Below are 71,208 nucleotides of genomic sequence, written 5' to 3'. Positions count from 1 at the left end.
TAAACATAAACCCTTAACCATGTCCATATGAAATGAATCATTAGCACCGTCTCGTGGGAAGGGATTTACACTTCCCATGCTCTCAGTCCATCCTGCCATGTTGTCCACCCAAGGATTTATCAGATAATAGTCTGTTCCACATACCCGAGCAACATAATCCTTACATGTTTCTCCTACCTCAGGGGGAGGCATTTTTGTCTTATTCTGACCCATTTTTGAAGATATCCTCCCTTTATGAGGGACCGACCAAGACAGAGAACACAGTTATTGTGTGCTGTTAGTGTTCACTTTATCTATCGGTTCTAGTAACCGATAGCTTATGTGTCTTAGGAGTAGCCTCAATTATTCAAAGTTTCAGGCTCATTCCTGTAGTCCTGGACTCATAGTGTTGTTAAATAGGATAAAACACTAGGGGTGTCTCTAACTACCCCAGGCTCATAACCTGTTCTGGGTTTATAATATTACCTAGTTAGGATGAGAAAAGATCTTAGAATAGTATGTACTCTGTCTCGGCAGGTCACAGCAAGGAGGAACCCTAAAATTTTCAAACAGTGGAATAACCTTCCCGATGGCTTGCCCAACAACTCCTGAATCAAGTCCAACTACATACAAATTTAGTTTATAGAGCTTTTGTGGTTTAGTATACCTACGGGGACTCTCCCTAGTGGCAGACCATAAGTGTAAGTTATAACCTGATTGCACTATAGCTCTAATAATATCCGTTCCCATATCCCCCTCCCTCCTTTCTAATAATAATCCTACACAACAATTAACACGTAACATGCTACACAACAATTAGCATGTAATATGACATAGGCACCCAACTCGGTGTCACCGTGCTTTCACCTGTCTCGTGTCAACGATCAATAAGACCTAGCCGAGGAGGTGGTGTGTCTTACACCTTGTTGACAAAACCTTCAATGACCCTGGTCCGTACACTTACCACCCGGACACTTGTGTCATACAAACAATATATCTTATACTTGTACACAATAAAGGAGAGAAAGCAAAGAAGAAAAACGAGACCATGTGACTTAAACAACAGCTGCTATATTCACAAAGACTGAGGCAGACAACAGCAAAAGTGAATCTGATCATAAGAGAAACGGATGTGTTTAACGTCACAATTCAAAAATGTGCTATAATGATTCTTCCCTAAAGAATTCAAAATGCACTATACTGACTCTTCCTTAAAGAATCCCTAGTAGACGTGAATACAGGTCTACATGTGAGGACTTATACAATTAGTCCTATAACGATGCCTATCTTTCCTAAAGATAGTTAATCTAACCTTTCATGTCTTTATCTCCCCTTATGGATTCAAGATAGAAGCAACAGAAATTATTCGGAAAGAAGCGAGAAAGTTCCCAACCCGATAGGGAGGAATTCCCGTACTTACCGAACTCTGTGTGCTCTATCCAGGACAACGAGCCCCCAGCTGAAAGGTTCTTGGCTCTATTCCTCTCTCATCTCAATCCATCCCAGTGTCTCTCATTGTATCAGAACAGGCGCGCCCGGGAAGACTACTCAATGACGCATACACTCATATGGTATCAAGCAACCTTCAACTTTATTGTAACAAACATCTAGTTTATATATCATAACAAAAATATCACAGAATACTAGTATACTTGTTCTAAAACAAAACTGCCTAGCTACATATTTCAGACACATACAAGACACACTGTTATTCATTAATTGTCAACATTATCTGAGGTTAGCTGATGTTAGCAAGGACTCTTATTTGGCAGCTAGCAAGGACACTTATTTGGCAGCAAACAAGGAATACGTCTATCTCTTATAACTAAAAACTAGAATGAGAAACAAATGAGTGTCTCAGGCCCTTTCACCTGTAAACACCACTTCTGTACTATCTTACTTTGCAGTATGCTGCATTAAGGAAAACGCAGCATGAACATTTTTTTGATATTGCCCAGCAAATTCAAATGTATTGTGTGTCACTACATACAGCAGTGAGAATGTACTCTTATCTTATATAATGAGATAAGATATTTATGACTGAAAAGAAAGAAGGAAAACTGCAGAAATCAGTACCAGTAAAAGGAATGATGATTGAAAGAATACTTAAGGTGCGTACACACTTCCAATTTTTATCGTTCCAATCGAACGACGAACGATCGATTGGGCAAAAAATCGTTCGTAAAAAAGTAACCAACGACGCCGACGAACGAGGAAAGTCGCTGGAAACGAACGACCGGACCGACGGATCGGATTGGACGACGATCGTTGAACATCGTTCGTGTGTACGGTCGTTCGTTGATCGTCCATGTTCAGAGCATGCGTGATGAACGAACGTCCATTCACTTTCCTGTCGTGCACATAGTTCCTCTATCGCTCAAACGATCGTATCTATTGTGTGTACAATATCTACGAACGATCGTGTCGTTAACTCTATGTGCAGGATCGGTGCTATACGATCGTTCGTATATATCGTGCAGGAACGTTCGTCGTTCGTTTTCCAACGATAATAATTGGAAGTGTGTACGTAGCTTTAGAGTTCCTGGTCTTGCTTGATGTGTCTTATCTGAGATTACAGTTCAATTTCAGGGTCACTGACCATCCCACACAATGACCTGGCAGCACTTTCTAATGACCCTATATTTCATTTGGAGTGAGATACATGAGCTGCACATTGTTACACAGTGTCCTGTTAATAAATGATGAACATATTGATAGTAAACTTTGTAGGTGTATCAGGTAATTTCCATCCATGAGAGGTCATGTATGTTTTTGAAATGAAATAAACACGTTAACCAGATTACAAATAACTTCTTTGTAAAAACGTGTTCATCACCAAAAGAGTTATGAAATATCTAAAAAGAAAATGTGTACTGAAACACCTGGCTCAAAGTATCATCTGCTTGGGCTAACAGGTGCAAATAAATAGGCAGGGCCAGTTTACAGAATGCGATGCCATACTTTTTGTATTACACCAGGAGGTAATCCCTTTCCTAATAATCTCAGAGTGCATTATTTATTAAAACTCTGTTAGACTAGACTTTCCGTCTGCAAGAGTAAATGAGATATCAGTCAATTACTTCTGATCAAATAGAAGATGACTGACTTGAGCCTAATGTTGGTATATCCTTGATATGAAATGTGGCTGCATTGTTCCAGTCAGAGCTTACGTAGGGTTGTTATCACCTTTTCTGTCATAAGACCAAGTTTAAACTTGGCAAGTAGTTGCTTAGGTCCAAACTTTGCATGTTGATTGCAAGTACCGGGTGTCATGTGGCAGCTTAGGAAAGTGAATATAAGTAACTGTGTCATTTATGGGCAATGTGAGAGAATCTCTTTAACAGTTTTTTTTTTTTGCAAGCTGAAATAAGATCTGTTTAAACCACCTTCTGTCATTTTTACATTTCTTAAGGAGGAAGCTCATTTAATGAAGCCTTGAGAAACAAGAATAAAATATGGGAACATCTGTTTCACAAATGATATTTGTTTTCCAGACGAGAGACATTTAGTCACTTAACATCATGGTTAGAAGATGCGCGGCAACACTCTAGTAGCAATATGGTAATCATTTTAATTGGGAACAAAAGGTGAGATTTCTGTTGCTAAATTCCTTCTCTTCTATTGCAGGAATATATACATGCTCATTTTCTTACTAACAACCTCTGATTTAAAAAAGGCCAATTTTTGAATATAAACTACTGCCATGAATCAGGTTAATATTTAAGGGTTAGTGAACCCCAAGCTTACAGTTCTGCTTGCTAAGTGCTAAAAAGTTTAGTCTTCTGCTGTCCCCTCCAGTGGAGGGATCTCTACTTTTTAGGAAGAATCTGCCACATATGAGCCTTAGAGTATAAATCTGGCTCTCCGCTCTTTGATGAATTTGATTTATTCTTGTGTAGCATTTCTTCTTCGGGATTGCTATTTTTTCTTTTCTTTCCTAAAATTTAAGAGCACAGGTTATAGGCTGTAGGGCCATCTTACCCTCATGTACTACCTTATTAACATTTATTGATAGACTAACCCTCTTCAAGCAGTGTGCACAAAATCAGTCTACATGCAGGGACCTAACAGTCTGACACAGTGTTTATATGTCTTCACACACACCAATCTGAGGTAGGGATGCATTGTTACATAACTGAAGAGTGTAGTCCTTCCCTGTCCCATAATATAAAATCCAGAGGGTTGATGCAATATCTGCTAAACCTTCATTGCACTTGCATAGCCAGTCTTTTTTCTTCATTGACCCTCTAGTAATAAGAACTAGATGGACAGTTGTAGCCAAGTTAGTAAATTTGATGAAACCTTTATGCCAAATGCACTTGACATGCTAAAATCTTTACAGTGTGTTCCATATATGAACATTTTTTCCCACTTCCTTAGTGATCTGGAGGGCCGTAGAGATGTCTCCAGGGAGGAAGGAGAAGCGTTTGCAAGAGAGCATGGCCTGATATTTATGGAAACGTCTGCCAAAACTGCAGCAAATGTGGAGGAGGTGAGATTGTGACATGGATGTCAATCATGAACATTTTACAAACGCAAGTTGGTTTTAGGCATACAATTCTTCTTTTGTTTCTAAGGCCTTTATTGGTACTGCCAAAGAAATTTACAAGAAAATTCAGCAGGGGCTCTTCGATGTAAACAATGAGGTATGGATCTAAAGTAAGCCATATTTTGGATGGCATTGTGTTGATCATGATACTAATATAATGGTATCCTTTATTTTTGTCTTTTCTCCAAAGGCTAATGGTATTAAGGTCGGACCACAGCAGACACTATTGGAGCCTCTTGGGGGAGCAAGACAAAGCCAGGCAGAAGGACGAGGGTCTTCTGGATGCTGTTAAGAAACACTATATTAGGTTATCTTTGAGGATAATGGGGTTCAGCCTTTGGCTCACTATATCCTTGCATCTCTTCCCTATTTTGATCCATTGTATTTCTCTTCAAATTTTAAGATTTGGCCCCTTAGGCTATTTTAATGCACATGAGGGAATAATGTTTTTTTCAAACATTAATTTTCTTGCTAAGTGTAGCAAGTATGGTAGTCTGCGTGATTGATAAATGCTACATTATAAACCGGTTGAAGAAGGAGAAAATTATGTTTACATTCCAGGGTGTTTCCATTTGATGTGTAACATTTTAAAGCTAATTTATCACCATGATTATTAAGTGCCATTATTATGTTTGATAGGAATGACTAGTTTCCTTATGTCCAGTTAACTAAACTACAGGCCATTGCATGGTGATAATTTTTCTGTAAAATGCATATAACTTACTGGAAACACAGCATGAGAATTCAAATTGCCTATAGCTAGTTGTCTTATTGTCGTTGTACTTGAATAGACACTAATTTTCAATTTTTGTTCTTTTCTGGATTTTTTTATTCTTCAAACTTCAAAATTGTTTTGTTTTTTATGCATTTTTAATGTAAATTTTGCATTGTATTTTAGCACTTTATTGCCTGTAGTTAGGTACCAGAGAATGCCATTATTTATTATTAATATTATTATTACTATTATCAACTTTTGGTGCCATTCATTGTGTTATAATAAATATTTTGTTTGCCATTAAATACTTACTTTTTTCAGCCTATTGCATTGTGCTGTCTCTCTGGCTTTTGTAAAAAGTAAAAACTGAGCTTTTTTGAAGTTGCATTATACTAATAGGTATGCATGTCAAAGCAACAGGTTCACTGTAGTTTACATTTTACTCCTCTTCCATTACAATAAGACCCTGGTATGAAAGCGAGTAAGCATTGTGTAAGTCTGGACCTGAATTGCTGAATTTTTACTGCAAACACAAAACACATAGGAATGCATATATATGTAAATATACTTACAACAGGGAAGGGTGTTACTTTTTTTTACATCTGTGATCAGGCAATGGACCACTCTAGAAATGACTTCATTCTTACCTGTTTGCTGGCAGTCATCCTATAACGTTTATCCTGCTGACAATTTTTACATGATGGGAAATCCTACATTTTACTGTTACCAGAACACGTGGAAAGGGAAAATCTTCAAATTGAGTCAACTAAGAGAGACAACTAAGAGGGACGTTACTTTCCCTTTATAGTAAAGATTTCCTCTAACTTTCACTGATCATGTTTTAGTTAACAGGAAACCACAAGAACCATACTTTGTCATATCAAAAGAAATGTAACAAAGTGCATTGCGGTAAGCTGTTTCATCCTGTAATTTTTTTATTTATTTTTTGCACTGAAAACCTTTTTTTGCTATAGAATTTTTTGTTATAAAATTTGACCTCAGAGATTTAAAGTCTATGATCATCTATACCTAGCAAGGACCGTAAAATAAGTGCTACTATTTAGGCTGTGATTGGCTAAATTACCACAAAAAAACAATCCTACATAATGGTTTTCTTTCGGGTTGCTACAATGGGAGTCACTGAATTCAATATAAAAATGTATCTTTATCTCTTATCTATATAGAGAAGATTGAATACATATACACTGAAGCTAGATTGGAAAATATTAGCTGCTTTGCTGTCTTACTAAAAAGTGATTACTGCCTGGGTCTCAGACTAACCTTCGTGCTACAACACTTTAAAGATAAATTATAAACCCCATTAAGCAAAATGTACTATCTCATAGCATGTATAAACCACTGAACACCTTCATAAGTCTGTTCAGCCTGTGCTGTTTTTGGAATGTGAAACTTTTCGGTTTCATTTGCAAAGCACGATGTTTGCTTTTCTTCTGTTCTTTCCACTGTGCGAGGTTCAGGACACTGAAATAAAAAACAAAAGTCAGAACACTTGCTAGTTGTAAAGTGGGTTCTGTTATGGTCATATCTAGAAGTATTACCTATAGTAGAACTGTGACCTCTCACTAAAAAAACTGTTTTGCAGGACTTAAGTGCATTGACTTACAATTCTTTTCTTATCCCTCCTGCAATATCCCACAATTTCCTGTTCATCCTGCCACTTAATACAGTTTCCTGAGGTGGTGTAGAACAATGCTTCTGAATTCAGAGCAGAGTTGTCCCTTTCATCCTCTTGTTCTAAACTTCATGCTTGTTCTAAACTGGGGTGATAAATATGTGTCTGACCGTCGGCTTTGTCATTGCTGATTCACAAGCCTGTGTCAGCCCTCACCTAGTATTCACCACTGCTTTGTAGATGGATAGCACTGCCTCTGTCACTGAAATCTTCTCACAATGGGGATTTAGCTCAGCCTGGGAAAGTAAAGGACGTTATGTCTTAACTAGATGGGGCTTTTGCATTAAATCATAACTGGATTTGGTACTATAGACGATCATGCAGAAACCTTTAGTAGTACAGGTAAAAATTACAAGCGTGGCAAACCCTGGATAAAATCACTGACAGAGCACTGGAAATGTTGCCTGAAACACTGGACATCATGGGAAATCACCACTGGAAAATATATCCTCTAATTATGTTTCCAACTACTATAAAAGTTTGGATACAGGATAAATAGGGTCCCATCATGGACTTTTACAGTAATAAAAAAATTTTGACAGACGTTCTAACTAAATATTAAAAAAATGCTTTACCCTAATGAATACAGTGCTCAACACAGACATTTTTTGGAGCCGGGTGGGAATAAATTGTAGGCGGGTGGCAGACCCTGTATTGTGACCCAACTCATCAGTAACCATCCAAAAACAGCCAGGTGTTAAATGTAAAGTGCAGGATGGTGTGCCAGGCTAAAAGGGGCTGGGGAGAACACTGAAATATTAATCTGGTTTTCATGAGCACTGACAGCTGTATCTGGATGAAGAAGATGGAAACCATAGCATGTATGTGACCATAGAAATGTGCACAATAATGGTGCAATAGTGACAATAAGGCCTTACACTAAGTAGGCTTGGCTGTAAAAGTGACCACTGAGCCCTGCAGATTCCAATAGAAGGTCAGTTCTCCTTTGTGTAATCTTCTGTGCATGGCTGTCAGATTGACCACCAGTGGAAAATACAGCACTGTGGGAACTGTAAGCACTGATATCAATACGGGGAAACAAAGGAAAGGACATTGAGCCAAAAGATGTGACAAGAGACAGGTAAGAGGGGCTAGAAAGTATCCAACCCCAAGTTGTTTGGTTGCACGGCAGATCTAATACCCCCACAAGATTCTAAAGCTGCACACAGATGCCATATTTTTGACACTGGAAGTGACCTTTTGTGATTGTGTTGACAGCACTGTTTAGTTTTATGGAGAGGGGAGGACAAACAGGAGGCACTCCAACCATAGCAGATGACATCAGTCCTTGGTTGGTAGTTTAGTGATCTGCCATGGCGGATCTAAACAATATCAGTGGACCACTGAACAGCATTGCGATTGTGTATTTGGCAAGGGGTAACAGAGTGGTTAACCTTGCGCTGTGACGGCCCTTCTCAGCCTGCAGGTGCGTGGACTGTTGCTGAACATACTGGAAATGCGCAGGGGTGCAGGCTGAGAGAGGGCATTCGTCATACTGGTTGCAGCGGTGGGATCCCAGTGTGTGCACTGCTTATAGGTGTTGTCCTGTGCCTAGATTGAGGTATTTTGGGTACCTGTGATATTTATCAGTGTGCTGGTAAATTTCTGAGGACGCACGATAGTTGGAGATAGCCTTGCGCATCCACCGACTTCTCTCGTCATTGTACCCATAATCACCCAGCCTGGCACATCACATCTCTAGCAGTTTGCTGAGACCCCTGTGCTGAGAGAGGGTGTTCGTCACAAGCATATATAAACAGGCAAAACCATAATATTTCTATTCAAAAAGTACCTACAAAAAAGGTGATTTGCCTAAACAAGTGACACATAAAAGTAGGCTGTGACACATAGGCTGTGTCTAATATCACTTTAACTAGTCACCGCATGGGAAGGACACAAAGGTTTAGAATTACTGCCAAAATTAATCTGCTGGGAAGCCAAACATCTGACCTGCAAAATTATTTCATTTGTTTTATTGAAAAAGCAATATAAAAGGGAAAGTAAAAAAAAACACTTGTCTTATTCTTATTAATTTTTATGGAGGCTAGGCAGAAGGCAGAAGAAAACATGTTTCCTTCCTTTGTTTGCAAAAGATGGGAAATATGGGATCGTTTTTTTTAGTATTTCAAAAGACAGGGAAATTCAGTATGTATGGTTTCCTAGGAGTTAGAAAGTTACTCTTTATATTAAAATACTGGTCTGTATGTGGCCCTCCAGGGCAGGAGGCAGTGCAGTGTTTTTTAACCGGGGTTCCCCCAGAGGTTGCTGAAGGTTCTGTGAGCAATGAGCAAGTTGTGCCTCTCAGGTCAAGTTAACAGATATGAGTGATCTTTTTGGCTATCTGTAATGGTGACATTCTTCTCACTGACCACAATGCTAATATACTGTGAGCTGTGAATATAATAATTGTATAAGGGTTCCCTGAAGACCTGAAAGTTATTTTAGGGCTTCCCCTAAGTTGAAAAGGTTGAGAGGCTGCATTGGACAGTCCTTCCTTAGACCAAGCTGTCTGGGTGTCACTTCTTCTTCGGTGTAATAGGTTGTTATCCCCAGAGGATAAATAGGCAATTTGTACAGGCTGGAATAATTAAAGAACTTTGTTCTGGGAAACCAGGGTTTAACACACGGAGATGTCCACTCCAGCAAACCTGCTACAGCCAGCAGGGGGAATCCAAAGGATAAGTAAAAGACAAAGAAAACACTATTCAATTCACAAATTTTTGGAGCTAGGTAAAAAAAAAAAAATCTCACCAATTTTTTTATCAAGTTACAGGTCGTTACAACTTTAAGACTGTCAATAAGTCCAGTTCCTACATGGCAGTAGTATTCTGTCAGAAAGAACAGCCACAAAAGATTTATATTTTAATTTCTAGCTGGAGAAATAATGAAAACACGTCACTCAAGAAAATTTTGCCAGGAAGTGAACACCAAAATATGAAAGCTAATGTTTATAAAATCCTGGCAGTTCTAACCCTTCCCCGCTTTTTACAAGGAAATAACATTTTTGGTTGGATTTTGGCTTTAAATATTTTTTGGGCAAATATTAGAAAGTAAATTGTGATATAAATGCTATATTTTGTAATACCGGTAGTTCGGCTGTTGCTTCCCATTAATATGTTAAAGGAAAGAATTTGTAAAACATATAACATTTATTTATTATATTTTATATATATAATAAAATTGTGGTTTATTATTATTATTAATAATAATAATATAATAATGGTAATAATATAATAATGTTATTATAGTAATAATAATAATGATAATAATAAATTAATAATAATATAATAATAATAATAATAACAACACATCTCATCTACTAATAATACCAACAATAAAAACTGCTAATCAGAGGTTCCCTCAATGAATGCCTGTTTTTTTAACCACGAGTTGATTTCCAATCAGGCATTTCCAGGACAGCCCCGAAAAAAGGGGCCATCTGCCCTCTCTTCCGTGGGTACTTCCTGAAGCGCGCAATCTAGCTTAGTACGCTTGACGTTCCACATTCAATGTGATTGATGTGCCAATTGACCAATAGAATTTAAAACAAGGCGGGACTTGACGCCTAACATGTTCAACCATTGAGCGAGGTTTGAATGACGTAATGCGTAGTGGTGTGAGGCTGAGCTGCACCGCGCTGCACGTCCATGCTCGGCATAGCCGGGACCAGCTCATAAAGGGTCAACAGCGGCCGAGACCCGGACAGCGTGACGTCACAGGTGAGACGGGGGCGTTGACGTCACAGAGTGGGGTCACAGGTGAGACGTGGGGGAGGGGGTATGACCCAAACATAAATCACTTACATGTACATACCCACCTACAGGTCCGTGTCGTTAGGCTGCGGGGAGATTAGATTGGCACGGATAGGCAAATGTATCGAGCACAGAATGGGAACATAGCGGAGCGCTTACACATCATCCCCCGTCCTCTGTGATGGCAGAATCGGGGAATAGTGATCGGGCTGCACACATGTGTTGTATGGACCCTCATGTGATATGATCACTGCCTTGTATTCCATGCTAAATATTACTATAAACAGATCACCTGCACAGAGAACAGGCGCTATACTTAATATGTCCTGACATTTATACACTCACCCCAATGCTGAAATGAAAACATTTCCTCCCATACATTCTAACAATGAAATAGTTCCCATGTAATAGTTGCTGTGGCTGGGAAGTGGAGTTGTAGGTCAGGCCGCCAGTACAGGGCCCCTTGTTGTGTAATGACCGGGTCACCTTACAGTGGAACTAAAGATTGAAAATAGAATGCACTCAGGTTGGGCCCCCATTGGACACACAATAAAATAACTTTCCCTGCCTGAGCACAGTCGTGTTCGCTCTCTCCTGGGCAGCGCCATCTTCACCCGCTACTCTGGGCGTCAGAATTCCAGTCGTCTGTATTGTCCAGAGAAAGTCCCATGTATGTGAGCAGGAGATCATTCTGCCCGGGGGTGCTGGGATACCCAGAATGTTCCCACACCCTACAATACATACCGTGTGTCCTATCATGATGTACAGACCGGTACAGAATGTTTTATTACAGAAGGGGCAATAAAAATCCGGCCTGCTCACAGGTACCATTAGCAGAATTATAGTTCTGCTTCAAAGAGATTCCAATACTTTGTCCACTAAATGACAAGTTCTCGTGACTGGCTATTTCCTTGCTGTTCCATTCATTTGTAGGAGTGCCTAGAAATTCCTGACCGGTCTAGTTATGTGGAATTATGTGAGCTGCTTCTCTGTTCATGATACAGTGCCCATCACAAGCTCCTGACACTCTGTCCTGAATAAACATAAGCAGTAAACATTTCCCTTTTTTGCTTTGTTTTATTCTAAGCAGAAGTTCCACCCGTTGAGAACCTGTTTATGGCACTTGTTACCCTATATAAATACTGGGATTTATTTCATTAATTGCTTCAATTTAAAGCGGAATTCTGGCCTAGTGTAAAGTGGTAAATGTGCCCCTCACCCCACTATATGTGGAATTTAAAGCTCACCATGTTAATGGGAGAATTAAGTGGGAGAATGGCTTCATTTACCACCCTTCAGTCCTCCTCCCCACCAAGTCAAGTTGTGATGACCAACTTCCCATACCATAAAGTCTTTCTTCTTGCCGGTCACGGACCCTTCTAGTAGCACAGTGTGTGAAGTAATACAGCCTGTAATAAACGGAGCCTCTGAACAGTGTTTGTAAACCTTATTCAGAAGGGTGGTGAGAATAGTCTTTACCAGCGATGGGCATTTAGCCAGTCATTTGGTGGCCTAAACCACTATACATGTAGTCCCCGAGTTAAGGACATCAGACATACGGGCATACAAACAGGCCTTCCCCGCTCCCTTGTGTGCAGGACGGAGGCTTGATTGGGGGAGGGGTGGTTTGCATGACTTGCAGAAGGAGTTCTTTAATGACAAAGGCAAACTCTGCAGTTGTTTCTTTTTTTGCATATCAAAGCACAGCTTGCTTTAGAAGTTACTGAATGTCTAGGCTCCATAAAGTTTTTGTTTGTGATTAACTCACAGTGAGGATTTTATACAGCAACTGATACCACGCTGCCTAATAATATGTTGAGACATACATCTGTCCTAATTGCATTGATTAAAATAATGTACCTGTTCCGGCTTGCATACAAATTCAACTTAAGAACAAATCCACAGTCTATCTTGTATGTAAACCGGGGACTAGCTGTGCATTTGAATGTTACCCAATACCACCCCCATTCATTCTCTGTGGACTACAGTTTTTCTGGGGAAGGGCTTATTGTACCACAAGCTTACCATTTGTATGAATTCACCCTTCTTCAGAAATACAACACAACATTATCATTACTTTGTATTAACTCCTTCATTCATATACCAATCAAAGTGGGGACCTTTGACCCTTATGATGTCAGTTAAAAAAAATTGTTATTTTATAGTTTTATATTTTATCTTTATATTTAATCTTTGCAATCCTTAAATAGAAATGGTACAAATTATAAAATTAAATGAATCTGCAGCAGCAGTATTTGGTTTAACTTTAATTATTTTTTTTTTGCATTCTAAATTGTACATAGATCGCACAGAAAATAATATTTTGTATCATTATAGTATTGAACACCGAATGCGAGGTTAAAATCTGTTTTCTAGTTTTGGATGGAGTGGGGAAGGATGAGATTTTTTGGCTTTCTTGGGACAGACCAGACAGATAATGGCTTATGCAGCAACACAAGGAAAATTCAAATGTTTTTATTTGGCAGAGCCCTGAGAAGATTTAAACCTTACCCATTCTGTCCAATATTAAAAAAAACAAAACATTTTTTCTATATGTAAAATATGGGCAGATGAGAAATCTCATCATGTTTTTATTGCTTGATTTCCATCATTATCTCCAAGGATGGAGTAGATACTTTCATCGGTGAAGCTGGGTGATCCAGCAAACCTGGAATGTATTTCTTCAAAGTCATTTGCTAGCAAATGTTTTAAATCCTGGACCAGATCCATTCCATGTTTGCTGGATCACCCAGCTTCACTGATGAAAGCGTATCCTCTCCAGCCTTGGAGAGCTTTAATAAATCAGGGCCTTTGTATCGGCAATGTGTGGCCTGTAATATTCCAGGTACATGCTGCTCCTACTTATGTGCTGTGATCACCAGCCGTCCGATCACATAACATAGGCAGCTTCCTAACCTGGAAATTGTATAACCCGCTCCAAATGCAGCGCTATAGTGACACAAATCTCATCACCTGCATTTTATTTTGTGTTCCTTGGCCAGGATAGGCAATCAAATCTCTGAAATGGGAAATCCTAATAGGAGTGGACAAAATTCACTTAACAGAAGTTCCCTTCCCTATGTTATCTAAGACCAACCCAATGCCATAAATGTAAAGATAGATTCTGGGTGACAACAATTGGGGAACCCAAGCATGCAGCATTCAGGAAGTGATAAATGCCAGGACTTTTGTTGTCACCAGGTCAGATATTATTATTCCAGAGGTGTTACCCTTCCCTCTCTATAAGGAATGTGTTGTCGGGGTCTTCCCTCGCCCCGTGCCGGTTGCTGTGTGTGCGGTGTTATCTGGCTGTGTATTGAGGGGTGCGGGGGCTCGGTTAACCCCCATGTAATGAGCACCGAGCTCCGTGTGCCCCGCTCTTTGCTTTTCCAGTCACCCGCAAAATGTACAGCGGCAGTCAGGAGCCCTTCGCTTGTGTTTTTTTCCCACCCATCCCTAGTTTTTGTCCGGCTTTCATTCATTCAGCGGCGCCGGGGTTTGTTAAATCGAGGCCGGATTGGCCCTTGCCTTGGAAACGGCTAGGCCTCATTGTGATGGGTGGGGCGAAGCTCTCAACCTAGCACTGGGCTTAGCTTTTCTACGTGATTGACTATTCATGGAGCCAGTGAGGCGTGGAAGCGGCGGCACGAGTAGGAGGGGCGGAGCCTGGCCTGGGTTAGGTTGTGCAGCGTGTATCTGTATGGGGAGGAGAGAGCTCAGTGTTCAGCAGCATGTGTGTAACCGGGGGACTTCATGTGTTCACTTGTGTACTTTGTAAACATTCAACGTGGGGAGCAAGTAAGTGCACGAGGTGCCGATTATTCCTATTTCTCTGCGATGTACAGGGGCACTCCTGGGAATATATATATATAATATACATATATACTGATCCTAGGTACACAGAATGGCAGGGAAAGGGCACACATGTCCTGCTGTATATAACATGATCTGTGTATAGATCAGCAGGACATGTGCTGTCATGTGTTCTCATCAGGGTCACCTGGATCACATAAAGTGTAAATATCATTATCCCCCCTCATGGTTTGTTTTAATGACTTGTGTTTGCTTGTTTTTATAATTCTCCAGAAGGATGACATTCCTTGTGCAGCTTTCTGATCTTCTGCCATTCAACCTTTTTTTAGGGAAATGACAAATTTCAGGATAGAACGGGGGAAGGGCTAGAACTCCTTTCAGGTTTTTATACCCGCAAAACTAAAATGTAGATCAGGGGATCACAGGCAGAGGTAAGATATTTTTTTGTTTTTTGGAATGCTGGGCCAGTGCCGGATATATTTATTTATTATGTCCAGGTAAAATAAATGTACCTGTGTGTGTTAGGATAAAGTTAGTATTGTACCTACCTTACCCCTATTATCCTCATCTCTGTGTGTGACATCACCGCCAGTCCTGGTTTAGTTTTGTGGAGGGAAAAGAAAGCAAAATATTGTGTGAGCGTCTTCTTGTATCTCCTCCGTGTTCCATATGACTCTACCCAGACGGGTGAGGACTTCCTTGCCTTGGTACCACAGGTGGAAGACGGGTAAAGGAAATGTAATTCTGATTTCCAGGGACTTTCTTTACAGCTTCATATAAAAAGTGAATTGCATCCCTATATGGAAAGTTCTGTGTTAGAGTTCTAATTTATGTAGGATAGGGTTAGGTTCTCTGTTGTAGGTTATCCCTCACTTCCTGTCTGGTAAAACATTGTCCTCAGATCAGCAAGCGAGGGAAGATTTCCCTTTACTTCCTTTCTGGAGAGAATGTGATGGGAAGTATCTCCAGTGGGGTTACAGAATGTAACAATATATTTTCCAGTAAGGTATGAAAGGGGTATAAAGGTTTCTTCCTTTCTCATTGACCTCCACTACCTGACTTCCTGTCCAGCTGTTAGAGAAATAAAGTGCTAACACATCCCCAATGTGTTTATGAGCAGCAATGAAAACACTTCTACTAAGCCTCCCTATGACTACCTATAAAATACTAAAAAATGTCTTAAGTTATGACTTTTCTGAAGTCTGTATCTTGTCGGTCAGCACCTGACCACACAGAGTCTTGCCCAATGCCTTCTGGATTGACAGCACTGCCACTCTTGCTAAAGCCCTCCCATCAAGAACTGCAGTGTCTGGAAGTAGAGCGTGAGAGACAAAGGCTTGTGTTTTGTTTCCATTTTTTAGTCTTTGCACATCAAACAGTAACTGGATTCGGTACTTATTTACATCGTCATACAGAAGCCTTTGGTTGTACTTTTGGACTTCTTTGGAGCTGTGTTCGGAGACTACAGAGTAGCTCCACAGAAATCTTTGAGGCTGTAAAATTAGTTATACATGTACATCATACATCCATTACATTTTTATCAGATTTAATTCCAAGTGTCACTTTCAATCAATATATCTCTGGAATATTGATCAAGTATGCCTTTTCTTCAGTCAGTCATAGCCTGCAGGTTCTTAGTAATTGGTGATCTGTAGAGGGGAAGGTGGAATAGTCAGGGTAAGGGAAGAGAAAGTGAGGTCTGATAGCAAAGTTTTTTTTTTTTTTTCAATTGCTTTGAGTCACTTTAAAGTAGATCTGTAACTGTGGTATGGACAATGTATTATTTACACATTGTTAAAGAGACTCGCGTTGCCCTTGCAGGTGTCTGAAAAGGTCTCTTCCAACCCCTTTATACTAACCATACTAAGGATCCCTTTTTGTTTCTTCTACCTATTCAGCCATCACAATACCAGGCACTTGTGGTTATGGAGGTGCATGTGTTTTCCTCCTGTGACACTGCTTGGGTTAAGCACACACTTTCTAGGTTTTAGCACTGTCACATGACCTGGGGATTAGTGCCACTGCTCCCCCAAGGTCACCAACACCACTCATTGAAAGACAGGCTGCATAGAGGGATTGCTGGTAAGGTGAGTATATGATAATGTCAGATTAAACCTAAACTAGAATTTACCAATGTAGCTGCAGCCACTGTGGAGTTGTAAATTCTCAAATTTTGCAGCCGCATTTCAGGTTTACTTTCACTTCCTTTAAGTTGTTAAACCTTCCCTTGCCAGCAGAGAGTTTACTTGCTGTTTTGTCAGTCCCAAACTCTTTTGAAGATCAGTATTATCTAAAGGATTGAAAAAATGCCAGGGGTCAGTAGATGGTTTTTAAATGCTGGAAGGTCAGCTGGGTTCAAATAATCTTTTATGTTCTATGTAGAGCTTCACACCAATTCCTAGCAATTAATAGGTGGATAGTGGTGAAAGACCATGTTACACAGGCTGGGATGGTCAGTCAACAGTGAGAACTACTTTGAGTTGTGTCTGTATGGTGTTTGTTGTTCCTGGCCTTGTTTACAAGCATTTTTTGTGTGTTGGACCCTCCACTTTGCTCCTGCCTTGTAATATATACATGAGTTTACTTCCTGTACTAGTGGACTACACCCATACTGATAAAAGTAGCGATTCAGAGCCCAGACTGCAACTCAGCTGTACTGTGCATGGGCATGAGGATGTAAACTTGGAAACTAAACTACAGGGATTAGTTTAGAGGAAGTACATTTTAGTTACCAACACTTTCTTTGGACTGTTGGAAACGTCCATTGCAGATCATTTATAAATAACTTTCTCCATCTGTACTTTCCACTTAAAAATACTTTTACAATAACATAAAAACACAACAAAAAGTACTGCACAGAAAAGACAAGAAAGTATGAAAGATGTGATAAAATTAGGAAAGGTAAATTGTTGGGTTTATTTTTAAGTAAGTACCTAGGCAGGTAAACCCTTATGCAGGTATTGGACCTATTGGTGCTTAGTAAATACCACAAGGCCGCTGGCCAATTTTTTTATTGTCCTCATGTCACATGGCCCGGAAGAAAGGGGAAATCAATATAAAACATTTTCAATGTAGATAAGTTTGTCTTGGCCATCTTTATTGGCCGGGACGACGTTACTCCCAAGTACATTCATTACTAGCAGTGCGGGAAAATAACTCCCGGCAGTAAAGTAATATTTTAGTTACTGACACTTTTTGGGGTCTTTAATCTCTTGTAATTCTTCCAGTATTTTTTATTGGATTTTAATGATGTACTTTTAGGATGCATTGTTTGTGTTAATATTGCTATAGTTTTTTTGTAGAAAATTATGCAAAACAAGTTTGATACGTGAAGTAACTTTGTCAGAGGTGTTACTATTATACTTACATTACCTATCTTTCTTTTGTTTTTGTAGACTGCCATCCTGGCTTTTTCATTGTTTCATCGTCCCGTGACAGTGAGTGACTAAAGTCCATTTCTATTTGTCCCAGGGGAAGGCTATTGGCCTTCCCCGCTTGTCTTTATCAAAGAGACCAAATATGGCGGACCCAATAATGGACCTGTTTGATGACCCAAATCTGTTTGGATTGGATTCTCTAACTAGTGACTCATTTACAAGAGATGGACCAGATACTATGGATGAAGCTCTTGGCTTAGGAAATGTTTTGGAGCCTCTGGAACAGCTTACAACAGATAGAGGACCTGAACAAGCTATTCCAGATATACAGCAAATACAGCCTCAGGTGCTGCAAGAAAATCCTATTCCAATACTTCAGCCAGAACCGGTGCTTCCTTCCCAACCATCTGTCAGTCAGGAACCTCTGAACCAAGGAAACCCTTTCATGGGTACCCCTTTAACTGTAACAACAGCGGCAACTACAACAGCAGCGCCTGCAGCACCTAAAATTATGATACTAAAAGCACCGCCAGGGATGACTGTGAGTGGTGTCCCTGTGACACAAATTCAGACTCTGACTCCCGGACAGACGGCTAATGGAGGCAAAGTGACCATAGCTAAGGTGCTTACAGGAACCCAGCTGAGACCTGGGGTCTCCATTGTATCTGGAAATACAGTGCTGGCTAAAGTCCCAAGTCCAGCAGGACAACCTGGTGGGGTCAGACCTGTTCGACAATTATTGCTACAACCGATGCGCGCATCAACAACCTCGGCCAGTACCGATGCCAATACAGGCGTCAAACCGGCAGTCACTTTGACGTCCACTCCTCAACAGGTATGTTGTATATCCCTACTGCATACACTTCCCGTGTGTTTCCTATTGTAGATCTTGTGTGTTTCTTCTGGTGGCCTTGGTTATGTAGGTGGATGTAGGAAGCAGTAACTCAACAACAAAAATATATAATGTATAGTCCTCAGTGCATGTGACGGCTGCATTAGTTTTTATTTTTCAGGCTGAGATTGTTTATTTTTAAATACAGAAAATACCTATTGAACTGGAAATGCAGAGTCTCTGAGCTAAAATAAACAAATCAAGGAATTCTGTTTTTTTTTTCCTTGTAAATTAAATAAATAAAACTGTAAATAAATTATCCCCATGAGAAATAGACATGAACATGTGTGTATATCTTATAGGCATACGAGGTGGAAATAAAGCACATTTTAGGTTAAAAACATTTTTAACAAGTAGAAACATAAGCTGTTGATCTTTTGTTAACTTAAAAGAAAGCACAAAAATCTTCAAAAGAAAATGTAAAAACCACAGCAATAAACTTTTAAAATGAATAACGAAGAAACTTCTATGAAAGAATGCACAAGTGACACTAGCCAAGTAGGCAAGTCCTCCATGTAGTGTTCTCCCTAGCCCCTTTTAGCTGGGCACACCATCCGGCACCTTTCAGTAACAACCAGGCTGTTTCTGGGTGTTTACTGATAATTTTTGATACAATGCAGGGGCTGCCACCCACCTAAAATTTCTCCCCACCCTGCCTAAAATAGTTTCTGGGTTGAACACTGTACATGGACATGAATGGATGAAGACACTAGCTGGGAAATGTAAACGGAGGTCCAAGAGCGAGGTTTAGGTAAGTATAGCAGTCAGTGGGGGTAAAAGATGAAGTGGGGGAGGTAAAGGTGGCACTTTAAGGACAGGGCAATTCTCAATGCCCCAGCTATGATGAACCTGCATTTTAAGCTTTTAAAAATCAAAGTAGTTCTAATGAGTAGTTGCATTGAGGGAATAATAAGAATTTCTATAAAGACAACTTTTTGTCTGTTCATCTCCATGAAATCATAAAGATAGATCTCTATCTTCTTTATGATTACATGTTATATAATTGGGGTGGCAAAAACCATTACATATCAGGAAGGGTTGCTTCTTTTACCCCTATATCATTCATCATCTCCATACGATAAGTGAGCAGTGACCACTGAAGTGTGAGAACGTTGTAATAAAACACACATTTGCATTTGGAGCTATGAAGTGGGAATGGTTAAGTTCTCTGTCGGCCTATCGCTATATCTGATGTATCTTTTTGGATTTACTTTACATGTTGTTCCAATGACAGTGATCAAAAGTATGATTGGGGGAAAATCTTCCCAACAAGGGATTTATAACCACAATAATAGGAAATACAGAGGTTCCAATACTTCACTACTCTGACCAAATCTGTTTTGGCTGTTCTGGTTTATTAAAAAAAAAATGTATATTTTGTTAAAATGTGTAACTGCAGCTACTTTGTTTCCTATGCATGTGATTATATTTAAATCTGTTGTACATTTTCTTTAGGGGGATTCAAAACGCATCACACTTGTGCTTCAACAGCCTACCCAGGCAGCCACGACAGGAGCCCCACAAGGCCAGCGCCATGTGGTACTGGGTGGTTTGCCAGGGAAGATTGTTCTTCAGGGGAACCAACTAGCTGCTTTGACTCAGGCCAAGACTCAACAAGGACAACCTGCCAAGGTGGTGACTATACAGCTGCAGGTACAGCAGCAGCCGGGGGCAACGGCACAAACCCCACAGAAGTTTCAGATTGTACAGCAGGGACCAGGCGGGCTGACACTGGCACCTAGCACACAACAAACACATGTAATCGGTCAGCAAGGAACTCAGAGGCTTTCTGTACCTTTGAAAGTGGTCCTACAGCCACAGGTGAGTTCAGAAACAAGAAGAGGTGTAAATAAAAGCATTTGATATGTTTTATAGGGAATCTGCTTGCCCGCTATTGATTTGCTAATTCGCTCTGACATATTTCACATTGTTTGGAAATGGACAAAGATGAGAGTGTTTCTCTATCAAAAGACAAGCAGTTCTAAGGGCTCTTTTTATAAATGATCTCCTCTTAAGTTCCTTCATAAAATTCATTTCTTTCCTATTCGTTTCCTATTGTGACAGCTGTGCACTTTTGACTATTGGCCACTAGGTGGCAGAACGAGTCATTGTGTTTATAGGAGACCTGTAGAAATGTATGACCATGGAATTCACCACCAGGGAATTTCAAAGAATTCAGCTGGGGAATAAGTTTATAAATAGAACCCTAAAACTTTATAGTATCAAGAAAACTATTTTTTATCAATTGTGGCACTGGTATCTCTTGTTGTAAAGACCATGGCAAGACCGACATTTAGTGCATACCACAATACAAATGAAAGTTTGGGTAACACTGTTGGTAACGAAGAGTCTTTTGAAGTGAAATCTTTAGATTTTGATACAGTTGGTAAGTGGCGGACTTGGAAGAGCCGGCCTCTCTCAGCTCATTAAGCTCTCAGTGACCGTTTTTTAGGTTGTCATTTCCCCTCATCTTTGGTTTAAATGTTCCAAAAGTGTTCTGATGACAACTAAGAGGAGAATTTCCCTCCGCCCGTAGAGATGTCTTACTGTTGTGTCTTCAGGACAGGAAGTGAAGGGAAATCTCATACAGGACTTAGATAGAAAAAAAAAAAACAGATGGGGATTTACCAGCTCTTATTAAAAAATAGTTTATTGTAGTAGCAAGATACTTTGTTTTTGTGGTAATTACGCACATATAGTCTAATACATCTGCTTGAGATTTGGTGAACAATTGGACATGGGGTTGGTTACAATACATACCACAACTGTATTATCTGTGGATCAACATGTAAAACTGTGCAATGGGAAAGTGTTTTCTGTTATAGTGCTGATTTATGTTTTATCACTGGAACTTCAAATGTTTTTGAACCAATTCGCCATATGAGCTTTCCACTTTCTGAAATAGAGCTCTGTGTTTATTGCAAAGAGTTAGGGCTGTGGAGTCTGTAGATTTTTCCATTTGCCTCAGATTCCTTAGTCCTGTAAAGATCTGTCATTAGTAATATGCATAAAAATCATAATTTAATAAACTCTGGTACCTGTATGTGTGATTTTTTTTTTTTTTTTTTTTTTTTTTGCCAGGCGGGCTCCTCACAAGGTGCCACACAAAGTCTGTCAGTTGTAAAGGTACTCAACGCCAATGAGGTTGCCAGTCTCACAGCGAACCAAACGCTGGTGAAAGTTGGAGGTATGTTTCTTAAAGAATATGCAGTTTTACCTCAATAAAATTAAATTGCTTTTGTTGATATTAGTAGTCTACAGCTAGGATTATTCCACAGTGTCAGCTACCTGCCTAAAAGAAAGCTACATGTCCCATGATTCCTTACTTTGTGTATCACAGTGGAGGTATGTTCACCTGTAGTGGCTACAAATAGTCATTCAGAACAGAGCATGAATTTTAGCTACAGACATTAGGGATAAAATATGCAAGGCTTGAACAAATATATTTAGAACAAACAACTGTCTAATGTTTTAATAGCATCACATACACCAGCAGAGTTCAAAGTGATCAGACAGAATTTCTTGTTTGGTCAGAGTTGTTAGCGGAGCATCTGCACTAGCTTGCTTCCTAGATCTAAACATGAACTCTCATTGCAGCTGTTTGTTTAGATTTAGACAAGGATGTTTGAGGGTGGTGAGGTAGTTCCTGTATGTCCTACTGGTCTTTAAAGTCTATTGCTAAAGACAGGTGATGTGGTGTTCTGCACTTCCCTTTAAAGCAGAACTAAGCCCGCACAACTCTACACGACCTATCTGCGCTCCATCCAGGGGTGCGCTGATCCTCTTTTTCTGCAAAAATTACCTGCCTGATCATGGAAACTTAAAAGTGGAACTTCTGTTCCACTTTAGAGAAAAGGTACATTGATAGAAATATGGAGACTGTTATTCTTGACTTACTTTTGTGTCAGACTTTAATGCCAAAATCTGCATGGTGAAGTTGAAATTGAAATCCCTGGAAGTATTGATTACCTAGGGACCTGAGAAGCTCCTGAGGATATGTTCAGCTGCTGCCTTCACTTTTGTGCTGGTTCTTGAAGAACCCGAGTTTTACTATTTTACAGCAGGCAGTGCTGAACTTCTCACTGCACCCCCCTCTATTCTCCATGGGCATCCATCCATCAAGTGGTTCAAAACTGTGAGGAAGTGGTGGCGACACTGCAACCTCAACTGAACATAGAGTATAAAAGGTTGGCTTTTGCTCTTAGCTAGAGGAGTGAATGTTTTGTTCTATGTTGTTTATCTAAAACTGATTAGCATACTATGCATACCCTTCTAATTTGCTTTATATCAGGGGAATCTCGAAAGCTAGATAATCAGAAGAAACAAGAAAAGGCAAATCGGATTGTGGCTGAGGCTATTGCCAGAGCTAGAGCAAGAGGGGAGCAGAACATTCCCCGTGTTCTGAATGAGGATGAGCTGCCAAGTGTCAATGCTGACGATGATGATGTAAATAGGAAGAAAAAGAAGAAAAAGAAAGGTGATCCTGGTGATGGCTTAAGCAGTGATAAGTCTAAAAAATCCAAAGGGAGCAGCAGCTCAAGATCAAAGAGCAAATCAAAGCCTAGGTAAGCAGCAGTATGTGTTTTATGAAATAGGATATTGTATTTTTAAAGCTTGGAATAATAAAAGTATATTGTAATAATATCAGATTACTTTAAGCCCATTCAATAGCTAGCAACATAACTGATACATTTTTCCCAGGGCCCCACATGCTGCAAAAAGCATGACGTCGTTCCTTACTTGTAATTGCAGTAGCTTCATGCTCTTTAAATTTATCAGCGGCTAACCTTCATATAGCTTGACTGCTTTTTTTTTTTTAAATGTAATGTTTTATAAACAATAGTGTTGCAATCAATAAATAGATCAAATAAAACATGAATATTTTCCTGGTTTTAGTACAATCACTCCAATTGTTGGGAAGAAGAGGAAACGCAACCCATCATCTGATAATTCTGATGCAGAGGTGGTTCCATCCCAGGCTTCTCCAGCAGAAGATGAAGATAGCGTTCAGGTACTTCAGTTCTTTTCTCAGTCATCCTAAAGGGGTTTTGTCTATAAGCCAGTTGGGAGGGTTTTCAGATTAGTGTCTCTACCGAACTGGAGGGTTTCCATATAAGCATCTCTGACAACCTGAGATCTGTGTGTTTACTCCTTTCATTGTCTATTAGATCAGTGAGTTTCTCCTCTTTGGCAGCCCTATTACTTTGTTCTCTCTCATGAACATATTTAAGGTTAGCAGGCAATATCAAAAACTAGTAAATTAAAAGAGAGGATTACATGATTGTCACCATTTAAAAAAAGTTTAATTTTAAGTAGTCAACCTTTTTCTCATTGCTAAGAAAGTTTTTACCTTTACCTATTCATGACTGTCACCTTGCCTTTATGTACCATTATAACTTACTACATAACACAAATTAATGAATTTCTCTTTAGAAGAGACGATCTAATCGACAAGTGAAACGTAAAAAGTACACTGAGGACCTAGACATTAAAATCACTGATGATGAAGATGATGAGGAAGTTGATGTTACCGGGCCAGTTAAGAGTAACCCAGTGTTTTTGCCTGAGCCTCTCCCAATTCCTGATGGTGATATGGCTCCCTCCATGCAATTCTTTGTGGTAAGAAAACCTTCCTTTCTAATGTTTGTGGAAACCAGCCTTAGTCTATATTATGCTGTAAATAGTATGTCCTTACAACAAACTGGCATTGTAGACATAATTTTTCAACCTCCAGTTCCTCTAGGTCAGTCATTCTCAACCAGGGTTCTTCTAAAACTTGGGGTACATCCAGGGGTCCCTTTTGGGGCACTCCTGGAAGATCAGCATTCTTTCCTCATATCCCAAGCATAGACTTTTTCCTAGTGACCTCCAAATAATATGCATTAGCAGGGGTTCTCCAAAGTTCCCCTAATATTTGTGTTTATTAGAAGTTCCCTACAACTTGAAAATAATTCAAGGATTCCTCCGGGGTAAAATGGTTGAGCGAGGCTGTTGTGGGTTTGTTTTATCAATCATTGGGAAGTTCATGGGAAATTTTGAAGTATTAGAAGCTGCTCCACCTTGTGGTCGCTGCCCTTGCCTAGTGCAATATTTCTCAAATTGCATGGTGCACTGTATAGGCCGATTTGGTATGTTTCTAGCTCCACCTCAGGTGTAATATACTCAGAGGTACATAGTTCCCATATAAGACCAACTTCTATTTTTATGTAGACTCATTCATTTGTTTAGAATTGTAATAACAGCCTTCTGTTTGTATTCTGTGGCCCTTGTTTGAGGGAATTTAAGCAAGCCTATGTCTGTAAACATATTGGTACTAAGAGGTGTCTTTAGTGTATAGTTTCATCTTTTGTATGCTAGGCAAAACGGCAGCATCCAGTGGGTATATAAGTGGATCCCTGGGGATAAAATTTGATAAAAGTTAGGATGGATAACATTGAATACATTTTTTGTTAAAAATAAAACCCTAATTAAAGTGTTTGTTCCTAAAGGAAAACCCAAGTGAAGAAGATGCTGCTATTGTGGACAAAATACTTTCTATGCGTACGGCTAAGAAGGAGGTAACGAAGAAATATCCCTAACTGATGCTTACAGTATACTGTCGCTTATGATCACTTATAGTATTAACGTTTCTTTGTTGATTTATTTGTTAGCTGTCTACAGGAGGTTATATTGATACAGAAGAGTACTTTGTCAAATATAAAAATTAGTAAGTATGTTTCTCTATAATGGTATGTTGGCATGAAAACACATATATGAGTTGCTAATCTATATCTTCTGTGGTTTCAGCTCCTATCTGCATTGTGAATGGGCCACCATCCAGCAGCTTGAGAGAGACAAGCGTATCCACCAAAAGCTCAAGAGGTTTAAAACCAAGATGGCTCAGATGCGTCATTTCCTCCCAGAGGATGAGGAGCCCTTCAATCCAGACTATGTTGAAGTTGATCGTATCCTGGATGAATCGCATAGCATTGATAAAGACAATGGGGAGGTCAGTCTGTTTATTTTATTTTTTTTATGTGGTGCCTTCTTTACCAGTTATACTATACATGTTATCATCTATTCTTACTTAATACAGAGCTGCAAATATTGTCATCTGTGTTAACATTAAGGGTAAATCTTGCTAAAAGTTCAACCTGATAAGATGTATATTGCTGTCATTGTTCACACTGTTCACAGAGATTTATTTTCTGCCTTTGCCCTAGTTACCTTTATCACCAGAATACAAGGTGATGGGAAATACAAATTTTAAAAGATACACGTGAAAGTAGGAGAATATTTTTTTCTTTTCTTTTTTTTTTTTTTTTACTCCTTTTCTTGTTAGAGAAAAATCTAATAGGACACAGCAAGCAAAAAAAAAGCCCTAAAAAAACTGACAGTATACTTGGGGTGTTTTTAAGTTGTGAGCTAAACTTATCCTTTTTAACTTTTGCAGCCTGTGGTGTATTATCTTGTAAAATGGTGCTCACTGCCCTATGAAGACAGCACTTGGGAGCTTAAGGAAGATGTAGATGATGGAAAGGTTGAAGAGTTCAAAAGAATAGAGTCCCGACAGCCAAATCTCAGGCGTGTGGTATGTGAAAGTCCGTAAATTTATTTTAAATCGCCTTCAAACACACAAACATCAGCGGTCTAATTTCTATTGTATTTCTACCTCTCAAGGCACGGCCTGCAGCTACATCTTGGAAGAAGTTAGACCTGACCAGGGAATACAGAAATGGTAACCAGTTAAGAGAATACCAGTTGGAAGGAGTCAATTGGCTGCTGTTCAATTGGTACAACAGGTAAGAAGAACATATGTTAGGCTGAAATATACGCTGATGACTATGCCATAGTAGGCTTTATTTTGTGTTATTGTTAAAGGACTGAGCACTGTTACCTATAGTGGGATTTACAAAGATAAAAATAAAACCCAATTTTTTTTATTTTTTATTTTATTTTTTTACTGAAAATGACAGAAATGATTGGATCTGATATAGAGGACTATAGTGTTGTAAAGTACCCACTTGGAATGATTTTTCTAAAAACTGATGAATTTATTATACATTTTATTCCTACAGGCAGAACTGTATTCTGGCTGATGAAATGGGCTTGGGCAAGACAATCCAGTCTATAACATTTCTACAGGAAGTACATAACGTTGGGGTGCAAGGTCCTTTCTTAGTGATTGCTCCTCTTTCCACTATCACTAACTGGGAAAGGGAATTTGCCAGCTGGACTGAAATGAACACCATTGTGTACCACGGCAGCTTGGCCAGCCGACAGATGATCCAACAGTATGAGATGTATTGCAAGGACTCAAAGGTCAGTTGTGTTCAGTGTATAGCCCAAGTATGTCTTCCCAGACTTTTGCTTCTCTGAACTTTGTTTGCTCCTTTTACTTTTTTACATCTAGTACTAAATGTTCAAGGACGCGTTCAAATTTTTTCAATAGCATTTACCTCTCTTACTGTTCTCAGGGTCATTTAATTCCTGGAGCCTACAAGTTCGATGCTTTAATCACAACTTTTGAAATGGTGCTTTCTGATTGCCCTGAGCTACGTGAAATTGAATGGCGTTGTGTCATTATTGATGAAGCTCACCGTCTAAAGAACAGAAACTGTAAACTATTGGACAGCTTAAAGCACATGGATCTAGTGAGTTTACGCCATCATTTTAAATGATCTCTTTTTTTCTCTATATTTCTAAAATTTAGTGTTAATCAGAACTTTTAAATAACTTTTTAATAATATTCTAGGAGCACAAGGTTCTCTTGACTGGGACACCATTACAAAACACTGTGGAGGAGCTGTTCAGCCTGCTACATTTTTTGGAGCCTAGCCAGTTTGCCTCTGAAGCAGAATTTCTTAAGGACTTTGGAGACCTGAAAACTGAGGAGCAGGTATTTCCTTATTCCTCCACGCCTTTATATACTGTTCCAGTCTCTTTGTTGTCTAAAAAAATGGCAATGTATTGTTACCCCTCTCCAATGGACTTTATTTTGTATTACCAGGTGCAAAAGCTGCAAGCCATCTTAAAACCTATGATGCTAAGGAGGCTGAAGGAAGATGTGGAGAAGAATCTTGCACCTAAACAAGAGACTATTATTGAAGTGGAATTAACTAATATTCAGAAAAAATACTATAGGGCCATTCTGGAAAAGAACTTTTCCTTCCTTACTAAGGGGGCTAGTCAGTCTAATACTCCCAACTTGCTTAATACCATGATGGAGCTTCGCAAGTGCTGCAACCATCCATATCTCATCACTGGTATGATCATTAATATTCAAACTAAAAAAAATATATATAACCACTTTCATTTGTATGTGTTTAAATATTCAAGATTCTTTTTTTATTTATTTAACAAGGAGCGGAAGAAAAGATAATATATGACTTCAGAGAAGCAACCCCAGTGATTCCTCCTGACTTTCACTTGCAAGCAATGGTTCGCTCCTCTGGCAAACTAGTTTTAATTGACAAACTTCTACCCAAGCTGAAAGCTGGAGGACATAAGGTTCTCATCTTTTCACAAATGGTGCGGTGCTTGGATATATTGGAGGATTATCTCATTCAGAGAAGGTAAAGAATTAAACACTATACATCCTAGGTTAAATTCTGGGTTTCTTTCTGCCTGTATTCTGAAAAATTGTCAATATTTTCCTACAAAATAATTTTGATGTTGGACAGTTTTACTTACTTTTCATTACCTTGTTCAGTGCACTTTTTATCTTTGAAAAACACAAGTCCTGAGCATTTCTGATTCTTCCCATTCCAGTGATTTATGCTGACATAGGTAGTTTAATGGCCACACCTCATGTTAAATGCTGCCTCAAAAGTCTTGCCCTCTCCCTATGCAAAAACTAGGTGTGTTAGATTAGAGTGTGCTGGCTATCTTTGTCTGACTTTTGGTGACTCTGATTCCATGATTCCATAGTTATATAGTAGGCTGGGTTGAAAAAAGACATAAGTCCATCACACTTTAACCACTGGGGAAATAAACATATCCCAGATATAAAACCTTATAAGACACAGTTGTCCAGAGGAAGGCAAAAAAAAACCCTGGTACAATTTGCTTTAACAGGGGAAAAAATTCCTTCCTGATTCCATGAGGCAATCAGATGTTCCCTGGATCAACAGTCTCTGTTATCTTTACTTTAAATCCTTAATACCCAGTTATATTCTGTGCTTCTTTGTTATATTCTTTATAGTTTTCAAACAATGAAAATAATCCTCCATTTTTATGTTTTTGGAATGCCCTTTTCTTTATTATTATTATTATTATTATTATTATTATTGTTCCTTATGGCTTTTTTTAACATCAGCTGTGAGCCACATAGGTTTTAATTTAGCCTCTTCTGGAAAATTTGCTCTCTTAAAATGAAATGTTTTTATCTTTACTATTTTTGCTTCCTGTTTACAACTTATATTAAATGAAATCATATTATGGTCACTGCTGCCCAGATTCTCTTTTATATGCACATTTGTTATAAGCTCTGCATTGTTAGAAAGAACTAAGTCCAGTATATCATTCTGTGTATATTTATGTATGTTTATCTAAATATATATTTCTGTGACTTTATTTGCCATTTCAATTACACATATAATCTGAGATGGGTGGAGAAATTTAGAAAATTAACCCATAAAACTAAAGCTTGCATTTCTACGTGTTTGTTTTAAAACCTAGGTACCTTTATGAACGAATTGATGGTAGAGTCCGCGGCAATATGCGCCAAGCAGCAATTGATCGATTCAGCCGCCCAGACTCTGATCGTTTTGTTTTCTTGCTGTGTACCCGGGCTGGTGGTTTGGGGATTAACCTTACTGCTGCAGACACATGTATCATCTTTGACTCTGACTGGAATCCTCAGAATGACCTTCAGGTAAAAACTGATATTCCTTTTCTTATTCTTAAACCACAATCCTTTTCCCTTTTTTTTTTTTTTGATAACTGCCATAAGGTACATGATATTGGCATAGAAACAGTAGCCGGTATATAAAAGAAGACTGTTGTGTATTCCTTGCATTCAAACTGCCTAACCATATAACCTAAAATCAGTACATTTTTAAAAAAACTTTGTCTTGAGGCTCCTTGTGCTAATTTTAGTCACATGTTTGGACGGGGGCAGTGTACACAGTACAACCTAACAGGTCCAAGCAAAACCACTGCTCCTACTACTCAAAAAGAGGGCTTCAATATACCTTTGTACTGTCAGCATGAAATGAGGCATAGACAAACTTTGTCATGAGTATCTAATAATAGACTGCATCTTGATTTGCTTGTTTTGTAACAAGAGGGAAAAAAAATGTTCTGTGTATTGACTGAACTTGCAGCTGTGATATCTAGGATACCGCTCAGACTTTTCTTTTATTTAGTTAGATTTATTGGTTAATATATCTGTTTTCTTGTGTTCAGGCACAAGCACGTTGTCACAGGATTGGCCAGAGCAAAGCTGTGAAGATTTACAGACTAATCACCAGAAATTCTTATGAAAGAGAAATGTTTGACAAGGCCAGCCTAAAGTTAGGACTTGATAAAGCTGTACTACAGTCTATGAGCGGACGTGAAAACCACCTAAGTGGGGTATGTATGCAGTATGGAATTTGATGGGAGATAGAGACATAGGACTGTAATTTTGTAAAGTAAAAAAAAGGTGAATGATGAACTCCCTAATGGACTTCTGTTCATCTATAGCCTATTCAGCAGTTTACAAAAAAAGAGATTGAGGACTTGCTACGGAAAGGTGCTTACGCAGCTATCATGGATGAAGATGACGAAGGCTCCAAATTTTGTGAGGAAGATATTGATCAAATTCTATTGAGAAGAACTACCACAATAACAATAGAGTCTGAAGGCAAGGGTTCCACCTTTTCTAAGGTATAAATTAGTATATGTGTTGCATTCATTGTTTTTATGCTGTTAATTTTTTTAAATAAGGAACAATATCTATATAAAGTGTTTAGTGGATGGTATTGTACAAATAATTTTAGATCTTGGATTATTTCCTCTGACTTTTACACCCATCTGTATAGAGCATCTGCCTAAAGGGAACCTTGAAGTGAATGTTAAAGAACTTCTTTTAATTTTCTTTGTTGTAACATTTTTATTCTTTCTCTCAGGCAAGTTTTGTAGCATCTGAAAACAGAACCGACATTTCATTGGATGATCCAAACTTTTGGCAAAAGTGGGCAAAAAAAGCTGATTTAGATCTCGATCTCCTGAACAGTAAGGTAAGTGAAAATGACCTATGGAGATTAATTTGGAGAAATTAACAGTAGCATTTAATATGGGATCACAGAGGGAACAGCAATAAATTCTTTCTGTACTGAGTTTCCTGTCTCTATTTGCCAGTTAAGCTCTATATAGATGTCAGATTTCTATTGCTGGAAATAATTTTTTGTGATGGTTTCCAGTAACCGGAACAAATTAGTGCTGTACACATAAAGCTATTATGTTCTGTGGAGAGGGGAGGACAAGCACATGGCACCCTACTGTACTCTCCTTTATAGGAAAAAACAGTAGTCCTCCCTGCTCAGTCATTTATTGATCTGACAAGACGGATTAATATTCATTGCCAAGGGACCACTGTTCACAATCGTTGAGTTCAGAGGGAAGTATAGTGCCATTATTAGCTAGGCCCTCCATGAAACATACATTTTATAAAATCATGCATAAGGTAGAATCTGTTTTTTAGAACACTGGTTTACATGTACACGCTTTATTAGTTTTGTTGCTTTTAAAAATACGTTTTTAAAACAGTAATACGTAAAACAGTATTACATGTGAGTGTCTATTTATATTCAATATGGTGTTCTTAAAAACTGATTAATTACGACAGAATAATACCCATTAGTTGACCATTATAGCATCAAGCTCCTAAAGTATTTTATAACCTTTATATCCTAAAAAGAGTTTGATTTTTCTTTGAGGATATCACAGCAGCACTACACTGAATATAGGCACTGGAACCTTTCAGTAGCATGTGGACAGATTTATCCAATAAATTATTTGTTCTCCTTACAGAACACACTGGTGATAGACACTCCTCGTATCAGGAAGCAGACACGACACTTCAGTAATAAAGATGATGATATGGTGGAGTTTTCAGATCTGGAGAGTGATGACGAGGACCGTCCACGAGCCAGACGTCAAGATCGCAAAAATGGTTATGGTCGTACAGACTGTTTTAGAGTAGAGAAGCACCTTCTTGTTTATGGGTGAGCTATTATTCTTGTGTTTTCAACTACATCCTAGAGGAGCTACATTCTTCTATTGGGTTTCTGATGCTTTGATGGTAATTTCTAAAATTCTAATGTCTGAATTGTATTTAGATGGGGTCGGTGGCGTGACATATTAAACCATGGCCGCTTCAAACGAGGTATGACTGAACGGGATGTGGAGAAAATCTGCAGAGCCATCTTGGTGTATTGTCTGTTGCACTATCGGGGTGACGAGAACATCAAAAGCTTTATCTGGGACCTGATCAGCCCTGCAGAAAATGGCAAAACCAAACAGTTGCAGAACCACTCGGGTAAATCTTATTGCATTAGTCCAATGGCTGATTTACCGAATTTATTGGTTACAGATCTCAGAAGCAGACATATAATGTACATGCTCATAATGTTCATTGATTTTTTTTTTTTTTTTATCTCCTAGGTCTTTCTATACCTGTACCTCGTGGACGCAAGGGCAAAAAAGTAAAGTCCCAGAGCAGCTTTGATATACACAAAGCAGACTGGATTCGCAAGTATAACCCCGACACACTTTTTCAGGATGAAGGTTACAAGAAGCATTTAAAGCACCAGTGCAACAAGTAAGATAAGATATATTCAGCACTAAAAAAAAAGTTATGTGCTATCTTGACATTGGCCTTTGCACAAAACTTTCACCATTGGTGATCACAGATCACAATTAGATTTGCTCAGTCAGAAAAAAGGAACAGTGCAAGACTAAATTTCCCTGTGTTTCTGTATAATATTGGAAATCATGTGCCTACCTAAAGGACAGCAGTTACAGTTCACAGGAAGTAGGTGGTGCGTAGTTGTAAGACCTCTAAGGAAACCGAGAGGCTACACAATAGGTTTTTGAATTTGAAATGTTTATTTTCAGCGATCATACTTCTTTTTTTACACTTATGATGAATATGGTTGTTTTGAGAATTTGTACAGTTTTGGCTTTAGTGAAGATGGGGTCAATACCAACATCTCCCAAGATTCATAACATACTCTTTCCCTTATATATATTTCCTACACGCACATAGATAATTTGCCTGGAGTTATAATGCTAGCTCATTCTGCGTGTGAACATATTTAGTAGATTTCTTTATTTTGTCATACATTCCATGAATTTAAATAAACAAATATGTTAAGAAAAACAAATGTTGATTTACAGTTTTCTTTTCATTTCTGCCCCATAGGGTTCTGCTACGTGTTCGAATGTTGTATTATGTCCGTCAGGAAGTGATCGGAAGCCATGCAATGAAGGTGCTTGGAGGAGTTGATGCCAAGTATGTTATACTCCTTAAATAACAAACTTGTTTCTAACTTACTACTTTCCCTATTACTTGCCAATTATAAAGACAGCAGAAAGCCAGAAACAACCTAGCAAGAAAGTTGTAATCCACTTATTTTAACTGGCTTTGAATAAATTGAGCATATTGATCGTATTTTCAAACCAATAAACATTACTAACAATAGGAAATGTGTTTTCCCAAATTGGGGAAAAACCTAAAAAGACATTGCTGTTCTGTTCTTTTATTAGGCTGATTGGTTGTTTAGGCATTCTCTACGCTAGCATCAGTAGAGTATTGTTTGTTTCTTTTTCTCTGTAGCTTCCTTTTTATATTTTTATTTTACCTCTTTTTACAGGGAAATTGACTTATGGGTTCCACAAGTTGATCAGGCAGACTTGCCAGCTCTTTGGTGGGACCGAGAGGCTGACAAGTCATTGCTTATTGGCGTCTTCAAACATGGTGAGTTTATATATGATTCATTACAATACCTACATTTCTATGAACCTTTATATCCTAAACATTTTGGAAAGGTTGGCCTAAACAACTATGTTTTACTATTTGAGGCTTCTCATGACCCTGAACCACCTGAAGGCATAGAAATGAGATTTCCCCTATATTTCATCAATAAAACACGCATATGTGTAAAGCAAAAGCCACCCTTTGGATGGTTCCATGTTATAGTTTTTTTTTTTTTCCTTGATAGGAACATATGGGTGACATATGGTACCAAAACAAAGTTATTTTATCTGTGTGTCCAAGAAGAATAGATAACACCTGTAACACTCGTGGGTTTGTTTGTTTTCTTTTAAAGATGTGCTGCAACTCTGTTCCTTTACCTGCAGGTTATGAGAAGTACCATACTATGCGTGCAGATCCTTGTCTCTGTTTCCTAGAGAAGGTGGGAGGGCCTGATGAGCAAGCCATTGCTGCAGAGCATCATGCCCAGGACTTTGGAGAGCTACCAGAGAGGTAAGTGCTATTTGGATACCTGACATGTTTGAAAGAAATTTAAATATTCTGCTGCCAGTGATGAGTTGCCATGCTAATACTGACACAACAGTGAGGGCCTTAAGGCTCTGTGCTGGGGGTGGTATGAGTTTAACAAACTTCTCATGCAGTGAGTTCTGAGGCAAGTGAATTCTGTGTTGGGTGACAATAAAGCTAGATTAAAGCTTCAGGATGAAGATTATATATATTTATGATGGTATATTTGTTTATATTTTACAGTGGGGATTTTGATAGAGATGTTGAAGATCCTGAGTATAAGCCGCTCCATGTACAGAAAGATGCTGAGGAGGAGGTGAGCATCCCTGCTTGTGTTTTTTTATATCAGTTATATATCAGTTTGCCTTCTTCTCTGTCATTGTATAACATTGAAAGCCCCCAAAGTGTTTCTTTGCACTCACTGTATAAATAAATACTGTTGTAGATGGATCCCCTTATGATGGATGAGGAAATATCTGTGGTTGATGGTGAAGAAGGTAAGTTTAAAATGAAGACAGCATGAATTGTTTTTTTTTTTTTTAGTACAAATAAGTTTCTTAATTAAACATAATATACAAGATGACTCATGATAAAAGATCAAAGGCTTTAAAACTGTCTTTTAAGAGAATGTATTATGGCTTTGTAGTTGAGGTAGGTGCCTTTTCTCTAGAAGGTTGTCATTTAGATGAACATAAAGACACAGAACTTCACTGTTGGTTATACCTCTCTGCTGTTTGGGGACAAAAACGCTCATTTACTCAGCTCAGAGATTTATCCATTGGACATTATTTTCTGTATATATGTAGAGAATTGGGAGTCCTGCTGGTCTTTTAAAGTGCACAAAAGGATGCTGTTTATTGTTTCATTTGCAAAGAAAGGTGGTAGAAGTGGTAGTAAAATGTTGCTATTAAGATTAAAACAACATGTGTGTGGGACAACTAAATACCATATCAAAAACGTGCACACATTTTAGCAATCTAGAATAACATTATTTTATGAATAAAATGTAGCAATTCTAAAGTGGTTAGGTCATTGACATTCAGCCTTCATTTTTTTGCAGTAGCTCCAGTGCCTAGTGGCATGTTATGGCCACCTGGATCTGCATTGACTGCCCGCCTTCGTCGGCTTATCACCGCATACCAACGCAGTTATAAGCGAGAACAGTTGAAAATTGAAGCTGCTGAACGAGGTGATAAGCGAAAGAAACGCTGCGAGGCAGCTTTTAAATTGAAGGAAATTGCACTTCGGGAAAAACAGCAGAGGTGAGCATGTGACATTTTATAGAAGAGGGGTATGTTATTGCCATTATTTAGGTGTTGCCTGACTATTTTTTTTAAATTTTGTTTCAAACAGGTGGACTCGTAGGGAGGCTTGTGACTTTTTCCGTGTTCTCTCCAGTTTTGGGGTTGAGTATGACCCTGATACACAGCTTTATGACTGGCAGAGATTCCGTAGTCTGGCTAGATTGGACAAGAAAATGGATGAGTCATTACTTAAATATTTTCATGGTTTTGTGGCAATGTGTCGGCAAGTGTGCCGTTTACCACCAGTTGCAGGAGACGGTGAGTAACGTGAGATTTGCTGTTTACTCTTTTGTTTTTTTGTTTTTTTAATTTTGCCTTTTTGTTGATTTGATATTTGTGTATTTTTATATAATTTTTTTTAAAATGTATTTTATTTAAATATCTCCAGAATCTCCCGACCCATCTCTCTTCATTGAACCTATTTCTGAAGAAAGAGCATCAAGAGCTTTGTTCCGCCTTGACCTGTTGCGTAGGGTGCGTGAGCAGGTCCTGTGTCATCCTTTGCTTCCTGCACGTTTGTCCTTATGCCGGCCAGACCCTGAATTACCGGAGTGGTGGGAGAGTGGCCGTCATGATAAGGAGCTTCTTGAAGGAGCAGCTCGATATGGACTGAGCCGTACAGACCTTACACTTATGCCTGACCCTTCGTTTTCTTTTCTAAAATGCCGGCTCAGCTACCTCCAAACTAGGGGCATGGCTAATTCATCCCGCCCATCCACTCCATCCACAGTTCCTCCTCCTTCAACAGAACTTCAAGCCTCCCATATTCTTTCACTGTCCTCATCTGTCAGTTCCTCTCCAGCACCACGACGATCTTCTTGCTCCTCAGCATCTTCTTCATCCAACACAGATGATTCATCTGATGAGAGCAATGGGAGCAAAGCAGCTAATTTGAATGGTGAGCATTTTGAAATTTTATCCAATCTAGAATTGGTTCTTTTTTTTTTCAGTGCCATGCACGAGAGCATTTCCTTTGCAATTTTGTCAGCATAATTGCAGACCTATGAATGGTGTAAATCAGGATGAGACAAATCCTGAGGTCAGGAAGCCAGTGCACCCTTTATATGCGCTTAAAAAAATTTACTTTGAAAGAGGTTTTCATCTTGATATTTCTGTATTTTTGTAGAAACCTTTGTTTTAAATTTTATTAGCAGGTTTACCCCAATCTCGGTTATTTGATGAGGAAAATCGATTGTCCCCAGCAGACCTAAAATCTGAGGACAGTGCTCAACCAGTTCTGGGGAGTCTTCATAGTGCAGACTGGCCAAAAGTAAGTAAAAAGAAAAACAAAATCATACATAATTCCTGAAGAAGCGCAAAATTGTACATTTCAATTAATGTTTAGTGATGCTACTATAGCAAATTGATAAAAGTATGTTAAATTATACAGGATCGGGTTCTCATTTGTCGAATTGAACAAGTCTGCAATGCAGTGTTGACTGGTAAATGGGGTTCACCAAGGAGAATTTCAGATCCACTGAGTGACAGTCCTGACAGCATGTCACCAACCCCAGAGGAACAAAGCCCTGCCACATTCACACACGTACGCTCTGCTCCTGATCCAAAGGAATTTACAGTCCAGATCAAAAGTGTAAGTCTTTTTGTATCTTTCTTATTTTCTAATCAAAACTAAAAATGTAAAACTTGGTATGTAGCCTATATATGAAGCAGTATGTTTTCATCCAGGCAAAGTAGTGCAGTATTTTCTCCTTGTAATTGTGTGATTTTTGGCTCTCCCATATATTTGATGTTGGAACATCTACTCCAGGCTGCCTGCTGATTTTTTACATACAGACAGCCAGAGAAGGAGGGGTTGCAGCATAAAAAGTTTCTTGCAACTAGATTCAAATTCACTAGGATGTTTTAATGTAGTTGATGTTTGGAGAAACAACTAACTTTAAAAAAGCACCAACTGACAGAATTTAATGAATAGTATTGGTAGCTCATTGATAGATGTCACGTGTGTCACTTAGAATGTTTTTTTTTTAAACCTGTTTAGCAGTATGCTTAATTTTGCAACAATATTATACTGTTTATTTATCCAGCTCCACACCTGCAAATCTTAAGGTGCGTACACACTTCCAATTTTTATCGTTCCAATCGAACGACGAACGATCGATTGGGCAAAAAATCGTTAGTAAAAAAGTAACCAACGACGCCGACGAACGAGGAAAATTGTTGGAAACGAACGACCGGACGGCGGATCGGATTGGGCGACGATCGTTGAACATCGTTCGTGTGTACGGTCGTTCGTTGATCGTCCATGTTCAGAGCATGCGTGATGAACGAACGTCCGTTCACTTTCCTGTCGTGCACATAGTTCCTCTATCGCTTAAACGATCGTATCTATTGTGTGTACAATATCTACGAACGATCGTGTCGTTAACTCTATGTGCAGGATCGGTGCTATACGATCGTTCATATATATCGTGCAGGAACGTTCGTCGTTGGTTTTCCAACGATAATAATTGGAAGTGTGTACGTAGCTTTAGAATTGTATTCTTTAAGGTCCTCCGTTAATCCTCTTTCATTTAAATCTAATCTCTATTGTTGTCCTGTTGCAGGAGGAAGGGCTAAAAATTAAATTTCAGAAACACAAGCTTCTAGGTAATGGAGCAGTTGAATCTGTACAGCATGTACATAAGAAGAAAAGTAAAAAGAAATTGGCCCAGGTGAGTTTCTTCACTTCTGAGGATTATTTTTCTGATTGCAGCATTAATAAAAAAATAAAAAATGATAGGTAAAATTTGTATATTTAAAATATCAGTTTTGGGCATGCATATGATCACCAATAATGTGCTGTTAGCAGCAAAGTTTCCTCCTTGAAGATCAGCATGTGTTCACTGTATAGTAAAGCAATCGTACAAGTGTTGCCAACTGTCCCTTATTCATGTGTAAATTAATTTATCATTTCAAGTCTCTTGGCCAGAATGAATTGGGGAAAGTCTTTGTATAGTGCAGTGTTTTTCACATATGGTCCCTCCTGAGGGTGTTATTGGTTCCTTGAGAAATGAGAAATTTGTGACCCTGAGGTCTGTTTATGTAACGCCAATGATCGTTTTGGCTATCTGTGAGGATGACATTTTTCGCACTGGCCAGCAATGTAAGAGGAGGTCTTTCTACGGACCATTATGCTAATGTACTGTAAACTGAGGATATGGTAATTATAGTAGGGGTTTCGTGTGTGTCTGTGTGTGTGTACATGTATATATATTTATGTATGTTAAAATTTACAAAATTGGTGGAATGGGCTTCAGTGTGATTCATATGAAGACACAGGTATCCCACAGTCCTTGCAGTGTTAAATGCTGAAGAGAATAACCAAGGTTGCATCACTGTCAGAGAAGGTTGAGAGCACAAGCTACTTGAATGGCTAATATAAGAGCTCCTTTATTGGTGAGATTTCATCATCTGACAGGGTCACGTTAATGTGTTAGGATATGAGGGCATGTACTGGCGTTCTGTTGTGTGTGTACAGACCCAATGCAGGATATAATAAAGTTGTAGGGAGAATGTGTCTTGTGGTGTGCTCGCAGACAAAAGAAAAGCAAAGAGACACCTATAGCCCTTCTGGAAAGGTATGAGGATATCCAAAAATGTGCAAGGAATTCATCTGTGAAGAAAGAAGGGATTGAGGGTAGTAAAGATTTTCAAAAATCAAAGACAAGGGATGTGTTTACATTTATTCAAATTACTAAATAATTGTTCTGTCTCAATTTCAGATGGATTTAGACATGGATGCTCGCATTCCAGTCGTAAATCAGAGGGATGGTACTGTGCTACTCGGGGAGGAAGCCCCCAGGCGCTGCCAGTTACATGAGTGGTTGCATAGGCATCCTGACTTCATTGTGGATCCCCGTTTTCTAGCGGTATGAAAACTTTTAAACTTGTACATTTTTTGTATTTATACATTTTAGAAAGTAATGCCGTTCTGATGGCACTTAGAATGAATGTTTTAGACCAGGGGTCGGCAAACTCAAACCTTTAGGCCAGATACGGCCTAGCTGGTAGTTCGTTCCGGCCTAACGCCCCCTGGGTGATGCCGGCCAGCAAGATGTGGCTCCGCAGACTGGCCAGGGGGCGTTACGAAGTACCGGAGCTCCACAGCCGCCTCTTTGCTGTGGCTCCCCTATTTACCGTGGCCGGCATTGATACTTCCGCCGCTGCAGTAAATAGGGGGAGCTCCCTGAAGGGAAATCCCTCTCCTCTGCAATGCATAGGAAGGAGAGGGATTTCACTTCAGGGGGTGTTCCTTGGTGGTGGGCGGAGCCATTAGGGCGGTACTCGGTGTCCGGCCTAATCTACTCCTGCCCACCCCTGAAATGGCCTGTTGGCCATAAAAGTTTGCCGACCCCTGTTTCAGACAAATGCAGAGCGCTTCCAGATGTCTATGTTAGGCAGGAGTTGCTCACAGTGTATTTTTGTATGAGCAGTGTAATTACCTATCACTTTTTTCTGGCTTTGCTAACTTCCTGATTTTGGGAAAGGCATCAGATAGTAGGTACTGAAGAACCACATTCCTATTTAATGTACAGCGCTGTGTAATATGTTGGAGCTATATAAATACTTTATAATAAAAAGAACTTTTCAGTTAAAAAACACATTGGACCTATGAGATACCTTTTTCTACTAGAATAGCAAATTGGAAAGTCTATTGTCAAATTGGGATTGTCAGGGAAAATAAGTCCTGTTTATGTGTTTACTTTTCACAGTACATGGAGGACCGGAGGAAACGCAAGAAACACAAGAGTAAAAAATCCAAATCATCTTCAGCAGCACTTGGTATTTTAGGCACTATGCAGACCTCCCACCATCACAATGGGAAAAAGGTGAGCTTTTTACTTAGTATGTAATGGTACAATCTGGCCTTACTCAGTCTGAAGGATTTTACAACTTTCCAGCGAAGCAGCACCAAACATAAGCAGCAGAATATATGACAGATTTTCATTACAGAATTACATCTTGATTTACAGATTTTGACTTGCGGTGTTAAAAATTGGTCCATTAGATTTCATTTCTGAATATATGTTTGGTATTAGATACCAAACATGCGTATTTTTATTTAGCCTCTTCCACTTTGAGTTATTTGTTTTATTTATTTAAATCCTCATAATTTAGGGACTACAAGGATGTATACATTTAAAGGCGGTGGGTTCCTGCTAACATTTTAATCAGTTATATTTTTTTCCTCTATCCAGTCTTCATTCACAGAAAATACATTTGATGCTCCACACCTACCCACAGCAGCCAAGAAGCGAAAGAAACGCCCTCCTTCCAAACTCCTTTTGTCATCTGGACATCATGGTGTTGGTGACACTTCTCATTCCTTCTCCCGGGACCCTAAACCAGAACCCAGTTCTAATCCTCTGCGGGCCATGTATGGAACAGCAGGAGAGGGAATGCTGCATCAGTCTGGACTTGCTGGCCTGGCAATACCTCGTTACCACCCCCTGCACGCAGCTTCTGCAAGCAGAATTCAAGGACCTAGTTTTGGTGATGATTTATCGGGTTATGAGCCCCAACAGCAACATTTTTCTCTGCTTGATGACCCTATGATGCCAGCAAACTCTTCCTCCAGTGGTGATGAATTGGACAGACCTTGATAGGACCCTCCCCCTGGTGGGAATCATGAACAACCCACAGAGATGCAGGGCCAAACCCTCTCTATATAGAGACGTTGTACCGCCTTGTCCACCACTCAGTAGCCTGTATTTTTTTTTGGTTTTTTTTTTTTTGGTTTTTTTCTTTACCACCCCATTTCAGGACTTTATGGCTTATTCTACTTCTATGTCCCTGGATCCTTTGCGGCGGGATACACGCAGGATCAGAAAAGACTAATGAAATAAGGCTTTGAACTTTTCTTTATTTTTAAATTAATAATATTAACTCTATTGCTGGAAGGGGCCTTGCACCACACTCTAGCGCAAAACAGGTTCTGGGACGTTATGAAAAGTCTTACAGTGCAATAAGGCACTTTAGGATCTGGGTGACAAGTCTCTATTCCATTTGGGGTGCTCCACTATTCACCCAACCCTGATGTGCATCAATCCCATAGGTCACTGGTATGAGAATGAAATGACTTGGATATGTTGCAGTAAGATTACTGCAGCCTGCTATTCTGCACAGGGCATATGGAAATCTTTGCAAAGCAGAGTTATTCCTGTGCAAAATATGTATGAGGGAGGGAAAGGGCACTTTGCTTGTGTGTACATGTGGGACCTGACACTGAGGAGCAGAAACTGTTCTCTAGGGTGTGGAGTGTAAGGCTGCCAGCCTTCACTTTCCCTCCTCGGTCATACGTGAAATGAATAAACTCCTTGATTTAATATACTGTGTCTTTCACAAAGCTGTGGAAATTAATTGTTGGCTTTCTTTTTTTGTACACCTATTTGTAAAATAGTATGCAAATGTTAAGGTAAAATGTGGGTAGAGTGGGCAATAGTCACATAATTTGTTGGAGTTTTATTACTGTGTCTCGATCGGAAAGTTTTACCCTCACTTTCTGTCCTGTTGACATCACCTGACTGACCTCAGAGGTACAAATTGTTCCCCCAGCAATTTCTGGAGAAACCCTAGAGTTCCACAGAACCCTATTTGGGAAACACTGGTCTAAACTGTCTAAAATGTTCTAATATGCAATGGAAAGTTGAGAGTGGACCTAAACAACCTGCACCATGGCTTGTAAATATGATGGGTGATCTTACTGGACAGGTTGTGAGAGGCTGCTCTGCTCTATCAATCCATAGAAAAAAGGAAATGCGCTTGTTGAAGGTACCTACACAAGAGGAAAAAATGTGACACAAGTTCAGGTTTTCTTTAACGTGAATCTCAAACAGATAAAAGAAAACCGCTTCATACAACATACACCCATCAGTGCTTTAAAATTTAACATAGCTGCCTGCTCATAAATTTTTATTTACACTTGCCTGTCCTTGCTCTGTTGTGGACATTGCCATCCTCTCCTCTTCAAGGTCTTCAATCTTCGGCCATCTTGATTTGCCAGGCCGGGATTATATAACTCCCACACAGCCCCAAGGGTTGCTATGATGCCCACAAATCCCGGCATTCTGCACCAGGATGCGCATGCACAGCTCGATGTACTTAGAGACATGCTTACCTGCCTGTTCATAATCTAGCAGTAAAAATCCTGCCTGTTCCCTATGGTTTTTGTGGTAGAGCATCCCAGCCATAGACAGAACAAGGTCTGTAAAACGGTGATAAAAGCTCCTCCTAATTCAACAAGATGTGAATAAATTCTTAAATTTAATGTCCCTCAATGCTAAATACTTTATGATGCCGTTTTCCTGGCTATTACACTGACCTACTAAGACTTTCTTCCCTTAAACATGTAAGTCAGAAGTCAGTCTTAAAGTCAGAAGCCTGATGTTTTGTTTTATGTTTTAATGGTTACGTTTATGTGAACCACTGAAAAATTGACAAATGTAAAAAAAAGTCATGTAGCCAGAATGCACATTCACATTCTGCCCCATAACTCCATAACTGCAAATCCCGTTTGTGAGCTTTAGGGGCATTTTGTAAGGTATGTGTGCATGTTGGTAGGTACCTCCAGAACGTCTTTCCATTTATATTATGATATTTAGCACAATTTATTTGACAACGAACACTCTTTAAATTTCTGAATACCCTGTGAAAAATGGAAAGGTTTGTTTGTACAATAGATGGACTGTTGTTTTGCCCTTCAATACCCGTTTCACTTTGAGGAGTGCTGAAAATTTGCAATATTTGTTTATTAGCTCTCCATTGGTTGTGAATTAGTACTTTATAAAGACAATCTAATACACATTATTATTAAAAAAATGTTCATAAAAAATTCATATTCCAGATATTGAACCTCACTTCACTTTTAAAGTTTCAGTACCCTGACTCTTTAGCTTTATCTACCTAAATTATCAGATTACTGATAACTGGCTATCTATGAAATACTTTTCAGGTAAACAGCTGCTGACCCTGTTTCTGAAAGGCACTTGAGCTCTTGCACCAAACACATAGCAATAGGTTGACTTACTGCTATACAGTCACAACACATGTGATTCCAGACAATCCCTCTGTAGTGGATATTTCCTGTTCAAATTTTTCTAAAATCTTCAGTGCAACTGCAGCCTGGAATCATGTTGCCCTCTTCTCCTAGAGTCTTTTTTTCCTTTTCAGAGTTCTCTCCAACACTATAGGTTGTGAAGGAGAATCTACCCTTTTAGTCATAGTCCATATAGCTGAGTTAGTCTCTGAATGACTTGCAGGACTATAGGCACAATCCTACACCAGCTCCTGAAGTTCCTCAGTAACTTTTGAGCCACCAGCTGAAGAGACTTTCTTGTTTTGCATCACTACAATCGGTACCTGAGCTTATCTTGGAAGTGTTTCAGCCTTGGGAGACCATTTTGCCATTTAAGACAAGCATATTTCTAGAGGACTCGCCTGTCTTAAATGGCCCAAAGAATAATCTATTGGAAGCTCTTTCAAGAGCAGTTTTCTCCCTGGCAGGTCCTGCTATCTTAGCTGTGACCTCACATTGCCAAACCCTGGTGGACTGCTCAAAGTCCCATAAAAAGGATCTTACCACTGCAGTTGATCCTTTGGTTATAGTAGTTTAGTTAGGATGTTTGCAGCCTTAGGCTTCATCTGTGATGTTCTGCTTAGTGCTCCCTAATATCAAACGCATGGGTCTCTTTTTTCTGTACACATACAGAGATCATTTTGCCTAAAATATAGGACTGCGGATCCTGTCTCTAAGAAACATCTAGTTTGCATGGCCTTCAAGGGAGTGTTTCTTCACCACTACCCTTGATCCTGTTATCCCCAACGAAAAAACCTGAGGAGCAGATGCCTAAGTCTTCTCCCTCTTGATCTATCTAAAAAATCTCATTCATTTCCAAAGCTTGCTTCTCATTTTACATGCCAGTTCACAAAGCCCTCAAACAAGTTGTTTTTTTTTTTCATGAAGGTGCACCACCACACTTTCCGGGGGGGGGGGTATTTTTAGGAATTGCAGATGCTAGGACAGATTGAGTTTCAGATACTTGTGGGAGCCATGTGTGTTCAGATACGTGTGGGAGGTTGTCTCCCAGGGCTACAACCTGGCTTTTCACTCCCTGCACCCTTTCCCACCTTCCGGTATAACAACTTAGAATAACAAAGTCCTTTCAGTTCTTCAGGACAAGATGTCACTTCCCTAATTTCTGTGGCAGTACAGTTTCAGCAGTTTTACTCTACCTATCTAGCTCCCACACAGGAAGTCCTCTTGGCTCTGGCTAATCAAGAGAGGCCAAAGACCGGTATGAAGAAGATGGGGGCGTCTGTGACAGATCAGGGACAGGTGAGTATCAACTGGGTTTAGATTTTGCTTTAGGGCAATTGAACCATCCTACTGAGATCTGTTCAACAATACTACAGTGGTGGTGTATATCAATCTACAAAGGGGAGCAGTCTTATGTCACAAACCAAAGAGAACGCTGACTACCATTTAATAGGATATGTTAACAACTGCCACCCTGCTCAGTAAAGCGACTTTGTTATAGGTTGCACTGCAGAGACATACTGGAAGTCAGAGTACCATACTGTCAATGTGAATATTGCCATTTACCACAAAATGGTATGCAGCTGCAGCCTCAGTGGCTTCACAAAATCCAAATACATTCCAGTGATAATTGGTGGATTTAATATGCCACACTAGTAGGATCCCCAGCAGACACTACATGGAATCTACCAGGGTTTCAGGATCTTTTGTCTCAAAGACCAATAGATATATAAATACAATATATTTTAATACAATGCCTGTACTAAATGAGAGGCGTCCAAGTCTTACTACAATGCTTAAAATTGGTCTTGGTACTTCACCTGGTATCAAGTGTTAGATTTCTGTACATTTTACTTTGGTAGTGGAAAGAATTGGCCTCACACTGTCTTTTTGAGCTGCTTTTGCATGTCTAGAAAGTTATGTTTTCTGTGTCTCTCAATGACAAAGAAAACTGAGAATTTTGTACCCAACATGGTACATAACAATTTTCGAGTACCATATGTAGGGATTATAAAGGATTTTTTTTTTATTTAAATCTACTTTGGGGCCAGCTACTGAAATTGCCTGCATTACTTTTTTTTAAATCACAAGTGTAACTCCAAAGGTTGTATTTAATGGCTATGTATGCAGTCTTTGTGGTCACTAGTCAATTCATTAAACTGAAGTGACCAAAACTACCAAAGGGACAATGGGCCCGATTAATTAAAGCTCTCCAATTTCATCAGTAAAGCTGAGTGAGTCAGCAAATCTGAAATGGATTTGTTCAAAGTCATATGCTATTTGCTAACAAATGTTTTGAATACTGGACCAGATCCATTCCAGATTTGCTGGATCACCCAACTTCACTGATAAAAGTGTATCCTCTCCAGCATTGGTGAGCTATAATAAATCAGGCTCAATGAGAAAAATATGAAATATCAGTGCCTGGATTTATGGATAACCTATTTTCTATTGTCTTCACCAACTCAGAACAAGGATTTAAATCAAGTCAGTCAGAGAAAAGTTATAGGACCTGTATATTGACAAATCTTAACAGTGTTTACCAACTATGAATGGTGCAGTGGTGCAGTGTTTACCAACTATGAATGATATAACTGTAACTACCTGCATCCATTTATAAGCTCCTGTAATATGATCCATGCACTTTACACCTTAACTGCACTCAAAAAAAACTGTCTGTCAGTCTCCTTATTCACAACACCCCCAAAATTCTTTTCCAGATATCCCTTTTTTTGTTTCTCATGTGGGTCTTCTATTTACATTTTAAAAACTGCTTCTACAGTTTGCAGGGATTGATCTTTCCCTCTTCCATAATATAATGTAAGTTCTTTATCTGGAAAGAAATCCATTCCTGGTGGAGTGGGTTGTCTGTTGTGGATTCCGACTATTCCATTTTAGGGATCTATATAAATCATTAAAGAAACAAGCAAACAGCAGAGAACAAGTGACCTAAGACATTTGCTGTATGGAATTTTATGTTTCAGATTTGTCAGCATTCTACATGTTAGGAATGAACGACTGAATGGATGACTTTCTAATCCTCTGCACCAAGATCGGTGTCGTCAAATTTGCCAGAGCTAAAGAACCACAATGGTGGTGCCTTCATTGTGAATGTGTGTCCACTCATTGGGCATTGGTCGGTTTGAGGACACCCCCCTCTTCCCGCAATCATTTGTTACTGACAAACCACATTCCTAATAGCTTAATATTTCTGTAGCTTTCTCGTTACCTGCTGAATCTCAGGTTTATTTATTTCTAAAAGTTCTTGGGTATGTTGCGGAGAATACACAATATTTTACTCAGAGACCCCATAAATCCCAACCAAGTTGCAGGTCAGTGATTCAGAAAGCTATTATTTTTAATAGGATGCAGAAAATTGAAGCTCCTGTTGTTCTTTTAGGTTTACTTTGGGGTGTTATTTTTGATGAAATAATGAAAATGGATTAGGCCTATGTCATTTTAAATACAATAATGTGTTGGGTCAGTGTTGTTTTTGTGTATATAGAGTGGACCTTAACTTGAAAAGTAAACATTTTCAACCTGTTTGTTTTTTTTTCCCTAAAGAAGCATCTTATGTCTACAATAAACATGCTTACCTACCTGTTCACAATCTTTTGCAGAAAGCATGCACAGTTTAGTGTACAATATTGGCATTCCTCTATCCTAGGAGGAATAAATTCCTGCCCACATGCCCAAGACTTTCATCATCCTGGCCATGCCAATCAAAATGCCCAAAAATCCTAAACCTGGAAGAACTCGGGAGGAGATAGCATAGTGGAGAGTATCATTTTGCTTGGTGAAAATCAAGTGCAGACATTTTTAAGGATGCATCTGATATTAGAAAAAAAAATTACAGTAGGTCCTACTTCCCTCACAGTAGGTGTGCTACTTCCCTCTCCTCTTTGATTGTAAGCTCTTCTGAGCGGGGTCCTATCCTCCTCCTATTTCATTGTTTGTATCTGTCTGTAATTTACAACCCCTTTTCAATGTAAAGCGCTGCATAATATGATGGGGCTATATAAATATTGTTTAATTATTAATATTAATATTTATAGTAATAATAATGATAGGTAGATAGATAATAGCTTCTAAATGCACCTTCTTTAGAGGTAGAGAGCTTCTTTAAGAACCAAGTTGCTTAGTTCTTTTAATGGCTATTCCTGCTAAAACTATTCACATCAGCAAGTATGATGATCATTTTATGGCTAGCTTTATACAGCCCGGTAATCTCACATGGTAACTATTTAATTGATTTTCTTTACATCCATGTATACCAGATACAGCAGGCATTACCCTTTAATTAAAAAATAAATATTCTTTAAAGTTCTAATGCGCTGGTACTTAGTATCTATTAGACATAAGCTAAATACAGATCTTCCCCTCTTGTGCTATAGGAAATGTGGTCAGATGGGTACTATGTTACCTGCCTGGCACAGTTGCCAAAAAGTTAAAAGATTTTGGATCAGAATCCAGAACCTCATCTATTCAGTCACCCAAATTAATTTACCTAAACGGTTACATATTTCCTTCTAGCAGCACGGGTAACAATAGCTTGCTTTTGGATAGAATGCAAGTTTTTCATAACACATGGGACCCCTACATCTCTTATCTTTCAGCTTATATAATGCATGAGAACCTAATGTTCTCCCCCCTTCCTCCTGACTTTTTTTCCTGATTTGAATCCCATACCTTTATTTTTGGTTATGTAGTCACAGAATAGTATTTAGAGTTGAAAATTGTAATAGAATCTATTTAATGCATTGAAGTTGTTGGAACCAATTTAAAATTAGCATTAAAACTCATAACAGGAGAATGTAAAGGTTTTTATTTTGAATTTTCAAAACCACTGTATACCAAGATACCGGGGGCTGCTGGGAAGTTCCTGGCTTTGCCCAGAAAGAAGAGAGCCGGAGTTATGAAATAACACATTTATTCAACATATTCCCCCCTGAGACTGATGCACTTGGTACAGCGTAGTTGCATCTTTTCTAGACCGTTCAAATAAAAGTCCTTTGGTTGGGCCACAAACCAGCTCTCAGCAGCATCTTTGACGCCAGAAATGTCCTAATGTCAAAATGTTGCCCCTTCAGGTATTTCTTCTAATTCGGGAACAGATATTAGTATGAAGGGGCCAGGTCAGGTGAGTAGGGGGGTTGGTGGACCAATTGGGTGTTTAATTTGGCAGCCACAACGTTGGATGTGTGCGCAGGTGCATTGTCCTGCAAAAAAAGGATCCCTTTGGTCAACTTTCCACAGCATTTTGTCCTAATTGTCTCCTTTAGCTGGTCCAGGAGGTTAGCATAATACTGTCTGGTGATACTAGAGCCCTGAGGTAGGTAGTCCACCAACAGAATACCGTCTTTGTCCCAGAAAACGTACGCCATGACTTTTTTGGCCAATTTCTGGGTTCGGAACTTCTTTGGCTGGAGAGACCCACTGTGGAGCCATCCCTTTGACTGTTCCATTGGTTTCAGCATCATAGATGTGGAGCCAGGATTCATCCTCAGTCACTAACCTAGCCAAAAAGTCCTGTGCAGTTTCAAAATGGGCCAAAACGGCTTTGAAAGGTTCAATTTGTTCCTTCTTCTAATCACTTTTTAAACATTTCGGCACCCACTTCACTGAAAGATTGCGCATGTCTACGATAGTGGTGATAACAAACCCAACACGCTTCTGTGAGATGTCAAGTATCTGGGATATCTTTTTTGTGGATGTCCTCAATAATCAGTTCATGGACAGCACCGCAGGTTGCCGGGTCAGTTGAGGTTGGGGGCGCCCACTGTGGGGCTCATCTTCAATGATGAAATGCCCAGTCTTGAAACGAGATATCCAGGTTTTGACAGTGCTGTAGGAAGGACATTTCTCCCCCAGTGTTTGTGACATCTCAGTGTGAATGTCCTTTGCTGACTTTCCCTGGAGAAACAAAAACTTCATGACGGCCCATAACTCCAACAATGTGAAACTTGCTTGTGCCTCTGCCATCACAGCTTCCTACTAAAAGAAAAAACAGTTTTAAGAATTGCAAAGACCTGATATTTGCACAGTTACATACTAAGATATTAGGCTGTCATATGCCCCCACACTCATTTTTCAATTTCATCTGGAAGGGGGCAAAGTCAGGAACTTCTCAGCACTCCCTTGTAATACTGATGTGATGCAATAGACATTCGAAGACATATTCTATTTTTTAAAAGTCCTTGTTGTTATAATCTGTTTTTTTTATGATGTTTAAATTCATAACACTTGGGGTAGCTCAAAACATTAAAAAAAAAAAAACACCTGGTCCCATCGGCGTCCTGTCCGTCGGATCCCATCCACAGGCTGCGTCTTCTTCCTCTGATCTTCTGCCGGCGAGTGCACTGACGTTCCTGCATATGTCGGGGAGGTGCGTCGTGAAATACAAGCTATTTTGTATTGGATTCAATACAAAATAACTGTATTAAATCCAATACAAAGGAATCAATATATTATATATATAATATATATTATATATGCTACTGTACAGTTATATTACAGGTTCAGTATTTTAATGCACCCTTGTTTTAACAGATTTTTTTTTAATATGTCTAAGAATTATAGGCCTACAATATAAAATACATTTTCATGCAAACCAGTGCACCGCTTTTGCCATAAAAATACTGACATAATTAGATCTCCAGGGGGGTTAAAAAAACAATAAAAATGTTTGACAAATATATATATAATATATATATATATATATATATATATATATATATATATATATCAGCTGTCTACTATCCTGTGGACCCTTTGCAGAACAGACTTGGGCCCCTGTTAGCTGAGGAGGGTCCGGGGCCCACGTCCACTGGCACACTCTGCACCTCTTATGTTTGCCTATGGTGCCAGCCTTCTCATATATTTCTATACATTGATATATGGATACATTGCTACTAAAGTAATAATATGTAACAAAAAGGAAAATATAAGAGGTGCTGAATCAGCAGGATTCTCCTCTCTCTGTAGTAGGGTGATTTATAACCATATTTAAACATTTGTATCACCTTTGTTACTACTAAAAGGACAAAATGCCTTTGCAATGACTGCAGCTAATTTTTCATATCTATCTTTTTGTAAAAAAAAATGAAATAAATTGGTTTCAGTGTAATGTAGCTGTAAAACCTAGGGGCGTCACGTGACCTCAGTACACAACTCGCAGCCTTCTAATTCCACCGCCGCCGCAAAGCATGGCCTTGTGAAATGCCTGTGCTGGACCTTAGGGGGCGCTGTAGGACGTGCTCTTTCTCCGCCTCTCTCGGTCCTTTCTCTCCGCCCCCCGGTTCTCTCTGTCTGAGGTCGGGCTTTCCCGCTCTCCTTGCTGTCGCTGTCGGTGGTGCTTGTCGTGTTGTGTACCCTCGCAGGTGATCGGCTTTCAGTCCGCCAAGTTTCCCCAGCCGGCCCTCCTCAGCGAGCGCTAGGCCCGTGTGTTGTGTAGAGGAAGAAAGGCACGCGGGAAACCCGGCCTGCTCCGGAGGGAGGAGAGGAGCCTCGGCCCGGGTGCAGGATGGCGGTCAGCCTGGATAAAGAAGCCTATTACCGGCGTATAAAGCGGCTGTACAGCAACTGGAAGGTGACGAGCGGCCATATTTGTATTTGTGTAATAATCAGGCATATGTAGCAGCCTTCATGTTACGGCTTGTGGTGTAATACGTAGCCCGAGCAGGCAGGGCCTGGATAGAAGGTAGCCGGGGCTCTAGGGGGGAAGCATCGCCAACACACCGCAGCATGCAGCCATTCCAAGCTTCCATGCGGCCCCGGAGACCTCTGGCTATATAGATGTTTCATGACTTATGTTTTATAGGTATTATATATAGATGTTGTGTATAGATATGTTATGTATAGATGTTATATAGATGTTGCTGTGTGCTGCCATTGTGTATTGTTGTCAGTGTGCACATGTTGGAGCTGGATGATGGGGGAAGTGGTGGCAGCTTTTCTGGGTGGGATTGCCGATGATGATTTGCCATGCTAATACTGACGCAGCAGCCCGGAACCTCCAGATCCTGTGCTGGCAGCGACTGAGTGTAACACGCTTACTGAGGCAGCCAAGATGGGCACCGCCACAACTTTCCTTCCATATCTCCCTTACCCCAATTTCCTTTCATTGTTCTTTTCTCTCACTTCTACATCACACATTTTATTTTCTGTTTGCAGAAAGGTGAAGATGAATTCTCCAACATTGATGCCATTGTTGTGTCGGTGGGAGTGGATGAGGAGATTGTGTATGCCAAGTCCACAGCTCTACAGGTAAGGACGATCTAATCCTGACTGCTCGTAGGACCCCTCTATGGCTCCTCTCCTATACCAAAATGGGGCTCCTCACACACCCCTGTAGTTCACACACCCCTGTACCGGCTCCTCTACTATACTGAGATAGGGCTGGTTCACACACCCCTGTACCGGCTCCTCTCCAATGTGATGAGTGTTTGTTTGTTCTATCCCATGAGTTTTTAAATCAAATAAACATAATTTTAATGAATTAAAAAAAAATATATTTAATCTAACATAGATCAACTGAGCTATGTCACTAAACTAAACAGAGGTCTCCTATACCTTCTTGGTACATATTTTTCCCATGTTAAAGAATGCACATGGATTTGGACAAGTATATAGTAAGAAGTATCTCATATCTCACATGTTTTCGCTCACAGGAGCTTCCTCAGGGGATTCCTTGACCTTGTGTACTGTATCAAAAATAGTAATACATACAGTATATGTGTTATAATATAGTTATCGTACAACATCAATATTATCACAATGTTTTGCAAGATTAATAAATTATAAAGACTTAATTGCTCACCAGAGATGTATAGGAATAAATAAAATATGTTGAGTGAGGTGCGAGAAGAAGAAACACTAAATGTGCTGGGACACAATTGTCCGATAAGAACAAGGAAATCTAGATGTGAAAAAAAAATAGGCTGATAAAGCAGTGTTCACTATGTATACCTGCAAATGGGTTGCATCAAAACTATAATTTATAGTCCACCCATTTATTCTGGTTGTCCGCCTCTCTAATTAGACTGGATTCTCTAATTGGACTGGAGTCTATATAGTTAGGAAAATAAACATATAACTTCTATAAGTGTGGCTATTGCAAAATCAAATTAAGTAAATATATAATTGAGTATGCAGAGAGAAACTTACTTTAAAGGTGTTTGTTTTTAATTTATACACTGCATCCCAGGTTTCCCTTATGGATTTAGCAACATCGCTGAAAATGATTATGTAAGAAATAATAAATTAGGTGTGTTCTCATAGTGGGAGTATATAGGACAGTTTTTTTTTTTTAAAAACATACCGAGATGCTCGGGCATGCGTAGAAGGAGTGCCCAAGAGCCTCTCGGGATGCATGATGTAGGTATCCCGGGAGGCTTTGCGCTCACATCCATTCTCGACCGCATAGGCGGTACAGGCTCCTTTCCTTCACCAAAATAGGGCTCCTTCACACACCCCTCTTTTCATGATCCTTTCCAACAACTGCACAATGCATGAACAAGTGATGTGCATACAGCACTGTTCTGCTCCATGCAAAGGGGAGGAGGATGGTTGTTCGGACGATGGATGTAGAGCACTACACACACAAGATTTTCATCCGATATCCACTCTGTGTTGGTTATCGGACGAGTACCATTGCATGTGTGTATGTAGCCTAACTGTGCTGTTGTGTGTTGCATGATTAAAAATGTGGTATGCACTACATTTGTGTGTTCTGGACCAGATCCTTTTCAGGTTTGCTGAATCACTCAGATTCTCCTATGATAGTCTATCCTCTCCAGCCTTGGAGAGCTTTAATAAATCAGGCCCATTGTGTATTTTGTATACAGTATTAAAATTGGCCATAAAACAGCGTTAAACTAAGGATGCCCACTTTGTTGTCAAATAATCTTTAACATCAGTTTAGAGTTTCACTTTTAATTATTTCTCTCTGTCACGGCAATTCCCAGTGTGTGGCAGAATAGTTGTGTTTTTTGTACCTGTTCGTATCCGACATGCATTTTTCTTTTATATGTACATGAAAACTTAACATACTTTTTTAAAGGGTGTTTTTTTTTTTTTTTAACTACTAGAATGCCGGCAGCTTGAAGAGATATAAACAAACTCCTGGTTGTTTATAGCAGCTGGGAACTCATTTAATGCTGATTTTTGTCCCAATTTAAGGGATACGTTGGTGGAAGTGAAAGGGTACTATATTAATAGTTATCTCTAAAAAGGTTAGTTTGCATTTCGGTCCCACATTGAGAATTGTCATTGGCTTCTACAGTCTTACTGTAGTGTGTCTAATCAGTTTAAGGATTAGCAGGTGTATGGACTCTTTGGGTTAAGTGCCTATAAAACTGCTAGGATATTCATGGTCAATATGTATAAATAATATAATCTATAGAACATTCTAGCATTGATTTACAGAGAAATATATAGATATACAAAAGCAAATAGGTTTGAAGACAAAACTTCTTATCATCCATCAAACTCCTTCAAACTTCTTATCAAGCCAACCCTTTTTATTTCCATTTTTAGACATGGCTTTTTGGATATGAGTTAACAGATACCATAATGGTATTTTGTGAGGACAAGATTATTTTCATGGCCAGCAAGAAGAAAATTGAATTTCTGAAGCAAATTGCAAACACAAAGGGCAATGAGAATGCAAATGGAACTCCAGCTATCACGTTGCTTGTTCGAGAAAAGGTAATTGTTCGACTCATGGACATTGCTTGTTTCAGGAATGATTATGCAGTTTTTGTTTAATTCTTGTTAATGTGTCTCCTTTTCTCAGCACATGGTTTGTATTTAGTATTGCACTATGATAAAAGGAGTCTGAAGTAAATATAGGATCTTTTCCTTTTAGACATTGAACCTAAACTGAAACCTCTAGTACAGGTACATTGATAGCTAAATGCAAAGGTGGCTGTTACAGACCTCACATTATGTTTGTTTATTGGTGATAACAAGTTTTAAAGCTTGTTTGACACTGTTAAAGGTAAAATGAAAACCTTGTCTTACCTTCACAGTTATGCCTGTTTTGTACAAGAAATCTAAAACATATAGGCCACAGATTGCCTTATTCCTGGTGGAACCCAGTTTACTCTGCCCTGTGTTGGCTGTGCTTAGTACACCAAATGTCCAAATTTCTTCTGCAATGATGCAGCAGAGTTAAGTGCTTTAAACTCCTGTATTACCCTTGGCCCTTCTGTCCATTATTTTATAGTTTTAGTGACTGACAGGAGGACCTTGGGACCTTTTTTCTTATACTTTTTGGATCTCAAGGACAATGTTTATAACTGATTTGCAATACACCAAATTCTTTCTTGGTAGAGTTATGTTTACTTTTTTTGTCACTATTTTGGAAATGTTTGTAAATATGCCTCTAATATACTTTTTCGTGTTCTTTTTTTTTTACAGCAAAATGAGAGCAACAAAGCTAGCTTTGATAAGATGATAGAGGCAATTAATGGCAGCAAGAAGGGAAAGCGCATTGGTGTTTTTAGCAAAGACAAATTCCCAGGGGATTTCATGAAAAGTTGGTACGACTGCCTGAATAAAGAGGGATATGAAAAGGTAAGAGATGGTCTCCCCCTTTTGTGTAATGCATGGTATTATATTCCATAATTGTAAATGTTTGTGGTAAAAATGGTCTTTTTTCCCTCTGAAAAGTTATCTTTGTGACTTTATGATGTTACAACTCCATAAATGTTGTATTTTGTTAATTTATGTGAAAAAAACCTCAAAATATTTTCCTTTCCTTTGCTGTTTTTTATAGGCGGATATTAGTGCTGTCTTGGCTTACACAATTGCTGTTAAGGAAGATGGAGAATTGAACCTAATGAAAAAGGCATCTTTAATTACCTCTGATGTCTTTAACAAGTTCTTTAAGGAGCGGGTCATGGAGATTGTAGATGCTGATGAGGTGAGGAAATATCATGGACAGCATTGGCTTCCCTTGATTTCCAGAATAAGGAAAATTACAATCAAAATAAATCCATATCTGAATAAACTACATTGGACCCTGGCACAAGAACTGAAAGTGAACAGGATATTGTGCTACATCATGCAAAGTAATTATACCTATATAGGAAAGCTGGAGCACAGTATCAAAACTGGGGGGGGGGGGAACTACATTACGTTATTTAAAGATTACCAAGATTACCTACCAGTTTGCCACATAGACAAAACTAAAACTGGTCAAGTACACTTGAGAATCCCAGCAACTTTAAAATGGCGCAAGAATTCTAAAATAAAAAATATTTACCTATGCTTTAAGTTGTTTGGTTAATGTTCTTGTGCCTTAGAAGAAATCTTCTACACAGGGTTTTCTTTTAGCTTGAGGCATGCAAATCATTGAATCGTAGAAATAACTAAATTATAGTAAATTTTTTTGATCAGTATAGCAAATATGTTTATATAAGAGAAAGGTGCTGCTCAATACATTACATATGTTGCTTTTTAAGGTCTTGATTGTTAATTTCTCTTTCACATTAAAAGTCCAGGCTTTACAGGTGTGCCAAGTACCTACACTTTAACAAAACTTTACTTAAACCTTACTGTACATTTAAAGCAGGACTAAAGTACAATTTTGTAGACTACAATAATTCATCTAAATCTTTTGTTTTCAGTCTCAACTTGTTTTGTGCATTTACCTCGATTTCTTTCTTGTCACTACAGAAAGTAAGACACAGCAAGCTGGCAGAGTCTGTGGAGAAAGCCATAGAAGATAAAAAGTACCTGGGTGGTACTGATCCTTCTACTATTGAAATGTGCTACCCTCCTATAATCCAGAGTGGTGGAAATTATAATCTCAAATTTAGTGTGGTCAGGTGAGTTTTTAAATCTTTTTGTAGTTGTCTGTGTTTCTCAAATGGTTTTAAAGAAGTTTTGTTCTGTGTTCATGCAGGATTAAAGCTCCAGTTTTCTTTAATGCTCATTATTATTGATATTAAACCATATTTATAAAGCTCCAACATTACGCAGCACTGTACATTAAATAGGGGTTGCAAATTACAGACAGATACAGACAGTGACACAGGAGGAGCAGAGGACCCTGCCCGGAAAGAGATTACAATCCAGGAGATGGGGAAAGCAGCACACAATAGGAGGATATGGTTTGGTGGGTGAGTAGTGAGGGTTTGAGAGACAGAAGAAAATGGGTAACCAAGTTTAAAAAAGATGGGGTTTGAGTTCTCTTTTAAATGAGCAGTAAGTAGAAGCAAACCCAATAGGACGTAGAAGACATTTCCAAAGAGTTGGGGCAGCTCTAGAAAAGTCTTGGAGCTGTGCATGTCAGAGCAAATAAACTATTTGGTTCTGTTTGGTGATGGTCCATGGCAGGGGTTTGGAGAGAGTCTTCAGCTCTGTGTAAGTAAGCTCATAATAAAGAGGCTTGCAAGTAAAAAAAAAAAAAAAAAAAAAAAAGTATATACTGCTAGGGTTAGAGGCATTACATCAAGAACTTTTTTTTTTCTGCATGGTCAAAGCACTGGTTTGTATGAAACCTGTATGATTTATGTTTGTTGTATTTTCAGTGACAAAAATCACATGCACTTCGGGGCAATCACATGTGCCATGGGTATTCGCTACAAATCCTACTGTTCCAATCTAGTGCGCACTCTTATAGTGGATCCCACACAGGAGATGCAGGACAACTACAACTTCTTGTTACAGTTACAAGAGGAGCTGTGCAAGGAACTAAAACATGGTAAGTTGTACAGAAATTTTAGAATAGTTTGGTAATTTAGTTTTGGTTTTCAGTTATTAATCTTTGGTTTTTAATATAACAGGTGCAAAAATTTGTGAGGTCTACCAGGCTGTTATGGATCAAGTGAAGAAGCAGAAACCAGAACTTATGAGCAAAATCACCAAAAATCTGGGGTGTGTGCTGTTAAAAAAAAAAAAAAAAAAAAAAAAAAAAAAAAAATACTGCAGATATAGTGATGGAGATATATTGTACTTTCATGATGGTACCAAGAGGTCTGCCCCTTAAAGGGACAGAAATATAGAACAATCAAATGCGTCTGTATTCTTTTTTTCTTCTTTGCATATTGGTGGCATTTTCAGAGAGGTTCCAAGCTCTAATGCACAGCTGAGAGGGAAAGTTTTCTTGGAAATCTTTGTTTTTTTTCCCCTTTCTGGGCAATCTGGTTGATTTTCTCATTTCTTTAGTGATCAGTGCTCAACAAATTTTATTGATAGGCAAATGTATATTTTACACCCTTGGCTTCTTCTACTGGTATGGTTTCAGTTAACCTTGCTAGCTTTTTTTTTTTTTTCTACCAATGTCGACTGGCTTGCTCTTATCTGAGTGAACCATAGCTTGTACATGGTCCATAAAATTTTCTCAAATGGGGTCATGAGTGATGCAGTTACTACTCGTACAATAGCTGGACATAGTTTGGTTTGTGGGGCAGGCTAGAATTTTTGGTTTTCCCAGCTGCAGTCTCTGCTTTCCATGAGAAGGTTTCTGGGTATTCTTGAAAGCTGGAATATATAATTTTTCCTATGTGCAGTTTTGTGGATTCCTGGGGTCTCCTCTGTTTAAGCTCCCAGGAGTTGTGTTTTAGGGTCATGTTACAGCAGTTCAGTACTGTAATTGTAATTTTTTACTTTGTTCTGCCCTTGTCCCTTTCCTTACTATGGAGTTTGGCAATACAGGTTGAGACAATGTCGGATTACTGGTTTCAGTTGTCAGTTCCTTCCAGTCATGCAGGTGGCTGGCTCCTTGGATCAGTAGTTGATGTAGCTATACCTACCAATCATTTCACTGCTTTGTAATTCCCTGAAGATGTGAAACCTGCATTTCTCAAGTTATCTTCTTAAATCCTGTTTAAAAAATGTTTTGGTTTTGTTGGGTAGAAAATTTCACAGTCCTCAGTGTTGCTAGATGTTTAAAGTGTTGTTCCTTTAAGGTGGGAACATGCAGTGACCAATAAAAGAAAATTGTTGATTGTCTACTAGTTGCAAGTTGGACCCAGCAGCCTGAAAGTGAAAGTTTCAAAGGAAACATAAGGCTCAATATAAAGATCTTCACTTAACTCAGTTGAATGTTCATGTATTTCAGTTAAAGCTTAATTGCAGCACTGCTCTTGCTCTATCATTCGTATCATGTCAATCCCTACAGACTTATTGGCTGTACAATTAGGATGTTACCTTCTGCAGTAGTGACCTAGTTACACTTACAAGTATTTTTTCTATGTAACCTGTATGACTCCACTTTTGTATTTAATTTAGAAGTAAAAGGCTGGCCTTTTGGTGTTCTCTCAGTTATTAGAGAGTGTTTGGAAGCACCTCTAGCTTCTGCTTTCTGTCCTTTTTCTGACCTCTTGTTACTATAGTGGGGGTTAAATAAAAGACATTTTACAGTTAGTGATTTATTGGTTTTTGACAACTTTCCTTTTTGTCTCTGTATAGCTTTGCAATGGGCATAGAGTTTCGTGAAGGTTCTCTTGTGATCAACAGTAAAAATCAATACAAACTAAAGAAAGGTATGTGTCTGACTTCATCACATGTCACTGCAGTTGATTGTTATCTTTGTGTGTAATGAGAATTCTAGTGAAAGTAATGGGTGCATTGTAGCGGTGTTGCAGAACATGTTTTTTAATTTCCTTGTACATGTCTTGCCTTTAGAGAGTAGATGCTACAATGTTGCCAATGATGAGTTGCCATGCTAATACCGACACAGCAGCCTGGAACCTATTGTTTCTGTGCTGGCAGTGGCTGAGTGTAGCAAACTTACTGAGGCTTTCAAAATGCATAACTTGAATTTTATTCTTTGGGAAGGAAGGTCATTTACAGTTACATTTAGTTTTTAAATGTTCTGTGAACAGCCATAAGTTAGCCATATTGTGTTTTTTGCAGTATATACAATATTTCTGGCTGTCGTGATAATTTCTTACCATATTAGTTTAGTCTTCCTTTAAAGGTGTATATTTCTGAACTGAACTCGCTTTATTGTCATCACCAATGACAAAAGCTTGTCTTTCTGGTCATTCTCTGATAACACAGGCGATGAGTTGCAATAGTAGGAACTTACACAGTGGTGACAACTCTATCCTCATATTACAGACCTGTTGCCTCCAGTCACCAGTGCAACTTGCATGTTCCCCATCACAGATGTGTGCGTGTATATATACATTTTTTTTTTTTGTTAGCTGAATGCAGTAGGGAGTGAAGAAAATACTGAATATGTGCTGAGGACCCTGGCATTAATGAATGTGTTTTGCCTTTTCACAAGACACTTTCTCTGGCTGAACTTGGTATCTGCCCAATGGTATTAATTTGAATGCATCTCTAACATTCCGTGTATGTCATCATATATTTTGTATAGGAAAGTATTTTATTTAAAATGTAGTCCTTCCATATTAAGCAAGTGGCAGTATTTTTGCTGCTAGGTGCAGTCTGTGAAATGTATCAAATTGCTTCAGGCAGATGAAAACTTTTTTTTTTTTTTTTACCTTGAATCACCATAACTAAAGAATAACTTTGTAACAATTCACAAGGTGGGAGACTACATCAAGGGCCTAAACCGTTTAGATGCACACAGACCATAAGGAATCTTGCCCAGGAACCCAGAATTACCAAGAATAATACATTTTTGGAGGACAGTTTTAGCCTTGGAAAGTAGATGTTAACACTGGGTGATGGCTGATTAAAGACAGACTTCTGTGCAAAATAAGTATGAAGGCATTGTTGGAAGTGCTGGGCTATCTTAAAAGTAAAATAATTACAATAAAAACATTACTTAAGCATAGAATGTGCTATCTGTTCCTTTAGATATTTGTGCTTCATATAAATACATTTTTCTTAGTAAGTCCTCTGTCTTCAGCTGTTTAGTACTTTCAATATATTAGGCTCCTATATACATGCCTTCATCTGCATGATATGAGGACTGCTGCTGTGCTCCAATTAGCTGCCACATGCAACATGCGTTGATGCAGGACTACATTTTCAAAGTTATGGCCAATTTGGCAGTTCCCTAATTTCAGTAAAATCTTTGTGTAATCTTTGTACAATGAGACCTAATGATAAATGTTAATGCATATATTTTTTTGAGGTTTACCAGCAGTATATTAACTTATGTTTGGCAATGCCAATCTGTTTCCTATATAGGTATGGTATTCAGCATTCACCTGGGGCTTTCTGATCTCGTAAACAAAGAAGGGAAAAAACAGGAAGAGAAGACCTATGCTTTGTTTATTGGGGACACAGTGCTTGTAAATGAGGTACTTGTATTTAATAATTGTGTGGGTGTGATGCATTTGTGTGGTAATCAAAGGTTTTTTGTTTTTATTATAAACCAGCTTTTTTCTTTTATATAGGAGGGACCAGCAACTGTTCTTACCAGTGTTAAGAAGAAAGTAAAAAACGTTGGTATCTTCTTAAAGGTGAGTGTTGCATAAGTCATTTGTAGCTCAAACACTTAATACAAAAAATAACAGTGAAAAGTTACATTTTAGAAAATAAAAGCTTCTGCTGATTGGATATATCAATACGTTTTTATTGCAGTATGTTTAGCAGTGCTGTAAAACATTTTAGGGTACCTTGTCAATACTTTTTTTCTGATCTGATTATTCTTTATCTTGACTCATTGAGACATATTGGAGGTCAGAAAAAAAGGTGATTTTCATGTTATCAGCTATGTTCAAACTATAAAAACAAACAAAATTGTTGCAGAATTTTATGCATACACAGTCCCTTCATCTTGGCTGGTTTACAGATTACCATTTTACATTTCCCTGGCATTGTTTTGATGGTTTCCTTTCACTTTGTCTAAAATGGTTCTTTTAGTTTTTTTAGTTTTTGTGTAGTCTGATACAATGCTCTTATACAAATATGTTGTCTTGTTATCTTTCAACAGAATGAAGATGAAGAGGAAGAGGAGGAAGAGAAAGATGAAGCAGAGGACCTTTTGGGCCGAGGAGCCAGATCTGCAGCATTACTCACAGAAAGGACCAGAGTATGTTCTTTATAAGTGCATATATTGGGTAGTGGTTGTAGGAGGTTTTTTTTTTTTTTCTTTTTCTCAACTTGTGCTCATTCATTTTGTTGCCATATTCATCTTTCTGTGCTTTAAAACTTTACTTCTGTTTTGAAGAATGAAATGACAGCAGAGGAGAAACGACGCACCCATCAAAAAGAACTTGCAACCCAGTTAAATGAAGAAGCAAAAAGGAGGTTAACGGAGCAGAAGGGAGAACAGCAGACAATGAAGTGGGTACTTTGGCTTTTAAAATTTTTCTTTTTTTAGTTGCCAGTATGCAAATACATAATTTTATTTTTGGTGTGTGTAATGTTTACGATCACCTAATTTTCTTTTCTTGCCCTCCTAGAGCACGCAAATCTAATGTGTCGTATAAAAATGCATCTCAAATGCCAAAGGAACCAGAGATCAGGGAGATGAAAATTTATATAGATAAGAAGTATGAAACTGTGATTATGCCTGTTTTTGGCATTGCCACCCCGTTCCATATTGCCACCATCAAGGTAAGAGTTTTGCCCATGTCTCTAAATTTAACAACATAATGCCAGATTTAACATGTTTTAAGGCTTTGTCATTTTAGTGGAGGTTAAACCTCCATCTGGGTTTTTTTCTTTTCTTTTCCCAGGCTTCCCATAGGGGAGATTTTCATTCACTTGCTATACTGTGGATTTAAAAAGAGGGCATTCTTCTATCACTGAAACATTAAAATATTTATTTTTTAATATTTTCTCATTACTATGACAGCTCTAGCATTTTTCATTTTATGTTACTTTTTCTGGTTGACAGTGGACGCCAGATGATGGTTCTCCCAAGCATGGACACAAATCCTCTATCTATTTTTTTTCTCCCCCATAAAGTACATTTTCTTTGAAAAAAAAAAAAAAAAAATTCTAATGGTGGCCCGGGGTTCCCAAATCCAGATAATGATCTGTGGGATTAACATGGGCACTGGATTTTGATCAAACATAGAAATCACAAGAAGCCGTGTGACTTTGAAACTGCCAAATGGACGCTCTTTTTGGTCTGAAGATCATACAGCTACGAATTAGTCCATGCAGAAGCTTGGCATGCTGGTATCATAAGCATCCTCTCAGATAGGTCACAGGGATTACCTTCTTCAGTAACTGTTTAATTGCGCAGTGCCTGATAGTTCTTTTTACTCCACTAGCCAAACCAGGCAGAGAATTCTTACCCATGAACCTTTTTCCTGTCTAAGATATACAAATGTTCTTAGTGCCAACTGCGAGTGAATCCAACACACCTATCAAAGAATAGTTCAGTTTTTCATTTATTTTTTTTTCCCCAGAATCCTTTTCACAGCCAGTATGTTTCTATCTCTGGATCCCTTTTATTATTTTTATGACATCAATCAGGATTTTTGAGCCCCCTCAGCCACTATTGAAATGGTACGCTGTGAATTGTTCTTCTCAGCTTTGCCACAGACTGCAGAGAATTGATCTAGCAGGAGAGGAGCAACTTTCCCTTGTGTTCAACCTTTTGTAGGCATGGGTCTATTAGCGATAATGTTTTCTGCCACATGAACGCAATAAGAAAATTACAACATATGTTCAAAATTATATATTTTATTCTACGTTGTCATATTTATGCTACATTTGGCATTAGCTTCTCAATAGGCAGCATCATAAAAAAAAGGTATACTGTCTCTTTTCTTACCATGAACCTCCACATGCAGCATCATAGGAAATCTTTTCCCTTGCTAGTAAGAATAAATATCGTTGCTACTTGATATTTCTGTTTTTTTTTTTTTTTGTTTTTTTTTAATAAATGCACCAGTTGGAGAGATTTATGTATATTTTTTACAGTGTGCTGTTTTTTTTTTTTTTTTTTACACAGAATATCAGTATGTCTGTTGAAGGTGATTATACTTATCTCCGAATCAACTTCTATTGCCCAGGCAGTGCCCTAGGGCGCAATGAAGGAAACATTTTTCCAAACCCTGAGGCCACATTTGTAAAGGAAATGTAAGTGAATTTTAGTTTTTCTTTTGTCAATTTCTGTAGTGTTTTATTGCTAACAATTTTTTTTCTTTTTTTAATAATCAGAACATATCGAGCCTCTAATATGAAGACCCCTGGTGAATCAGCTGTGCCATCCCTAAACTTGCAGAATGCTTTCCGCATTATAAAGGAAGTACAGAAACGGTATAAGACTCGAGAGGCAGAAGAAAAAGAGAAAGAAGTAAGGCAAAAAAGATCAATCAAATTTTTACCTTCTACCTTCTTGCCAGGCTTGTTCTCTTCATTGCATCTGTTCATTGACTCTCTCTCTCTAACAGGGCATCGTCAAGCAAGATTCCCTAGTAATTAACCTCAATCGTAGTAACCCCAAACTGAAAGACCTTTACATAAGGCCAAACATTGCTCAGAAGAGAATGCAGGGTTCTCTTGAGGCTCATGTAAATGGTGGGTATACATTGGAAAAATTTCACAATACTAAATGTATACAGAATGTATAAAGAATTTCACAATACTAAATGTATACAGCATGTATACAGAATTACACAATACTAAATGTGAAAGAAATGTCTAATACATTTTTTTTTATTTTTTTTTTTAAGGTTTTCGCTTTACTTCCGTTAGAGGAGACAAAGTGGATATTTTGTATAATAACATCAAACATGCCATTTTCCAGCCTTGTGATGGAGAGATGATTATTGTACTACATTTTCATCTTAAGGTAACAAATATGTATTATTGTTTTTATGATGTAACCTGAAATTGGGTTCGCATTTACTGATATACCTCCTTTAACTGTAAACAGAATGCCATAATGTTTGGTAAAAAAAGGCACACAGATGTCCAGTTCTACACTGAAGTTGGAGAGATCACCACAGATCTTGGAAAGCACCAGCACATGCATGACCGAGATGATCTTTATGCTGAACAGGTGAGCTTAGATATTTGAAATTCATTACCAAGATGACTCATTTATGGATGATAAAGTAAGTCAGTATAAAATGCATGTTTTAAATCTTCCGGTACAGACTTACCTGTGAATGTTTTGAGTCTGTCTGCATATAGATCAGGTGTTTGTCTTAGGTGTACCTGGGAGGGCATTATTAGTGTCGATTTGGGCTCTAGAGATGCCTATGATGTGCAGGTATTATTTTTAGAGTGCCATGTGGTGTTATTCAGCTTTCAAACATGGCTTAGATGGTCTAACTCCTGGCTTGACCCTATGATAAACCATGACAGCAACCTTACAGGGTGAATCTGTGAATATTTCTTTTAATACTTTACTGTACAGACGCTCTGACTCTTCTTGCACATCCGCTAAAAAAGTCTTCTGGGAAAACCCGTTGGGATTGAGATTTTTTGATTTGTTTCTTTGTGTATTTCTGTTGCAACACTTAGACGATTTTCTGTTTAGGAAGCAAGGCATATCCATACCAAGATAAACTGAGGGATGCCTTTATAGTCTAATTGTGATTTTACCATGTTTGCTTTTCTTATACTGATTTAATGAAATGTATGTCACCCACTCTGTACTTATGTGAAAAATACACTTTAATTTGTTGCCAAAAAAAACTTTCTTTTCTACTTTTTTCATACTGAATCTGTGAATAGTTGACAGTATGTTGCTGCTTAGATTCCACTGGAGCAATGAATAATGTTTCTAGCATGTTCATTCTGATTTTTAGCATTTTAATAGGTGTGTTTTTTTGTCTTTCATTTTTAGCTTGAGCGTGAAATGAGGCACAAGTTGAAAACTGCATTTAAAAACTTTATTGAAAAAGTTGAATCTATTACTAAGGAGGACCTTGAATTTGAAGTTCCTTTCAGAGACCTGGGGTAAAATTTATATTTTGTCTTTCTAATCCATACTTTTTCTTGGTTCAAATTACTTGCATGCTACAAAAAACGTTTGTATTTTAATTTTAGAGCAAATCTTAAAGTATGAAACCTTTCTGTCTGTCTAGGTTTAATGGAGCGCCCTACAGAAGTACCTGTCTCTTGCAACCCACCAGCAGTGCTCTAGTCAATACTACTGAGTGGGTCAGTATGAAGTCTTCCTCCATTTTGTTACCAGATGCATATATGTAATACATGTCTACCTAGTTTATTGATTTATAATGTCATGTTATTTGCATTTTTTTTTGTTGTTTTGTACCCACAGCCACCGTTTGTAGTAACTTTAGATGAAGTGGAACTTGTTCATTTTGAGAGAGTCCAGTTTCACCTGAAGAATTTTGATATGGTCATAGTTTACAAGGATTACAGTAAGAAGGTCACAATGATTAATGCTATTCCTGTGGCATCACTTGATCCAATCAAGGAGTGGTTAAAGTAAGTATGCCATCTAGTAGGCTTCTGAGATAATGTGAATTAAACTGACAGTTTTTCAGTATTTGCATCATAAAGGCTTGCCTCTTTTTCTGTGCATACATTGCAGTGAAATACTTGTACAGTAATTGCATAAGGAGAGATGACGAAAGCACAGCTTTGTTCAGTTGAAATTTGAAACACTTTGAGGCGTAGAAATGGAATATATTCATTTTCTTTTGTTCTTTTATTCAGCTCTTGCGATATTAAATATACAGAAGGCGTTCAATCACTGAACTGGACTAAAATTATGAAAACTATTGTGGATGATCCAGAAGGGTTCTTTGAGCAGGGTGGCTGGTCCTTCCTTGAACCAGAGGGGGAGGTAAGCCAAGGATATGTATACAAGCTGTAATGCATATGTACAAAGTTTTATTCCATTCTTTATGGGTTTTTCCTTTTTCTGTTTATCAGGGAAGCGATGCAGCTGGTGAAGGTTCAGAGTCTGAAGTAGAAGATGAAACCTTTAACCCATCTGAAGAAGAGTATGAAGATGAGGAGGAGGATAGTGATGAAGATTATTCTGATGAAACAGAAGAGTCTGGTAACTAGTTAATTGTGTATCTTATTGTTGATCAATGTATATATTTGGTGGTGTTGGGGTAATGGAATGATTTAAGAAAGTCTGTGTAAGCATAGACAGTATTTGGGCTTGTTTCTGTATATTTATAGCTCTTCTTTTTTCATCAGTTTACAGTGAAGATTCCTTGGGTAGTGATGAAGAGAGTGGGAAGGACTGGGATGAACTAGAAGAGGAAGCAAGAAAAGGTATGTGGTGAAATTAAAGGAATTTCATTTAAATGGTTCACAGTAATTGTTCTGATTAAAGGCTATAGTTGCTTCTTTTTCTCTTACCTCTCCCAAAACCTGCAGGCTTCTTTGTGGAGACCTAATGCCTGTACATTTACCTAAAGAAATTATCTTCCTAGTTTAATGTAGAATATATACTTTCTACTGTCTTCATGGGTGCCCCATGATCCCTCATACCTAGAGAATTTACCAAGTGCTAGCATGTTCTCCACATTTCACCTGGCTTGTCCTCTGTGACGGGCTACCTTGCTTGACTAAATGTGTTATGTACACAGCTTCAGAATGAGTATGTTTGGTGGCTGGACAAATGCCACAATTTGTTGATTAATAGAAGCTCTTTCAGGCACTATAGATTGCTGCACTTAGGAATGTTATATGTATCTTAATAAGTAAAAACTTGTTTACTTGTTGATATTCCCATTTTGCAGTTTTCTAAAAATTCTAAATGTGTTTCTTTAATACCCGCGGACATGTATTTTTTAAATGTACATCAGAAGATTGTCTTCCTTTCTTTATTTATTTTGTGCTATGGTAGCCAAAGCTTCAGCTTTGTGGCCATAGAAGTGGCATTCTCAGATGGGAAGGTCATCAATGTCAGTCTACATTCTTTGTGACAAACTTCCTTTAGGCCTTTCTCAATGATTGTTGTTGTTTTTTTTTCTTTCCCTAAAAGTATCAGTGTTGTGACTGATAATGTTTTCTTTCAGCTGACCGTGAGAGCCGTTATGAGGAGGAGGAGGAGCAGCAGAAGCAACAAAGCCGAATTAAGAAGAGGAAGGGTCATGGACATGCTCCCACCCCATCAAAAAGGAGGAAGAAGTAATGTTTCCAGACCTTCTGTTCCAACCAATCAATTTTTTTTTAATTTCGTTTGGATAAAATCCCCATTTCTACTCATTCCTCCCTCCCTTCTCACTTTTTCTGAAGTTCTTACCTTTCCCACACCTTATCCTGCAAGTCTGAGGTGCACCAGTTTTGCTTTGCTGCTATAGACTGCTGGGATGCTATGTGATGGTTTAATGGACCAATAAGGCATTGTTTTATTACTAATTATCCTAATAACATTGTTGAAACTGGACTTATCACATAGTAGAAAGCATCATGAATTTCCATGACACCAGAGAATTGCCCACCAATCTCTAGAAGGACTTTTCATTGCATCTATATACCCTTCCACCTCTCCATGGACTGCAGTGCTGTGTGGTGGTTATGTGGGTGAAAGGTGCACTGCCAGGCTGTGTGCTTGGCAGTGTCCCCGTTTTGCCTCTGTGCATCTGACCAATGTCTTTGCCTCATCTAATAGCTTGCCATCTCTTATTTCTTGTGTTGCTCTGTTAGAACTTCCTGTAAGTTACTTTTTATTTGCAAAATATTTTTGTTTAAAAAATGCAGTCTGTCCTCATTCTCCTCGCTGCTTTCCACTTAACTGTGACTTTTGGCTCTTCTCCACTGCCAAGGTGTGTTGTTTTTTTTTTTTCCCTCCACATGACCTTTTTTTCTTAATGTCTGCTTTCTTATTTTTGGGTCTCTATAGCAGTGAGGTGTAAATGATGTTTTTCAGACTTTAAGAAATGTAAACAAATAAAAATGTTTTTGTACCTTTTTTTTCCCTGTTTGCAATTTTTTGAGATTTCTGTGGTAGCTACAGAACATTTTTACTAAACACTTGCATTGTGTTGAGCAGCACTTGTAAATGACACTTCGATTGTTCAGTCCTGTTCTAAGACAATAAAATGAGATTCCTCAGGGATAGTACACCACTTTTTTGTGTGGTTTTGTGTGTTGATTATTTACAAAAAGCAAGCAAAAGGTTAGCTCATGAACTTCACTTTGAGAACTCCTAATCATTGAGGAATCCAGAATGCACAATTGGCAGTCTCATTACTTACCACACATGAAAAATAGCAAATCCATTCATGCTGATCAATTGACATGTATAATATTCCAGTTAAAAGCAATGGTCTCCGGTGTTCTTCCAGCCCCTTTTAGTCGGTGCCACCACCAGGCTATATCTTCTTCCCACCCATCTAAAAACTAAATTCTGGGCCGATTACTGGTCTCTACATCCGATATCCAGCACACTTCTCTTGAGAGCAAGCAACATCTAACAATGCCAACATCACAGAGTACCTATGGGCAGTGTTTAAGTTTTGATGCCTATGATTTTTCAGAAAAAGTTGAAAGATGTAGTATATTAACTACAAAATAAGTATCAAAGAGTAATTGCCTAAAGGTGAAATATAGATGTGTTCTTCTCTCTTACTGCTAATAGAAAAACATTCAAATAAAGAAAGTGAAATTAGGAGAAACTGCTACTATGCACTTGTGTCTGCAAAGACGCGTTACATTTTTTTTTTATTTCTTACACAAACATGAAAGCATATTCATAGGATTTATATCAAACATAAAAATGAGGCAATCCAAATAAGCAGTTTTCAGAATTGATGTACCAAAGCAGCCAATTGTAAGAGATGCTGGCTCACCCCTGGAGCTGAAAAGGTGCCATAGAATGACCCTGTGGCTACTTTGTGTAATAATCTTTTACTTCTGTTGCTGATGGACACTTGATTAGCAGGTACTGATATTTTACGTTTTCATGCTTTTATGCATGGTTTCAGGTTCAATTTTTTTTCTAGCTCAAATGATCAGCTAAAACTTTCTGAAATGGTAAAATAAAGGCTACTCTCAGATCCTTTAATGAAGAATATGAGTGTCTTTCAGCAAAGCATAGCACCGCCTGCCTGGTCGTTCAGATAGAGGACACTGCTTCTGGACCAACGTGAAAATGGATTTCTCATCCTTTTATAGCTAGTATTCGACACAACAGTGAACCAGGAGCCATTTCCCTCTTGAATAGGTTAAAGTTAGCAGTGTCCCAGGAAACCATTCTTTCCTTAGTGTGCACTTTAATATTTTTATTGCTGTTTAGGCACTCATTCTGAGAAGCTGTGAAGTGCCAATTGGAAGAATCTGTTGTTTTTGGTGGAGTGAATGTTGTGTTTACAAATACCATTCTTTGAAATGTTTCCAGTTGCCTCTTTGAAATGAATAAACCACCACTGCTCTGTTTTGTAAGAATATTGTTATGCTGTCAACTGGATGCCATTGATAAAACAACTGGCTACAACATAGGATAAACTGGCAATCCTCAATTGGAAACCAGAGAAAGTGAATAGTGATTAGGTCAGTTAGGAATAAGCATCAGACTTTATGAAAATGTCAGGCACATGTAAGTAATACCAGAAAAATGCATGCAATTTTGACCGTACAAAGGCTTAATTGGCGGTCAGTTCAGCAGGGCTTTAACCACAGAATCTGCAGGGCTGTCACAGGGAGGACATCAATGTAGTTAATAAACTGGGAAAATTGTTGGTTGGCTCACTGAGGAAACTTCCAGGATTTGCACCATCCGAATATCCTGAATCTAATGGCAATTGTTGAAATAATCCAAGAAAGCATCAGGAAAAAAAAATTTGGACTGATGTAACATCGCGCAATGCACACAGAAGATACTTTATTTTGTCTCCGACTAAAGCCTGTACATTGAGCTGTGCATGCATGGCTCAATATAAAAAAAAGCACTTTTAGGATGTGGTGCATTGCGAGATTCACATTATGGATGTGCAGTCAACAAATCTGCAGCAACTTTGCAATGTTATCATGTCAATTCGAACTAAGTCCCTGAAGAATGTTTCTGGCACCTTATTCAATCTATTCCATGATGAATTATGGAAATTCTGAATTTTGCAAAGTGATTTTACTATTGTATGCAACTAAACTAACTATGTGCAAGCCTGACACCTAGTGGAGGAGGAGAGAAATACTGGCAGACCTGTCTCAAATTGGTCACACTGGGATTTTTAAACAGGCAGAAAGAAGTAAAATTATTTGTTTATCTTTCCTATGCAGTTCAATAGAAACATTTCAGTGCACTGGACTTAGTATTACCAAAACAGAATAATATTTTGTATCTCTGTTTTTTCTTAATATTTTTAGCATTATCAGATACCTCTTCATATCAGGGTGCAGGGGAGCATTACTGGTACTCTTATCTAGATTCTCAGTCATAAAGCAGTCCTACCACAATCATGACACATAGGCCATGTATATTCTATACAGGGTAAAACAAAATTTAACCAAAATTCCAGTAGGCTGTAATGGGCAAGAAAGGATTGTGTTTCAAATTAATGAATAAGAAATACAATCTAATTGCATTTTTAAAACATTTATCAAGGGGGGAATAACCTGTTCACCAGAATATTTGTGTTACTTATGCACTAATGATGTTTTTTTATGGCGTGACCCGCCTTACATATTTCATTTTTGTGCAAATATAATTACACTGGGGAACAATTTTGAACACATTTTTTGTTGACTTCAATTTTTAAGCTTATTTGCACTAAAATAGGTATCGTGATTCTGAAAGTATAGTTAGTTTTCTTCTATCACGTCAGGTGTTTTCTCTACCTCTTATAATGTGATTATTGT

General features: G+C 38.6%; 3 protein-coding genes, 1 long non-coding RNA gene and 3 other non-coding genes across 9 annotated transcripts in view; 6 read left to right on the top strand and 1 right to left on the bottom strand.

Moving 5' to 3' along the window:
* Window positions 1-5,569, top strand: part of RAB2B (RAB2B, member RAS oncogene family) — a 13,120-nt gene extending 7,551 nt beyond the window's left edge. Inside the window, exons 5-8 of the mRNA XM_072415183.1 lie at window positions 3,474-3,566; window positions 4,360-4,471; window positions 4,557-4,625; window positions 4,719-5,569. Of these exons, the coding sequence (XP_072271284.1) occupies window positions 3,474-3,566; window positions 4,360-4,471; window positions 4,557-4,625; window positions 4,719-4,820 (376 nt within the window). The 3' untranslated portion in view covers window positions 4,821-5,569. The remainder of the gene's footprint in view (window positions 1-3,473; window positions 3,567-4,359; window positions 4,472-4,556; window positions 4,626-4,718) is intronic.
* A 4,975-nt stretch (window positions 5,570-10,544) lies between these two features.
* CHD8 (chromodomain helicase DNA binding protein 8) lies at window positions 10,545-41,869 on the top strand. Of its 3 annotated transcripts, none has more exons than XM_072415179.1 (38): window positions 10,545-10,655; window positions 17,897-18,713; window positions 20,226-20,591; window positions 21,852-21,957; window positions 23,062-23,335; window positions 23,667-23,781; window positions 24,204-24,389; window positions 25,259-25,327; window positions 25,421-25,476; window positions 25,557-25,758; window positions 26,203-26,340; window positions 26,430-26,551; window positions 26,828-27,071; window positions 27,227-27,403; window positions 27,505-27,648; window positions 27,760-28,015; window positions 28,114-28,324; window positions 29,430-29,625; window positions 30,159-30,326; window positions 30,438-30,620; window positions 30,863-30,973; window positions 31,767-31,960; window positions 32,075-32,274; window positions 32,400-32,556; window positions 33,160-33,249; window positions 33,611-33,714; window positions 34,098-34,224; window positions 34,483-34,555; window positions 34,685-34,736; window positions 35,300-35,501; window positions 35,593-35,801; window positions 35,932-36,441; window positions 36,698-36,813; window positions 36,934-37,134; window positions 38,108-38,215; window positions 39,266-39,412; window positions 40,256-40,372; window positions 40,742-41,869. In XM_072415179.1, exons 2-38 carry the CDS (start codon window positions 18,021-18,023, stop codon window positions 41,144-41,146), a joined length of 7,029 nt encoding a protein of 2,342 aa, XP_072271280.1. In that variant the 5' UTR covers window positions 10,545-10,655; window positions 17,897-18,020; the 3' UTR covers window positions 41,147-41,869. The 3 variants fall into 3 exon arrangements, with proteins under 3 accessions (XP_072271280.1, XP_072271278.1, XP_072271279.1); XM_072415177.1 differs by having other exon boundaries at window positions 36,695-36,813; XM_072415178.1 differs by having other exon boundaries at window positions 10,571-10,694; window positions 36,695-36,813.
* LOC140334390 (small nucleolar RNA U6-53/MBII-28) lies at window positions 34,277-34,388 on the top strand. Its single transcript, XR_011921518.1, has one exon. It is a non-coding gene; the product is annotated as a small nucleolar RNA U6-53/MBII-28 (small nucleolar RNA).
* A 6,622-nt stretch (window positions 41,870-48,491) lies between the features above and the next one.
* On the bottom strand, window positions 48,492-50,812 carry LOC140333498 (uncharacterized). The gene is made up of 2 exons (XR_011921377.1): window positions 50,719-50,812; window positions 48,492-49,572 (listed from the first exon to the last, which is right to left on the bottom strand). It is a non-coding gene; the product is annotated as an uncharacterized lncRNA (long non-coding RNA).
* Window positions 50,813-51,031: 219 nt separating this feature from the next.
* On the top strand, window positions 51,032-68,480 carry SUPT16H (SPT16 homolog, facilitates chromatin remodeling subunit). The gene is made up of 26 exons (XM_072415175.1): window positions 51,032-51,166; window positions 51,751-51,843; window positions 54,115-54,285; window positions 55,000-55,155; window positions 55,358-55,504; window positions 56,260-56,411; window positions 57,117-57,289; window positions 57,372-57,462; window positions 58,999-59,072; window positions 60,697-60,809; window positions 60,906-60,971; window positions 61,445-61,543; window positions 61,682-61,797; window positions 61,917-62,070; window positions 63,422-63,549; window positions 63,631-63,766; window positions 63,864-63,990; window positions 64,146-64,264; window positions 64,349-64,474; window positions 65,267-65,379; window positions 65,508-65,583; window positions 65,705-65,874; window positions 66,106-66,235; window positions 66,325-66,454; window positions 66,601-66,678; window positions 67,428-68,480. Exons 1-26 carry the CDS (start codon window positions 51,101-51,103, stop codon window positions 67,541-67,543), a joined length of 3,120 nt encoding a protein of 1,039 aa, XP_072271276.1. The 5' UTR covers window positions 51,032-51,100; the 3' UTR covers window positions 67,544-68,480.
* LOC140334392 (small nucleolar RNA U6-53/MBII-28) lies at window positions 51,544-51,641 on the top strand. Its single transcript, XR_011921520.1, has one exon. It is a non-coding gene; the product is annotated as a small nucleolar RNA U6-53/MBII-28 (small nucleolar RNA).
* Window positions 59,234-59,331, top strand: LOC140334391 (small nucleolar RNA U6-53/MBII-28). The gene has a single exon (XR_011921519.1). It is a non-coding gene; the product is annotated as a small nucleolar RNA U6-53/MBII-28 (small nucleolar RNA).
* Window positions 68,481-71,208: the final 2,728 nt, after the last annotated feature.

This window comes from Pyxicephalus adspersus, chromosome 6 (assembly GCF_032062135.1).
Source record: "Pyxicephalus adspersus chromosome 6, UCB_Pads_2.0, whole genome shotgun sequence".
NCBI classification, from domain to species: Eukaryota; Metazoa; Chordata; class Amphibia; order Anura; family Pyxicephalidae; genus Pyxicephalus; species Pyxicephalus adspersus.
The sequence above is the reverse complement of the archived record's forward strand: the minus strand, read 5'-3'. Positions and strand labels throughout refer to the sequence as shown.

Bases quoted from the DNA above. Each gene is read 5' to 3' on its own strand.
- SUPT16H (XM_072415175.1), top strand. From the start codon at position 51,101: ATGGCGGTCAGCCTGGATAAAGAAGCCTATTACCGGCGTATAAAGCGG. The intron at 61,798-61,916 runs GTGGGTACTTTG...TTGCCCTCCTAG, and splicing joins GGAGAACAGCAGACAATGAA to AGCACGCAAATCTAATGTGT. The intron at 63,550-63,630 runs GTAAGTGAATTT...TTTAATAATCAG, and splicing joins GCCACATTTGTAAAGGAAAT to AACATATCGAGCCTCTAATA.
- CHD8 (XM_072415177.1), top strand. From the start codon at position 18,021: ATGGCGGACCCAATAATGGACCTGTTTGATGACCCAAATCTGTTTGGA. The intron at 32,275-32,399 runs GTAAATCTTATT...TTTATCTCCTAG, and splicing joins ACAGTTGCAGAACCACTCGG to GTCTTTCTATACCTGTACCT. The intron at 32,557-33,159 runs GTAAGATAAGAT...TCTGCCCCATAG, and splicing joins TTAAAGCACCAGTGCAACAA to GGTTCTGCTACGTGTTCGAA.